Source organism: Helianthus annuus, chromosome 12 (genome assembly GCF_002127325.2).
Source record: "Helianthus annuus cultivar XRQ/B chromosome 12, HanXRQr2.0-SUNRISE, whole genome shotgun sequence".
In the NCBI taxonomy this organism is placed as follows: Eukaryota; Viridiplantae; Streptophyta; class Magnoliopsida; order Asterales; family Asteraceae; genus Helianthus; species Helianthus annuus.
The window spans coordinates 237,898-302,854 of NC_035444.2; the positions used below are offsets into that span (position 1 = coordinate 237,898).

General features: G+C 38.2%; 2 protein-coding genes, 2 long non-coding RNA genes and 1 other non-coding gene across 6 annotated transcripts in view; 1 reads left to right on the forward strand and 4 right to left on the reverse strand.

The window, feature by feature from the left end:
• Positions 1-24,546: 24,546 nt before the first annotated feature.
• LOC118484745 lies at positions 24,547-27,014 on the reverse strand. The gene is made up of 2 exons (XR_004874311.1): positions 24,984-27,014; positions 24,547-24,879 (listed from the first exon to the last, which is right to left on the reverse strand). It is a non-coding gene; the product is annotated as an uncharacterized LOC118484745 (long non-coding RNA).
• A 2,296-nt stretch (positions 27,015-29,310) lies between these two features.
• LOC118484744 lies at positions 29,311-29,968 on the reverse strand. Its single transcript, XR_004874310.1, has 2 exons — positions 29,748-29,968; positions 29,311-29,643 (listed from the first exon to the last, which is right to left on the reverse strand). It is a non-coding gene; the product is annotated as an uncharacterized LOC118484744 (long non-coding RNA).
• A 7,055-nt stretch (positions 29,969-37,023) lies between these two features.
• Positions 37,024-37,729, forward strand: LOC110893705 (FCS-Like Zinc finger 14). The gene has a single exon (XM_022140813.2). It carries the CDS (start codon positions 37,081-37,083, stop codon positions 37,639-37,641), a length of 561 nt encoding a protein of 186 aa, XP_021996505.1. The 5' UTR covers positions 37,024-37,080; the 3' UTR covers positions 37,642-37,729.
• A 10,242-nt stretch (positions 37,730-47,971) lies between these two features.
• Positions 47,972-48,077, reverse strand: LOC118485172. The gene has a single exon (XR_004875477.1). It is a non-coding gene; the product is annotated as a small nucleolar RNA R71 (small nucleolar RNA).
• Positions 48,078-64,532: 16,455 nt separating this feature from the next.
• The window catches only part of LOC110893704 (protein TIFY 11e), a 1,057-nt gene continuing 632 nt past the window's right edge, over positions 64,533-64,957 (reverse strand). For both annotated transcript variants that reach the window (XM_035980699.1, XM_022140812.2), the window contains exons 3-4: positions 64,943-64,957; positions 64,533-64,869 (exon numbers count right to left, since the gene is read on the reverse strand). The exon at positions 64,943-64,957 is cut by the window's right edge. In XM_035980699.1, the coding sequence (XP_035836592.1) occupies positions 64,773-64,869; positions 64,943-64,957 (112 nt within the window). In that variant the 3' untranslated portion in view covers positions 64,533-64,772. The remainder of the gene's footprint in view (positions 64,870-64,942) is intronic.

Consider the following 64,957-nt stretch of genomic DNA (forward strand, 5'->3'; position numbering starts at 1 on the left):
AAGGAGCAAGCTACTTCTCGAAGATCGACTTAAGGTCGGGCTATCATCAGCTAAGGGACAGAGATGAAGATATACACAAGACTGCATTTAGGACTCGCTATGGTCATTACGAGTTCCTAGTGATGCCTTTTTGGACTCACAAATGCACCGGCTGCGTTCATGGATCTCATGAATCGCGTCTGCAAGCCGTATTTGGACAAATTTGTCATAGTCTTCATCGACGATATCCTTATATATTCCAAAAACCAAGCAGACCACGAGAAGCACCTCCGTTGCATTCTCGAATTATTACAGCGTGAGAAACTCTACGCCAAATTCTCGAAATGTGAATTCTGGCTAAGAGAGGTTCAGTTTTTAGGACACGTTGTGAGTGAACATGGTATCCAAGTGGATCCCGCTAAGGTAGAGGCGGTCATGAACTGGCAAGAGCCAAAGACGCCTACCGAAATCCGTAGTTTCCTGGGGTTAGCAGGATACTACAGGAGGTTTATTGAAAATTTTTCGAGGATTGCTGCGCCCTTGACTTCCTTGACCAAGAAGAAAGAAAAGTACATTTGGGGCCCAAAGCAGCAAGAGTCCTTCGAAATCCTGAAGCAAAAGCTGAGCAACGCACCTGTGTTGAGATTACCTGAAGGTACTGATGAATTCGTGGTTTACTGCGATGCATCACACACGGGCATGGGGTGTGTTCTTATGCAGAAGGGCAAGGTGATTGCCTATGCTTCAAGGCAATTAAAGGTGCACGAAAAGAATTACACCACCCATGATTTGGAGTTGGGTGTCGTTGTATTTGCACTGAAGTTGTGGAGGCACTACCTTTATGGTATTAAATTTGTGATTTATTCTGATCACAAAAGCCTCCAGCACCTGTTCAACCAGAAGGAGTTGAACATGAGGCAGCGCCGTTGGATGGAGACCCTGAATGACTATGATTGTGAGATCAGGTACCATCCCGGCAAGGCGAATGTAGTCGCTGATGCCTTGAGCAGGAAAGAAAGGGTAAAACCTATACGAATCAATGCCAAGAGCATTGAAGTCAAGAACAATTTGATTGAGCGGATATTAGCTGCACAGCGAGAGGCTGTGTTGGAAGCTAATTATCCTAATGAAAAGTTAGGAGTAACTGAGGAGCAGTTGACTCTTAGCAAGGATGGAATTCTTCGGCTGAACGGACGTATATGGGTTCCGATTTATGGAGGACTACGAGATGTTGTTCTCCAGGAAGCCCATAGTTCCAAATACTCAGTCCATCCTGGTGCAGACAAAATGTACCAAGACTTAAAGGCAAATTATTGGTGGATAGGCTTGAAGAAGTCTGTGGTCGCCCACGTAGCAAAGTGCTTGACTTGTGCTCAAGTCAAAGCCGAGCACCAAAAGCCGTCTGGCTTGCTACAACAGCCTGAACTTCCCGAGTGGAAATGGGAATGCGTAACTATGGATTTCATAACCAAGTTACCCAAAACCAGGAAAGGAAACGATACAATATGGGTCATAGTCGATAGGCTGACTAAATCAGCTCATTTTCTACCCATCAAGGAGACATATAGCTCCGATATGTTAGCCCAACTGTATGTTGATAAGATTGTAGCTTTACATGGTATACCTGTGTCTATTATCTCCGACAGGGATACTAGATACACATCTCACTTCTGGAAAAGTTTCCAGCAATCTTTGGGCACGCGTTTAAACTTTAGTACGGCTTACCATCCACAGACGGACGGTCAAAGTGAGCGTACTATCCAAACGCTAGAAGACATGCTTCGTGCATGTGCAATCGATTTAGGCGGTAACTGGGATAAGAATTTACCCCTGATCGAATTCTCCTACAATAATAGCTACCACACCAGCATAAAGGCTGCGCCTTTCGAGGCACTATATGGTAGGAAATGTAGATCGCCTGTTTGTTGGGCGGAAGTAGGGGAGGTCCAATTATCAGGACCAGAGATTGTTTTCCAGACGACGGACAAGATTGTCCAGATCCGGGAACGTCTCAAGGCTGCCCGTGATAGGCAGAAAAGCTACGCCGATCCAAAACGTAAGGATCTTCACTTTGAGGTAGGTGAAAAGGTGTTGCTTAAGGTATCACCCTGGAAGGGGGTGATGCGTTTCGGCAAGAAAGGCAAACTGAGTCCGAGATACATAGGACCTTTTGAGGTCATTGAACGGGTCGGGTCAGTTGCCTATAAACTGAACTTGCCTGAAGAGCTCAATGGAATTCATAACATATTCCACATCTGCAATCTCAAAAAGTGCTTCGCCGATGAATCATTGGTAATTCCACACACAGATGTGCATATAGATGAGAGCTTAAAGTTTATAGAAAAACCTTTGTCGATTGAAGATCGACAGGTGAAGAAACTTCGAAGAAAGCACGTACCGATTGTAAAAGTCAAATGGGATGCTCGTAGAGGTCCTGAATATACGTGGGAAGTCGAAGCTACAATGAAAGAAAAGTACCCCTATTTATTTGAGTAAATCTCGGGTCGAGATTTATTTTAAGGGGGTGAGGATGTAACACCTCGAATTTTTGTGTCCAATGATGTGTTAACACGTGTCATTTGATTACGCGTGGCATCCATAATAAATAAAGGACTAATTTTGACAAACCTTGAAAGTATATAAATTCGAGGGTTATAAATGTCAACAAGGGTATATATACTGTATAGTAACCCTGAATAACGCTTGTACCTTCAAACGAATAAATCATAGATCGTACGGAAGCGAAACGCGGAAGAAAGTGAGAGATTACGAGCTACAGGGGTTAACTGTGTCAACATGTTTAATTATACCTCTGAGTGACCCTTTAACGTTCCCAAGGCTTCGTAACAGTATTATACACTCACTAGAATATACTGTATAAATTCCGCGAAGTTCCGTCTTAAAACGAGAGAGTTATACTCGAATTCGTATGAGAAGGGTTAAAAGCGTCAACAGTGAAAGTTAAGGCTTTCCAAATAATTAATAAATTAACCGGGGACTTTATAATGCGGGTAAATAACACGAGGCCCCTATCGGTAAATAATCGAGGGCCAAACCGCAAAAATTACCCCTTCAAACCCGAAAGGTCAGGTAAATCATTACGAAAGATTTCGTTATTAATTACCAGGATTTCGTAATCATTTCAAAAGATTTTAAAAATCTGAAAAACAGGCCCCACGCGACCCGCATTGCATTTGTGGTTAAGTTGAGGCGGGCCGCGAGCCTCCTCTTTTACTCGCCTGGTATTTAAATCCCAGGCGGCCCGCATTAGAAACACATGGAACTCCCATGCGGGCCGCATTAGACGCCCAGATGCAGAAAGTTGTAACTACTTGCCTTTTGGAGCATTTGAACGACCAAACAACAATCAATGAGGCATGGGTGCCCCCTACTCGACCCATACACCTTAGGGACACCTGCCCATGATCCATGATCAAATGTAGGCTGAGTTGTGATGATCTTGAGGTCCTTTGAGCACTATAAATAGCAATGTTGAGGTTACAACATTCACACAACTCAAACACTTCCATCTGATCATTCCAAGAGCTCCCTAGCATTCTCTTCTGTTCCATAATCAAGATACAACTTCTGTAAGTCGTTCATAACCATTTTGGTCATACATTTCCATAGTTTTAGCCTATAAACACAACCGTCGTAACTAACGGTTGTCATTACAATAACTTGCAATTGGTTCAGTCTTATGACGGATCAAAAGTGGTTATGAGTTGGTATTGATGTGGGTAATAAACCTCTAAAAGGGTTCCCCCTAATCACCACTCTAACTATGTCAAATATCGAGTCAAACGTGCGGTTAAAAAGTCAACAGGAAGCTATTTTAGCGATTTATGCATAATCTGTAATGTATATGTTATGAAACCTGTTTTGACACTTATAAAACATGATAATAAGTATATAAACTTGTTTGCGCTCGTTTGAATCGACCATTTGCTATATTAACCCGGTTCGGAGCCGAATGTCGCAAAAGTTTGACTTTTGCATTGACTTCAGTTCTGACCCGTTTTAGTGAGGTATAGATGTACCTTAGGACTCTCTTAGGACCAGGTCACATGATGGTATAAACCTCTGTGATCAGTTCATGAGTTATCCGAGTCTTTTGCGCATTTCCGTCAATCGCCTAAAAGTTGACCGTAACGCCATTTTGAAAATAAAACGAGTATTTCGGACACGTGAACGGACCAGAACCTTGCTTATTAGATTATAAGCATGTCCTTAAAGTTTCACGTCAATCCGAGGTTTAGAATGAGAGTTATGCTAAAAAGCGCAACTAAAGTAAACTTTAGTAATTAACGGCGCAATTAGCATAACACCTATCTAAACCAAGATTTCGTCACCAAAACTTTTACCCACTGTATTAAAATAATATTTTGGGAATTTTAAAGATTTTTAATAATTTTTACCTCGCTCATAACCTGCGGTTATGGCTACGGTTCGGTAAATACCGAATATGCCCTTTTCGGCCAAAACATGAGTTCTACAAGGTCTTTTGACCCGATTCCAGTTGCTACTGATTTTAAATAATAAATAAAGTATTTTAAGCTTTATAAGCTGTTCGGGAAACTCAGATTTCCTGTAGAACTCGAAAAGCCCTTTTAAAGCCTTTAAAATGACCGAAAAGCCCCTACGGGGCATAATATTAACTTAAACTCGTTACGGGCGTCACGGAAGGTATCCTACTGATACCACAACCCATTTAAGGCATATTGACTTAGGAAATAAGCGTACGACTCTCATGATTAACCGTTTCGCCTATTGCGCGCACGGTTCGGCTTATGAAACTAGTTTTCATAATTTAGCCGATACGGGTCAAATAATATCAGTTGAACCCCAAAATCCAGAGTGTGAACCATTAACCCATATAAAACAAGTCTCTGAACTTGTTGGGACAGAATCACACTCCATTCTCGGTTTTCGCTTTTCGCGCGATTAAACCATATCTATATATATCGGAACCAACCGGTCTAGGCTACGGCCATTATAAAGACTCGTTAGGATTCTAAGAGGTTAATTAAAACCTTCGTTCCAGATTAGGAGCCCCAGTAAAAGCTATCGGTGATTTAATCCAAATTAAGGAAATATACTTGCAAAGGTAAATACTTTAACTTATTTCCCCTATATGGGCTTGGGTTACGGTATATTAATACCGCTTGATTGAGCATTGTATTCTTCCATCGCTTAGGTGGTTAATTAAATAATATGATCGGCTCATTTAAACAGTTTTGTTTCTTATAAGCCTTTGGGAGGTTTAATGACCGTTGTCCCGGATATCCTTGGCATCATTTTACGAAATGGCCACGACCATCGACATCCCGGTGTAGGCGTACACCCGGTATAAAGTGTCGACATTAAATTTAAAAGACGTAGCCGTTGGTTTTTATACTACGGTTTTACGCAATGTGGTGTGTCTATAAATCTTTAACCCGGCACGACCCGGGCTACTGAACGCATAAAAGAACATGTAAAACGTTCACAAGATTTTATTATAATTTTCCCGAGTTATAAAAGAGTTTGTGCCTTGTGCATTCAAATCAATTTTAATAAACATTTTCAAATGTGTCAGTTGAATGTATTTACCAGTGTAAACTGACGTATTTTCCCCAAAAAGATTAAGTGCAGGTGCTAGACGAAATTGGCTGGTATTAGCTGCCTAAGCATCACGAATAGTCTCGCAAACTTGATGCCGTATCTGAATGAACAATATTTATTTATTTTGATCCGCTGTGGATACATTCGACTTCTGTAATACATTTGATATTACAATCAGAGGTTGAAATATATTTATTTATCTTTAAGCTTCCGCTATGCATTATATAATTGTGTGGTTTGACTATATTGTTGCCAACGTCGTCACGGTAATCCCCCACCGGGCCCACCGGTGAGATACGTGGAAATCGGGGTGTGACAGAAATCTAATAGGTTATTATAAACCTTTGTTCCAGATTAGGAGGCCCAGTAAAGGCTATCAACACTTACCAATTGTGATTCATACTTACTCAGGTAAATACATTTTGACTTATTTTCCCTATACGGGCTTGGGGTACGGTATATAGAATACCGCTTGATCGAGCGCACAAATCCTGCGCCCTTGGGTGTCCAGTCTTGAATAGTTTGTTCGACTCGTTTAAACAGTCTTGTTTTACTTTAAGGGTTTGGGGGGTTATTGACCGTGTCCCGGATATCCTTGGCATTATCTTACGAGATGGCCACGACCAGAGCACGGGGTGTAGGCGTACACCCGTCGTGTATAACTCTTTAATATGGTGTGTCATTTAATCTTTAGCCCGGACAGCAGATCCCGGGCCACCAAATGTACGAGTAGCATGTAATTCGTTCACAAGTTTATATTGCATAATTATCCCAAGTTAATAAAAATATTTATGCCTTGTGCATTTAAATCAATTTTCAATCATTTTCAAAATGAGTCGGTTGATTTGTATTTACCAGTGTAAACTGACGTATTTTCCCAAAAGGTTAAGTGCAGGTACTATACGAACTAGGCTGGCTGTTTCCTAAGAGCGTCCACTATAGTCTCGCAAGCTCGGACGACAAATAAACTGTTGAACAATATATCTCATTTTTTTATTGATCCGCCTGTGGATCCGTTTCAACTACTTGTGATATTTATTATTACATTTTAATTAAAGTTGAAATGAATCTATTTCTGCTTCCGCTGTGCATTATTATATTGTGTTGTTTGTCTATGACGATGCCAACCACGTCACTGTACCCCACACCGGGCCCACCGGTGACACGTGGAGATCGGGGTGTGACATACGAAGAAACTGTTCGATTTCACGGTGAGTGGAGAAATTAGCGACGGAGAAACTGTTTGTATTTGTGGATTTCGGTTGGTTCAGAAACTTAACAAGAGAAGCAACTAAAAAAGCGGTGAACGGTATTTAACGTACACACCGCAGTCCAATGACATTCTTGAGTTACATATCCGACAATAGGGCCCACGGATCTTATGCCCACCCGAGACCGACCTCTGGATCACACATGATAAAAGCGCTTCTTTAGACAATCTGGGATTATGTTCCGTTTCTTCAAGATTTACGACTGATGTCCAAGTTTGATCACATTTGACTTCATCTACGGCAGTCCAATGTCTTTCTTGAGTCACATATCCGACAATAGGGCCCACGGATCTTATGCCCTCCCGAGAACGACCTCTGGATCACACATGATAAAAGCGCTTCTTCCGACAAACAGTCTTGTAATTACATCTTCAATCGAGACCGCATTATTAATTATAATGAAACAATGAAGATTGAATGTGCAAAACCGCAACCGTTTTTTACTACGGAAACGATGGCTATGGGAAATACAAACCTGACACGAACCACAATGGACTCAAACTCATACTACCCTTGTCGTTCCGTATTTTCTCCTTTTCTAATTCTCGAAGAATCTCGTAACGTATGACACATGATAAAAGGGGAAATCTAATGGAACACCTGTTTGAGAGAAACTGCTTCGAGCTAACCGCCGATATCTCATCCTTCTGTTGTTCAGTACTTCCGAGACGATTCAAGTTATTTCAGTTATTTCTGTTGATTCAGTACTTCAACGTATTTTAGTTGGTTTCGAATATACCCAAAGACGATTCAAGTGAGTCCTATGAAGCAAGTGTCGGTCTATTCAATTGAGAGGAAACATTGCATGCCTTGAACGAGTCTAGAACACTCGTAATCCTCAACCAGGCTTTGAAACCGGACGGAATCTACGAAGAAACTGTTCGATTTCACGGTGAGTGGAGAAATTAGCGTCTGAGAAACTGTTTGAATTTGTGGATTTCGGTTGGGTCAGAAACTTAACAAGAAAAGCAAGTAAAAAAAGCATACACAAATAGTTCTAGTGGACGAAGCAAATGAAACCGGAGTTGTTATCTTGGTTGTTCAGTACTTTCGTGCTAAATACAATGTTCATCTTCGTTTTGCTTTCTGCAATTCAAGTGAGTCCTATGAAGCAAGTGTCGGTCTATTCAATTGAGAGGAATCATTGCATTACATCTCCGTTGAAAACAAGTGGTTGTAATGATGGAACCCTTGATTTGAAAAAACATTTTTGAGAAATTTATATTTCAATACGCATCGTATAGGGCTATACGATGCGTATTAATCGATGATTTTACTGAAATACCCCTGGTTTTCTGATAAATTCAGGGGTATTTTTGAGAAAATTCCAAGTTTAATACGGATCGTATAGGCCTATACGATTCGTATTAAGCTGATATACGATACAACATAGGCCTATACGATCGTATATGGCATTATTTCAAATTTAGTGTTATCGTGTTTCCCTCGGTTCGACGTGTATACGTCTTGTTTTTTGCCGAACTTTTGCATATTTTGTCGTTTTATTACGTATACCTTCAACATAAGTCGTTTCGGTGTCATTCGGTTGCGTGCGAATATCTTATTCTATGATTACGTACAGTTTTGTTTGAAATCCACTTGAACTCCATAGTGCCGTATTATATGTATACGTGTGTGGAAATATTGTTAGTCGCGTACTTTGACGTATTTTTGCGTATTTTGACGTATTCTAGCATATTGTTGCGTATTTAATAGTATTTTAACGTATTTTATCGTATTTTTACGTATTTTAGCGTATTTTAGAGTATTTTAGGGTATTTTAACGTATTGTAGCATAGTTTAACGTATTTTAACGTATTTTAGCGTAGTTTAACGTATTTTAGCGTATATTAACGTATTTTAGGGTATTTTAACGTATTTTTACGTATTGTAACGTATTTTAGCGTATTTTAACGTATTTTTATATATTGTAACGTATTTTAGCGTATTTTAACGTATTGTAACGTATTTTAGACAACAACAGATAATGAACGGATTGTTGGACTTCTTGTTCCTAATGTACGCCTCAATTCATCTTTTTTACTCTTTTCTTCGATTTCAACAAATAGTACCGCAACCGTTTTTTACTACGGAAACGGTGGCTATGCGAAATACAAACCGCAATCGTTTGTGACTATGGGAAACACAAGTTTTCTTTTTGAGCTTGATGGATGTCCGTTATCTCAATTGAGGCGTGCATTGTTTAAATCTGAATATAACTACATGTTACGTGTAACTTCATTAAACCAAGAACAAAGCCTATTTTCAAAACACATGTGTTCGTATCAGCGTTGTTTATCACCCTGTGTGAGCATTGGAAACCCGACAAACAGTCTTGACAACTGTGACAGCTTATCTATATGTGTGTGTCACATCCATCCTGTTATAGCAATCGATATCATTAACTACCAAAATAATGCATACACAAATAAGTTGTTTAAATCTGAATCAGTTGTTAGGGTTTCGTTTCTTCATGCTCCAACTATTTGTGTATGCATTCTTTTTGGAGAACTTATCGTGTGTTGCAGTTTGGAAAGATGACCGAATAGAGATCTGAATAACAAACTGTGGAGAACTTGTTTGCGTTATCCATCAACAAAAGATAAAAATACTCTAAAATTAACAAGGCGGTCTCTTTGTTGCATTATCCATCAATTTGTCACTTTCAAAATTCAAATCAAACGTTCATGTATCACAAGGAATGACCGATCTAAGGTAGAGAACCTGATTCAGATACACAAATTCGATTTCAACAAATCTTTCAAGGTCTTAAGTGATGGACAATTGGTTAAAAGATGTAGAAGAGTTTGTGTAGAGATCTTTGCAGTATGGTTTCTCGACAAATGAAGTATTAAAAGATGTTAGTTTCTTGACAGTATGGTTTCTCGACAAATGAAGTATTATCTGTCACTTTCAAAATTCAAATCAAACGTTCATGTATCACAAGGAATGACCGATCTAAGGCAGAGAACCTGCTTTGAAACCGGACGGACCTCTGAATCATCACATAAGACGTGTCAGGTTCTTCTGCTAGTGAGTCCTATGAAGCAAGTGTTGGTCTATTCAATTGAGAGGAAACATTGCATGCCTTGAACGAGTCTAGATCACTCGTAATCCTCAACTGGCTTTGAAACCGGACGGAATCTACAAAGAAACTGTTCGATTTCATGGCGAGTGGAGAAATTAGCGATGGAGAAACTGTTTGAATTTGTGGATTTCGGTTGGTTCAGAAACTTAATAGGAAAATCAACTAAACAAGCGGTGAACGGTATTTAACGTACACACCGCATTTGAAGATCCTTGCATTAGACACAATTTATTGTAATTTGTGGATCAACAGAAATAACTGAAATAGTTCTCTTTAATCTATTAGAACGATCCTTGTTTTGAGAACCTGATTCTGTTGTTCAGTACCAACAGAATGCATACACAAATAGTTATAGTGGACGAAGCAAATGAAACCGGAGCTGTTGTTCAGTACCATCAGCGTTGTTCACTACCAAAAGAATGCATACACAAATAGTTCTAGTGGACGAAGCAAAGAGACCGTTGTGTATCTGAATCAGGTTCTCAAACAAACCGTGAAATCGAACAGTTTCTTCGTAGATTCCGTCTGGTTTCAAAGCCGATTTCAACTTCCATTGATCAAATAATAAAAACCCTAAGAATGCATACACAAATAGTTCTAGTGGACGAAGCAAAGAGTCCGCCTTGTTAATTTTAATGAAGCAATGAAGATTGAATCTGCAAACCACAACCTTTATTGATCTAGAATTGGATAACCGTTGTTAACAAGAGTATGTTGTTCCAAGATCAATTCCAATATTATTGATGGTAACAAGAGTATGTTGTTCCAAGATCAATTCCAATTGCAGTTGATGAAACCGGAGCTGTTATCTCGGTTGTTTAGTACTTTCGTGATAAATACAATGTTCATCTTCATTACCCTTTGCTTTCTACAATTCAAGCAGGCACGGATGCTAAACGTATTGTTATTACATCCGAGTCGATTCAAGTGAGTCCTATGAAGCAAGTGTCGGTCTATTCAATTGAGAGGAATCATTGCGTTACATCCCTGTTGAAAAACATAATCGATAAATTTAGGGAAAATGGGGTTGAAAGATGATAACCCAACAGTGGAGGATCTCATTCGACAGCTTCGATAAATTAACGGGTGTTCTCAAATAATGTTTTCCTAGATGTTTGAAGACCAACAAATGTCCAAAGTGTTACTTCTTCGTTCGCGTGACGGAAAGCTACCGCGTGACAGGAAGCTACCTTGCAAAAATTAAAAAATTAAATCGACACCCTCAATACGCATCGTATAGGCCTATACGATGCCTATTACTTTTTGGTAGGGGACAATGGCAGCCTTTGGCAGGCATAGAAGTTTGAGCCCACCTCAATACGCATCGTATAGGCCTATACGATGCGTATTGAGGGTGTCGATTTAATCCCCCAAGGTGTGCCAATAATATGACCCTTTCCTAATTGGTATCGGTAAATTCAAGTCACAAAGGGTATACGAGTCATTTGGTCTTTTTGGTGCAGGGATGGTCTAGAAAATAATCACATGGGCAACGTTTAAAAAAAATCTGTAGGAATAGCAAAATCGAAAAAAAACGTCAAATTTTATCTTTTTTACACTAGAAAGGTACTCTTTACCGTTGCCGCTCTGGTGGGTGATGCACGGGTAGGGTTTGGGTTGGATACACCACATTAATTGTAGTGGTGTATTTCTAATAAAAAAAAAGAAAATGAGGAGAGGGTAATTTAGGGTAGTGGTGTCATCAAATTGGGTAGTTTAGAGTAGTGGATGAAGTGAGTGACGTGGGCATGACGAGATTGGGAAACGTACGTTAGGGTTGAAAGAGTAAGTGGCCCTTCCCCCCTAAAGTGCTACACCACATTATATTGTAGAGTATGCATTCCAAGGTATGGTGATGATATCAACTTGCGTTTCTATTTTGAAAAAAATGGATACTCGTTTGATTTTCGCTTCACTATGAGTCATTCTATCAAGTGCTCATTAGTTTGACTGTTAATTCATAGGTAAAATTACACCTTTACCTCAGGGATCAAATTGGTCATTATTTTTAAGACTTACCACCACCACCGCCACCACCACCTTTTCTCTCTAAAACCACCACCACCTCCGTTAGAGAAATCACCACTAAGCTACTCAAAATGCAACAAACTTGTATCAATTCTTCGTTAAATATAAACCTTCACTTCATGCTTGTACATACTAAAAATTTTAAATGGAACACGAAATTATTAATGATACAATCAGATTCATTCACACACCGGCCAACATTCAACAAAACATACAACATGAACACACACTTTGTATAAACGAAAACCCTAACATATCAACAAACATACATACTAATATACATAAATCACAAATAACAAACCAATTAGGTTTAACTTTTTACCTAACACGCAAAATAACACGATAAACGAAATGTAGTCACCGTATAGAAGCATTCGAAGAGGACATTGGACCATGTCTGCGTGGGGAAGAGGTGGGAAGACATTGGACCATGTCTGCGTGGGGAAGAGGACGCGCAGAGGTTTGAAGACATTTTCTAATGAAATGTCATCTGAAAACAAACGGTCTACAGAGCTAAACATCTGCGCGTGGTTTGCGTGGCACAGACATAAGAGGTCAGAAGAGGTTTTTCTGATAAAACAAACACCCCCATAGTGAAGTGAAAACCAAAAGAGGAGACTTATGTATCCATTTTTTTAAACATGGATGCAAGTTGATCATGGTCTCATACCAAGGATGCAAATTGCACTTTACTCTATATTATATATCCATACGTTTAGAAGTTGCTTCTACAGTAACCGCGACGTGGCAAGCTCTCATTTGTCTACGTGGCAAACTCTAGCTTTTTCTGACATAAATTGTATATATACATATATGTGTGAACATAATAATGATTTGATGGGGTTACTATGATGCGGTGGTGGTAGTGGCACATGTTATACTTGGGGAAAGACGTGGTGTATGCGTTCTTGTTGAGGTCTTGGTTTGGGTTAACGGGGGTTTGGTTTAGTAGGGTTACCATGGCACAATTATGGTTTTGAAACTTACGATTCTTACCGTTATTAATAGTACAAGGGGGTGTTTGTAATTATTGTATAGTACAGGGGGTATTTGTAAGTACATGGGGTATTTATAAGTACAGTATTAGTTGTTAGCAAGCAGGTTTGCTCTCCCTAGTGGAGACGCAGGTTCGATTCCCACTTGAGCCATTTTTGACGTACATCTGGGTGAAGGGACGAATCTAGGCTTTATCCCGGGTTCAAGCTGACGAGGGGATTGATGATAGCCAGAATGTATTGAGATTATAAGTTTATTGAGACTCTCCAACGATAAAGACGCTTAGTATTGGATTGATGACAGCCAAAATGGTTTCACAGTGAAGTCGGCCAAAAAGGCTTTGATTATTGATAGAGGCAATTGTCGCCCTCCAAATTTTGTGTTGTGCAATTGGGTGCCCATAAAATGTAATATTATGACTTGGAGAGGCAATTTGGATAGGCTTCCAACGAGAATTAATTTAAGAAGAAGGAATGTGGAGGTTACCTCGGTCATGTGCCCTTTTTGTGACGAATCCGAGGAAACGGTGGAGCATCTGTTCACTGCTTGCTAGGTGGCTATTTGTTGGAATTTTTTTTTTAAATATGATGAATGGAAATTTAGTGAGATTATTAATATTAAATTCTACATATAGTGACAAACTCTTGAGTAGAGTTATTTATGTCACTTATTTAATTTTCTATTAGAATAATAAACTTTTCATGTGGTGTATTGATGACAATTCTTGAGTAGAGTTTCTTTTATGACAATTGATTAGAGATTTTATGGCAAAATTAAGTCTCTAATTATGTTGGACTTTTCACCACCCATGACTCTTGCATACTTAGTAGGCTATGTGCCTCTTTTAATGGGCTAGATACAAGAAATAGAGATGTATGCATGAAGAGTCCTTGGAGAAGAAGTACTTGATGACCCATATGTTGGGAACATATAGAGATAAGTTTCTCTGCACGATTCAACTACATTTCTATTCTTAGTTTCCAAAAATTCTAACATTATGATTTTACCCGGTGTAACCTCGGGCGCGTGGCCTTCTCCGGCAGTACAGACTGCTTCGGCTGTTGTACCGTGGGAGACAGACGCGTCGTCTTTAGTAGAGGCGCGAAATCTGTTTTAAGGGAAGCGTGTTGAACACGTGCCTCAGCCACAACCGTCAACATTTGTTTGTTCTTTTTGTAGGAAATTAATGTACAAGAAGACGTGGTTCATGACCTCGTTGAAGCATACACAAAGGATTGAAAACACAACAGACTAAACAAGAAGACGCGGTTAAAGCTCTTGTTGAAGACCATAGTTTGAATCAATTTAAATACATATGTTGTATTATACGTTATATTCGTAAGGATTTGTACACGGTACATGTACTATAATTTCCCAAATATGTAAAGAGGGTATCTTTACTATTTATTTTATATTTATTTATATAATTTTTATTATTATCGTGACCCATGTCCTACACTATTTGGGTATGGTCGGCTTCAGCGCGTGGGGTAACATCTCGCCGCTATTATTTTTTGAATTCAAAGACATTCTTGACATCCACAAGGTCATTAAGAATGGAAAGAAGGCGGAAAAGATGATTTACGGGATGGCTATGATTGTGTGTTGGTGCATTTGGAAAAAATGTAGTTGGCAAGATATCATAGGGGAGATAAAATCGAGAGTGTATGCTTAGGCAAAAAATAGATCATCTTGTAATTATATTAGATGGGAGGAGTGGTGTAAATACCCATTGTATATGTTGTAATTTCTTTGCCTTTTGCCCGCTTGGGTCGGGGGTGTTTTTGTTTTATTTGACCTTTTGCCTATTTGGGTCGAAGGTTTGTTTTTAATGAAGTTTATTTAAAAAAAATGTAATGTCGCTAGCTAGCATGCAGAAACCAAAGGCAATATTAATTTCCATTTGGCAGTGCTCATCAATAATATAATACATACATCATCCAAATATATTTGCAGAATTGCAGGCAGGCAGGCAGGCGAATTGAGTTTTTGTAATTGAAATAAATAAAGTTTACAAAACAAGTTGTAACAAATATGAAATAAAAAAAAGGGAGAAACTTGAACATCCTAAATGATATTCTCCACTGAAGAATTGAATATCATGAGGGTTGATTGAGGATTCGTGTTCAATAACAAACTGAGCTGTAGCTATTATATATGCTGCTAAGCTAAACAGTGGCGAAGCTTGACCCGAATGATGGGGGGTCGAAAACGTATATACCAAAAAATTTATATAGAACAAGGGGGTCGAAAACGTATATACCCAAAAATTTCTATATGAAACTACATATATAACACTACTGATGTCACAGCCCCCGATCCCTATCTCCCGGAAACGGGCGGCCGTGAACCAGTTTCGGTGGTATCACATTTATTTATTCAATTTGGCAGCGGAAATTTTCATCAGGATCGTAGTTAGGAAATATTTTAATCAGAGTAAACCACCATGTTTATAACATTAAACATATGGGTGAAAACCCAAGTTTTCAATACACACGTTTCATAGGAATACATCCTATTTATTTGAATAAAAACATCCATTTTATTCTTAGGTAACTTTATTGCCACTTTTCCAAGCCTTCAGTGCTGTCCAGCTGGCTTCTATTTGGCTTTCACATTTTGTTACCTGAAACGCGTTTTAAAAACATTTTGTCAGTGGGAAATACTGGTGAGTGAATCCCAGTTTAATCAAGTTTGAGTAAAAACCAATTTGCAGTATTGAGGGCACATCCGCAATTACATTTGTATCCAAGACATCACAATTAACATCAGTGGTACGGTCATACTCAACTTATGGGATGTTACCACGCCAGTAACCAATTTTGTATACAAAACCCCAACATACCCACTATAATTGTATTCTTTACAAATACTCAATAACTGTCATTTGCATGAAAAGGTATTTAAGGTTTTGTAAAAACAGTTAACAAAAAGAAGATTACTCACAAAAATGAGTACATAAAAAGAAGGATCACTCACATTGCTGTTTTAGGTTTTTCGTAAGGGTTTCCTGGAGATAATCTATAAATTACACAAATGCACGTGTGTTAGTATAATAACCCATTTTAACATTAGTAATACCCTCCCCGAGACGGCATTCCAACGACTACGTCGGGCAGAACCACGACAGCCGTTACGGAACCCTAGATCAATCGGGCAGCGTATCTAATACGTCTCCAGGGGTTATAATACTTACATCGTAGCAGAACCTCGCTATTTTAGGGGGTATAATGCCCGGCTATAGTGTATACTACTTCAGAAATTAAGAAAGAAAGAAAAGATTTGAGCGAGCAGACTGAAGGCCCGATGCCTCCTATTTATATTGCTGAAATCGCGTCCCCACGCGGCCCGCGTGGAGTTTGGGCCTGGTTCTACGCGGCCCGCATGGCCTAGGGCCTAGGCTTAGCTGATCCGGGTCATCTTATAGGTTCGACACGAGTTGGACACGTGGCCGCTCCGGGTCACGCCACAATTCCGGACACTCGCGGCCCGCATGGACTTAATCCACCATGTACGCGGCCCGCTTGGGCTTAGGGTTTTGGCAAATCCTGGTTACTACTCGCGCGGCCCGCATGGACTTGAGGTGAGGCCCTACGCGGCCCGCCTCGACTTAATAATTATTGTTTTTTATTTATTTTATATAGTATAATCTATCTTGGGGCTCGGTTTTCACATACGGGGTGAATATAAAGACAAGTTGATATATTTACAATATATATTAGGGTATCAGAAATATTATGAGGATGTCGGTTTTACCGAGGGTTGTTATATCCTCCCCACCTTGTTTTAGAGCTCGTCCTCGAGATCTACTGGAACAAGTGTGGATATTTCTTTTTCATTTCTGACTCAAGCTCCCACGTATACTCAGGTCCTCTTTTGGAGTCCCACTTTACTTTGACCAGAACCAATCTCTTATGCTTGAGATTTTTAACTTTCCTATCTTCAATTTGTAGAGGCTTCTCCATAAACTTGAGTTGCTCATTAACCTCTATATCCTTAAGAGGTACTACGAGTGATTCATCAGCTAGACACTTTTTAAGATTGGATACATGAAACACATCATGTATTCCTGCCATTTCCTTTGGCAGTCGTAGCTGATAAGCTACAGGTCCTATTCTTCTAATAATTTCAAAAGGTCCAATATACCTGGGGCTTAGCTTTCCTCTTTTGATGAATCTTACCACTCCTTTCCAGGGAGAGACTTTCAATAACACTTTATCTCCCACTTGAAATTCTAATGGTTTGCGTCTGTTATCAGCATAACTCTTTTGGCGATCACGTGCTGTTTTCAGTCGTTCCTTGACTTGAATGATTTTATCAGTTGTTTCTTGTACTATCTCAGGTCCAGATAATTGTTTTTCCCCAATTTCTGCCCAACAGACTGGGGTTCTGCACTTTCGTCCATAAAGTGCTTCGAATGGTGCAGCATTGATACTTGTGTGATAACTGTTATTATAAGAAAATTCTATTAAAGGTAAGTGTTCGTCCCAATTACCTCCAAAATCAATTACACAAGCTCTAAGCATGTCCTCCATTGTCTGAATTGTCCTTTCGCTTTGTCCGTCCGTTTGAGGATGATAAGCTGTGCTTAGATTTAACCTGGTTCCCATTGCTCTTTGGAAACTTGACCAAAAATGAGAAGTAAAACGGCTATCTCTATCAGAAACAATTGATAAAGGAATGCCATGTAATGAAACAATTTTATTTACATATAATTTGGCTAATTGTTCCATACTAAAGGTTTCCTTCATTGGTAAGAAATGAGCTGTCTTGGTTAATCTATCTACAATCACCCAGATTGTATCATTACCTTTCCTTGTTTTAGGCAATTTGGTAACAAAATCCATTGTTATCCATTCCCATTTCCAAACTGGTATTTCTAATTGTTGTAACAATCCTGAGGGTTTCTGATGTTCAGCTTTAACTTGCGAGCAAGTTAAACATTTAGAAACATAAGCTGCTACGTCCTTTTTCATTCCTATCCACCAGAAATTTTTCCTTAAATCCTGGTACATTTTATCACTTCCTGGATGCATTGTATATTTAGACTTATGGGCTTCTTCTAATATACGGTGACGTAAATTTCCTAATTTAGGTATCCACATTCTCTTTTTATGGAACCTCCAAATTCCATCCGTTCCTTGTTCTAATTCCTTAATCATTCCCTTTAACTTTTCAGTATCTTCCTTGATTACTAATTCTTGTGCTTTTCTAATTTGATTGTTTAAATCTACTTGTAGATTTAATTTAAGAGAACGTACCCTTTTTGGTTTTTCGTGATATTTTCGACTTAAAGCATCAGCCACCACATTTGCTTTTCCTGCATGATACTGGATATCACAATCATAATCACTAAGCAATTCCATCCAGCGTCTCTGTCTCATATTCAACTCTTTTTGCCCGAAAACATATCTTAAACTCTTATGATCTGTGAATATGGTAAACTTACTACCATAAAGATAATGTCTCCAAATCTTAAGGGCAAAAATTATAGCTCCTAATTCCAAATCATGGGTTGAATAATTTCCTTCATGACTCTTAAGCTGTCTGGATGCATAAGCTATAACCTTTTGACGTTGCATCAATATGCATCCATAACCTAATTTAGAAGCGTCACAAAAGACTACAAAGTCTTCAGTTCCTTCTGGTAATGCTAGTATGGGTGCATGGGTTAATCTTTGCTTAAGGATTCTAAAGGCTTCTTCTTGTTTTGGTCCCCATTCAAACTTAACAGATTTACAGGTTAATTTAGTTAAAGGAATGGCTATTCTAGAAAAATCTCGAATAAATCTTCTATAATAACCGGCCAATCCTAAGAAACTTCTAACTTCAGTTGGTGACTCTGGGGTTTTCCATTTGGTAATTGCCTCGATTTTCGTTGGATCTACATGAATTCCTTCATGATTCACCAAATGTCCGAGAAATTGCACTTGTTCTAACCAAAATTCACACTTTGAAAATTTAGCATAAAGCTTCTCTTTTCTCAATAAACTTAAAAGTAAGTGCAAGTGCTTTGCATGCTCATCTTTACTTTTAGAGTAAATTAGAATATCATCTATGAAGACAATTATGAATTTATCCAAATATGGCTTACATATTCGGTTCATCATGTCCATAAATGCGGCTGGGGCATTGGTTAAACCAAATGGCATGACAGTAAATTCATAATGACCATACCTTGTTCTGAATGCGGTTTTAGGAATATCCTCTTCCTGTACCTTTAATTGATGATATCCTGATCTTAAATCGATTTTAGAGAAAAATCGAGCTCCTTGAAGTTGATCAAACAAATCATCGATCCTCGGTAATGGGTACCGATTCTTAATCGTGACTTTGTTCAATTCGCGGTAGTCAATGCACATACGCATTGATCCGTCCTTCTTTTTAACAAACAAAATCGGCGCTCCCCATGGCGATGAGCTTGGCTGTATGAATCCCTTTTCCAACAACTCGTCTAGTTGTTTCTTCAGTTCTTGCATTTCAGCGGGTGCTAAACGGTAAGGTGCTTTAGCAATCGGTGCTGTTCCGGGTAACAGATGAATTCTGAATTCAACTTCCCTGTCTGGCGGTAGTCCTGGCAATTCTTCTGGAAAGACATCTGAAAATTGGGATACCACTGGGATATCTTTTACTTCTTTTCCTTTAGTGTTAGTGATTATAGAAATCAAATACACTATAGATCCTTTTCTTATACAACTTGCAGTTTTCATCACAGAGATGAATTTAGTGGATCTAAAAGGTTTATCTCCTTTAATTGAGATCTTTTCACCTCTTGGTGATTTTAATTGAATTGTCTTTTGATCACATAAAATACTGGCTTTATTGGCTATTAACCAATCCATTCCTAACACCACATCAAATCCTACCAGATTCATTGGGTAAAGATTTGCCATAAATTTTTGATTAAAAATTTCTATTCTTGCTCCCTGCAAGATTTCAGAAATTTTAACAGTTTCTCCATTTGCGGTTTCCACTAGACATTCTTGTGGTAGTTTAGTTAATGATTGATTTAGGAGTTTGCAAAACGAAGTATTAATAAAACTTTGGTTTGCACCAGAGTCAAATAATACTTTAGCAAAAATATCATTAACTAAAAACGTACCAGCAATGACGTCTGGAATCATCCTGGCTTCCTCTGTAGTTAGCACGAATGCTCTGGCATTTTTAGGATTTTTGTTGGTTGCAGCTGGAGCCAATTTCGGACAGTTTGTCCTAATGTGACCTTTTTCCCCACAATTGAAACACATTCCATTACTGGATTTCTTCTTGCAATTCTCTTCCTTGTGTCCTGGGGCCTTGCAAAAATTACAGTAAGTAGAGCATCTTCCAGAATGCCTCTTTCTGCAGGCTTTGCAGTAGGGTGCAGAGGTAGAACCTATATTTCTACGATTGGAATTCCCAGAACGGAATTCTTGAGTAAGTCTTTGGGTTAGGTTTCTCCTCTGATCTTCTTCTCTAGTACGGATTAACTCATCTGTCAAGGTATTAGCTAGTTCTACAGCTTCCTCTATGGTTTGGGGTCTAGCTGCCTTGACTACATGTCTAATTTCTCCAATTAATCCCCAGATGTAACGGGAGATTAACACTGGTTCAGGTGATGCAAGGGTAGGTACTATCCTAGCATATTCAAAGAATGTGGTAGTGTAACCCTTACTGTCTACCCCGGTCATTCTTAGATTCAGAAACTTATTTGCTATCTGTTCTTTTTCATTGGGAGGGCAGAATTTCCTTTCTACCATGTTCTTGAATTCTCCCCATTCCATATTATAAATCCTATCACTTCCTCTGGATTGGAGGATAGTGTTCCACCATTCTAAGGCTGCATTTTTAAACAGATTTGAAGCAAACAGTATTTTATCTTCTTCAGCACACTTGCTTATTTTCAGAACTGCCTCAGTTTTCTCTATCCAGCGTAAAGCTGCAATGGGTCCTTCATTGCCCGAGAATTCTATTGGTTTGCAGGACCAGAATTCCTTGTAAGAACAACCATGTGGCATGGTTCTTCTTCTTTTGGGAACGGGCGCTTGAAATATGGGTCCATTGTTCACGCTGTTTTCTGGTTCAGTTGGTCGCTTACTGCTATGCTTACTTTTATTATTCGCTTCCTGAACTGTTTGAATAATAAATGGCATCGCATCTATAATTCCTTGTGCCACAATATGCTGAACGACACTATTATCCATTTGGTTTCCGTTGTTATTATTGTCCGAATTCTCATTAACCACGTTAATGTTACTCTGGTTATCGTTATTCAGATTTTCTTGATTTCCCGCGTCGGCCATCTGAATTTTAGACATTTACCAAATATTAATATCACAATTAATATTTGAATATATCCAATCACATAACACGCACGTTTACCCAAAAACGTCGAGCATTGCGACTTTTACTCTATTTATATAGTATGCATCAATACACACCAGTACAGAAATAAAAATTACAGTACCGACTGAAATGTAAAGCTACAATACTAATAGTATGCATCCGTAGTTTTTTTTTTTTTCTAACACATACACACATATATTATTTTATTATTATTATTATTACTGTTTCTACCATCACCTTCACTGATATGGATTCATCCAAAAATCCATATTACGCTCATCGTATTTCCATACGAGGCGTTCTCCCACCTGTCGCATACGATCACTGCTTTCTAAAATTTCTTCCCCAAAAGTCCTAAGTTCCTGGACATTTTCTGCACTCATTGGGGGTGCAGGTTCTAGGACTGGGTTTGGAAACTGAGGTACGGGTTCCTGATACGGAGGCATAGGGGCTTGGTACGGGTATGGATTTTCTAAAATTTCCCTAACATATGCATCACTAATGTTGTAGGGATCTTGAGGATCTAACCCTGGGTAAGCTCCTAAGTTGGGTATTGGCACATTTTCCTGAATTGGGTTTTGTTGCACGTAGTCCCTAACATCGTCCCACCAGGGGTCGTAATTGTTTGGGTCTAAAGGATCAGGTGCAGGTACCCTAGGTATCTCCTCCGGGTTGAAATCAGGCATTTCTATCTGGTTTTCTATTTCCATGGGTTGATCAGGATTTTGTGGTTGTGGTGCTAGCATTTGTTCCAGGTTTGGGTCAGCAGCAGTGGTTGCTAAAATATGGATATTAGCGATACCCCTATTGAGCATATCCTGATTATAAGCATCAGTTTCTCTTTTTGCTGCGGCTAACACTCGCTGTTCCTGCAACTTTTTCATTCTTTTCCTACGCTCGTGCGCTCCCCTACTGAACCATCCCCTCTTTTTCTGAGGAAATGGCTCTTCAGACTGAGCCTTAAACACAAAGATCCCTTCTTCTGTGTCAGCAGAATACCCTGAAAGGGCAGGCTGAGAAGAGGAGGTGCCTTCGCTCCTAGGCGAACCAGACAGTTGACGATAGGCGTCAGAAGGTCCTTGGTCACTCATACTGTAAACTAACAAATAGTCAGATAACACATAGCAAGAAATACAATTATACACGTATTTCCATAATTTATTTCCTAACACTTTGAATTTTGATGTCAGCAGAACACTTCTGTGGCTGAATCAGTGGCATAGCTCTGATACCACCTTCTGTCACAGCCCCCGATCCCTATCTCCCGGAAACGGGCGGCCGTGAACCAGTTTTGGTGGTATCACATTTATTTATTCAATTTGGCAGCGGAAATTTTCATCAGGATCGTAGTTAGGAAATATTTTAATCAGAGTAAACCACCATGTTTATAACATTAAACATATGGGTGAAAACCCAAGTTTTCAATACACACGTTTCATAGGAATACATCCTATTTATTTGAATAAAAACATCCATTTTATTCTTAGGTAACTTTATTGCCACTTTTCCACGCCTTCAGTGCTGTCCAGCTGGCTTCTATTTGGCTTTCACATTTTGTTACCTGAAACGCGTTTTAAAAACATTTTGTCAGTGGGAAATACTGGTGAGTGAATCCCAGTTTAATCAAGTTTGAGTAAAAACCAATTTGCAGTATTGAGGGCACATCCGCAATTACATTTGTATCCAAGACATCACAATTAACATCAGTGGTACGGTCATACTCAACTTATGGGATGTTACCACGCCAGTAACCAATTTTGTATACAAAACCCCAACATACCCACTATAATTGTATTCTTTACAAATACTCAATAACTGTCATTTGCATGAAAAGGTATTTAAGGTTTTGTAAAAACAGTTAACAAAAAGAAGATTACTCACAAAAATGAGTACATAAAAAGAAGGATCACTCACATTGCTGTTTTAGGTTTTTCGTAAGGGTTTCCTGGAGATAATCTATAAATTACACAAATGCACGTGTGTTAGTATAATAACCCATTTTAACATTAGTAATACCCTCCCCGAGACGGCATTCCAACGACTACGTCGGGCAGAACCACGACAGCCGTTACGGAACCCTAGATCAATCGGGCAGCGTATCTAATACGTCTCCAGGGGTTATAATACTTACATCGTAGCAGAACCTCGCTATTTTAGGGGGTATAATGCCCGGCTATAGTGTATACTACTTCAGAAATTAAGAAAGAAAGAAAAGATTTGAGCGAGCAGACTGAAGGCCCGATGCCTCCTATTTATATTGCTGAAATCGCGTCCCCACGCGGCCCGCGTGGAGTTTGGGCCTGGTTCTACGCGGCCCGCATGGCCTAGGGCCTAGGCTTAGCTGATCCGGGTCATCTTATAGGTTCGACACGAGTTGGACACGTGGCCGCTCCGGGTCACGCCACAATTCCGGACACTCGCGGCCCGCATGGACTTAATCCACCATGTACGCGGCCCGCTTGGGCTTAGGGTTTTGGCAAATCCTGGTTACTACTCGCGCGGCCCGCATGGACTTGAGGTGAGGCCCTACGCGGCCCGCCTCGACTTAATAATTATTGTTTTTTATTTATTTTATATAGTATAATCTATCTTGGGGCTCGGTTTTCACATACGGGGTGCATATAAAGACAAGTTGATATATTTACAATATATATTAGGGTATCAGAAATATTATGAGGATGTCGGTTTTACCGAGGGTTGTTATAACTGAGCGAAAAGTTCGGGGGGGTCGGGCGCCCCTCCCCGCCCCTTCTATACTTCGCCATTGAAGCTAAAGATGAACTCGTCAGCCTTATCTGTGTTGGCGTTAATGAATTCTTTAGATTGAGCGACTAAGAATTCACCTTTGTATGATGATGAAAACAACTTAGCCTCGGCCCATGTTTTTAAAAATTAATTATTTGATTCAAAACTAGCTCAATAGAAAAGTAATTCTCTCCGGATTTCAAATGAATTTTGAAATCTCATCTGCAATCACTGGATTTCAAGCGCGGACTTGAACAAGGTTATCACAATTGACTTTTGCAAATTCACATGTTTTGGTACCGGGTTGTGTAGCTAACCGAGATTGAAATTTGAAACATTTGGGAGGTGTGCCATCATTTAACAATTATTGGAATGGAATGGAATTTCATCATCCATGATGTAAGAATTAGAATGCTCTTAAAAGGTGAGATTTAGAGTGAAATTGTTTGTGTCAAAAATGGTATGAGAAAACAACAATCCAAACATTCAATCAATACTGAACAACAAAGAAGCAACAAAAACGGTGACAAAACTTTATTATTTACCCAAACCGAAAAACACCCCCCAAAACCCTAGATCTTACAAATAGTAAGATCTGTTAACAGAATACAGAACAATAAACATCTGATACAAACAATCAGATGTTCAGGAACAATGATCACAATCGATCACCAGATCTATCAAAGATCTAACAACAACAACTACAATACAAAGGATACAAATAAATAACAGAGTAGAAAGAACTAATCTCCTGAAAGACTTGTAGAAACTCTGATGCACAGTGACTCCAAAACGATTCAGTAGCTTCAACCAAACTTGAAAGAGATCAACTCATCATATGGACTGATACGCATACAAAATCAGATGAAGGATAATGAAACCCTAGATTTAATATATAGAAGATAATGATTTCTGTAGTGAATTAATAACCGAATGAGAGAGAGAACTCTTATATATGGCTGCACTTGAAAGGTTACACAAAGAACCATAAGAATTGGAAGATGCCCATTTCAACCCCTGATACTTCCACTTTACACCCTCCAAAATATCCAGCACATCAAAAACTGTTGCAACAAACTAGCAATATGAAACAAATTAGTAACAAGAGGCCCAAAATATATGGCTGAACCCAATAGAATGAGAGCCCATAAACATATCATTTCAACATTCCCCCTTCATTCAATTGGGTCTAAATAAATCAAACATACCCAACATTCATATACTATACATGTTAATAATACCCATTTTGCAACCTGAATGACAGCCTGAAAATATCATTTACAACATTTTTAACATGCCCCCTTCATCCAGGTGGCAAACACGTCTAAAAATACCAACTTCCTTTCATCAGTTAACACTCACTTTCTACGCAACCTGAACATCTATATGAACCTTTTCAAGTTCAATAATACTAGCAAAAAACCTTTTCACAGAATATGCATATTTATTTCAAAGTGAGAAGACCTCTCATGAAATTAGGATACATACAAATTGATATGATATTTTTACTAAGCTTTAACAGGTAAAACAAAGTTATCAGCAAGTTTTTATCAAAGAACTATATAACACAGAATACTAACTGATCCACCCTGTAACAGTCATATTCACAACAACCTAGAGAAATAAACCAAGAAAATAGAATTTCAAGAAACAATATTTCAACTCAGATATACAAGGAATCCAGACAATTACAATACGAGACAAGAGATCCTTTGAAGAAAACACAAACACTAACAACAAATCAAAGAATTCTCTATAAAAAACAGTCAACAAGACAGAGAAACAGTTCTAACTAAGAACACTAGACAACAATGATAGCCTACACAAACTCTGGCAAAATGCACAGTCACATGCTTTTATAACCAACAAAAAATATCTCTTACATAAGAGAAATATACAAGGCTAACATCACATACATACAAGTAACAAGACTGAGAATATCAAGACATACACAAGACTATAAGACACAGCCATACAAATCCTGATTAATCACAAAGTTATACAATTTGCAACCAGAACAATATTTCTCACAAGAGAAAACATACAAGGCTGTCACATATACAAAATAATCTTGTCAAAACTTTGGTTAAACATGAACCACACAGCTCAACTAACCATACAAACAAAACTATAGACAAGCAGACATAGTGACTGCAAACCAAAGACATTTTAACAGCATTCAAGACAAAGATTCTCAACATATAGACCTCAAGCAAGGCAGACATAGACATCAAGAACAATCTTGACAGATCAACAGATTAAAGAACACTCAAACCACAAGGTTCGACTAATCATACCACACTAAAACAATAAGACATACGGACTATATTCAGAAAACACTACAACGGTCCAAACAACAAAGTTGAATCACACGATTCAGAACAAAGAAAACATCTACACCATTACGATTGAATCACAAGACCCAACAACAAACCTGATTTAACTGAGGATCACATGATCCAAATCAGACACATACACATAACAGCCAAAACCAACTCTTTAGAAATAATGTCACATGACTTTACAATAAAAAAACATCTCACACACGAGAAAAGATACAAGGCTGTAAAAACATTCAAGATCATGAAGACACGGTCAAACAAACCATCCTGATGCGGTTTTAAAGAACTAAGAACCATCAAAAAACAGTTATAGTCGGAAAAACATTTTACCATAGTTCGAGACAAGATGAATTGCATAACTCAAGACAGAGGTTAGAGAACAATATTAAAATCTTGAGATTATCACAACTAGCAACTTTAATCAAGAACAAAGCTCAGTATACATAGAACACATAACTAAGCTCATAATATCCAGTATAACCTTGAACAAACCAACAACATTTCCAGGTTTAAACTTAATGAAAGTAGAAGACCATATAACCACAGAAATAGAATTTTTCATGAGAAACAACCTATTAAACATGACTGAAAATACTGAACCATACAATGAACATACAACATTCTATTATCAAGACATATAGACACAAGGTTCAATAAAAACAAGAAAACACGTAAAAATTTATTGAATATTCCAAAAAAAATTGAAGTTTGAACCACACATAACATATGCTAATCTTATTTAGCATACCCAAAAAAAAACAATTCAAACAAACCTGACTTCAGAACAACATAATCAATAGACAGGATCCTAGTTACACACTTGTTCCTTAAAAAACACTTTATCTTACCAAGACAATGAAGTTCATTTGTATAAATGATACTACATCTTGTGGAAAATGTAGACAACACCATATATGAACCAGATCAAGCATATTATAGTCAGACACATCTGAAAAACATAAAATCACACTACTTTCATGACAAAGACAAGACTTGTAAACATGAGTATCAACCAACAATAACCAACTTTAACTAGAAGCAGCAATAAACTCTCACAAGACAACCCTACTGATTACTGCACGATAACCTATACAAAATCTACAAGAATCAAGCAAATCCAAGAAACAGTAGATACTCCCGGGAACAAACGATACGAATCTCTAACATGATACAGAGCAACTCTACTCAAAATAAACAGAATTCTAACTAAAAAAAAATCCAAGTCTATGATGAGTACAGAGAAGCAACAAGTTATAGAGAGAAACAAGATTCAAGAACCAAGATCAATAACAACAAGAAGTACACACTTCTATACCAAACAACAATTACAGCCTAAACAAATAATAACATACAAAAAAACAAGTGACTTAATATCCCACAAACACGGCCATAATAACAAACAAGAAACTATCTTGAACCAATACAATGAACCACATGATTCAACAATCAAAGACAAACTTATAGACTAGACAACGTATGACAGAGTTAGGAACCAATTTTTTACTTAGACAACAGCCTCTATCATGAAAATCAAGCGACCAATCATGCAAAAAAAACACAGCTCTTATAACACAATTTTAAGACCCTAGATGACCATTAAATTTAAAAATAAAACTCTGTTATAAACCTTTTATGATATTAAAACAAAGTTCCATTCAGCAATTTCAATAGTCATATAATGAAAGAATTTTAAACAACCTCTTTACCACAAACCACACAAACAGAGGGAACACTCACACACAACCCATATGACAAACACCTTTTTACAAATATTAACATGTAAAAAACTGTAAAACTAAGACAAGAAATAAAGACAGCCAAGAAACAAAAAACCTCTAACAGACAATAATCAACTAGATGTAAAAAAACTAAGGCGAAGCTGTATCAGTTTCCAGATTCCAGGTTCATCACTTATAGTGCCTGGACAGGTCTTAATACAGGAGCCAAAACCTAAGACACATAACAAAAGAAAAAAACCACAAGAAACACAGAATAGTTATATAATCAACTATAACCAACAAATAATAATGCCAGTCCTCACTACCCCGACTTCAACTAATCAACAACAGGAACAAAAGGAGAGGGTAGGAACGATCTTACAGTGGGTGCTTATAACTTCCTTCAAAAGAATCTGAGTATGTAATCTTCTAGGATTACAATATCACAGATCAGCAAGAAATATACCAACCTCTGGTCAGTTTGCCCTATAATCAACAAGCGATTATAAAGACCAACGCAGAGTCTTCACAGCACTTTTAACCGCAACAAACCTTCAGCCGCACACCAAACCCTTGATCTTAGGGTTACAACTTCAGTATCACACGTACAATAACCCAACCGGTTTCTAAGAACAGAAATCCTAACTCCAAACAAAAGATCAGATTAGCTACAGTCAATAATCAAATAGATCTAACCAAATCCAATCTGCACACTTCAAGCAAAGGATCAAAACAGAACAACACTTAATAAAAAAATAGATTCAGACCCAAAACACGAGAACACAAAATACAAGACCCTAATCCGTAGCACTTAAATCTCTTAAACTTAAAGACCAATAACGAGAAACTATCCTATATACTCAAAACCTTGACAATCAACACTTAAGATCAACAGATCTATGAACCAAATACAAAGAAAAAAAACTCTCACAACTCTAGCTGCAGATTAACAACACAATAACTGCCGTAATCATTAAAAAGAAAAGTATCATGCAAGAGCTCACAATGAACACAAAAAAAAACTGTCAAGAAATAGAGAATAAGCAACCAAGGGATTCAGATCTACAAACCAAAAAAAAATCGTCAAAAAATTACAGCGGAAGAACACCAGAATCAATATCGACCATAGATCGGAGCCTAGGCTCTGATACCATGTCAAAAATGGTATGAGAAAACAACAATCCAAACATTCAATCAATACTGAACAACAAAGAAGCAACAAAAACGGTGACAAAACTTTATTATTTACCCAAACCGAAAAACACCCCCCAAAACCCTAGATCTTACAAATAGTAAGATCTGTTAACAGAATACAGAACAATAAACATCTGATACAAACAATCAGATGTTCAGGAACAATGATCACAATCGATCACCAGATCTATCAAAGATCTAACAACAACAACTACAATACAAAGGATACAAATAAATAACAGAGTAGAAAGAACTAATCTCCTGAAAGACTTGTAGAAACTCTGATGCACAGTGACTCCAAAACGATTCAGTAGCTTCAACCAAACTTGAAAGAGATCAACTCATCATATGGACTGATACGCATACAAAATCAGATGAAGGATAATGAAACCCTAGATTTAATATATAGAAGATAATGATTTCTGTAGTGAATTAATAACCGAATGAGAGAGAGAACTCTTATATATGGCTGCACTTGAAAGGTTACACAAAGAACCATAAGAATTGGAAGATGCCCATTTCAACCCCTGATACTTCCACTTTACACCCTCCAAAATATCCAGCACATCAAAAACTGTTGCAACAAACTAGCAATATGAAACAAATTAGTAACAAGAGGCCCAAAATATATGGCTGAACCCAATAGAATGAGAGCCCATAAACATATCATTTCAACAGTTTGAATGTTGAATGAGACTGTGTAGTTGAGTTTGGAAGTGAATGAGAGTGGGTGTAGGTTGGTTTTAAATTTAAAAAAAAAAAAAATTTATTTAATTTTCATAGCCGTTAATGAAAGGTAGTATTTTTTTTTTATAAATATTAATGGTACTATGGTAATGGGCCCCATTTAAATACTTGTAGACCAAGTCCTTCTTGGAGTGGGGATTGCGGACTTTCAGACAGACATCAACTTCATCGCGAGGCGTGGTCCGTGGGGTTGGACTGAGCCACGCAAGTAACAAGGTCGCTGCTCTTAGTTCCCTATAAGGCACAAGGCTATCAACAACCTTTTATGTTTTTATCTTTATTCCAAACCCAATGCAATGCAATGCAATGCACTTGTGATGCTTTTATGACATGGAGAAAAATCATCAGCTAAGTGCCTCCATTCATACCTCCGATGAGATCAAAGAACAATTGCCACTTGCATTTTTCGTAATCCTCTACTAAACTTGCAACTTATCCTTCAAAATATTCCAGAATGGAGTCACTGTCCAGATCGAAAAAACACGTACATACATTTCTATATACTCGTGAAAATTCAGTGTATTCATGAGACTCCGTACCCACCTTAGCAGTTCTGCCCGTGGATGTAATCTATGATCAATTTAATAAAACAGACGATTGTTGGTTGCACCATAAACCATTTTGATTGCTGGGTATTATCTTACTGATGGGATCTACCCTAACTGGTCCGTGTTTGTAAAGTCTTTTCCATATCCTCACATCCCGAATGAAAAAAAGTTTAAGAGGCAACACGAGGCCGCAAGAAAAGATGTGGAACGGGCGTTTGGTGTGTTAAAGGCGAAGTGGGGAATACTAAATCGTCCAATGCATTCGAAAATGGTGAAAAAGATAAGGTCCATCGTGTATACGTGCCTTATTTTACATAACATGATTATAAAAGACGACGGAAGGGCGATAGCACCGGTATATATTCAAGATCCACCAGTCGAACCCGTCTTCGATGATACAGCTTATAGCGAGCTCATTGACGAAGAAACGCATTGGAGACTAAAACACGATCTCGTTGAGCATCTCGGAAGTTTAGATCTACCTCACCTTAAAGTGAGTTCCGACGACGAGTAGTTTGTTTTTATATTTTTCTAGTTTGAATGTAATTTTTATTTTTCTAGTTTGAATGTAATTTTTTTTAATTTAATGAAATGTCTTTTATTTAATTTATTTTTATTAATATTTTTTTTTTTACAACAAACAAAAAAAAAAAAACACAAGTCCCCTAAGAGGGGAGTGCCGCCATCAAATTGGGGTGTTAGGGGAGTTTAAGAGGGGAGTTGACGTGACATATGCTGATTGGTGGTGCGTAAGAGATGGGACTCCCCTCTTAGGGTGAGCAGGGCACCAGCGGGAAGGGGGATCGGTGACCCCATTCACCGCTCGGGAACACCGCCGCCATCGGTGCGGGAAGGTGGTGCGGGGAGAGGAATCGGGGAGAAGACACCGAAGAGGGGAGTGGGTGCGGGGAGGGGGGTCGGTGGGCCCATGCTTGTAGCAACCAATCAACATTTTTTTTTCTTTTTTTTTTTTGAATAAAAAGACAATTCTTCTAAGAGGGGAGTGCCGTCATCAAATTGGGATGCGAGCGGAGTTTAAGAGAGGAGTTGATGTGGCATAACCTGATTGGGTGAGGGGAGTGCCCCGCTCACCCTTAGGAAATGCCTTTTGTCACTTTATGTGTAAATGTACCTTTCTAGAAAAATGTGTAGTTTGGCCCACATCCTTTAAAAAACCTACAGGTGTCATTACCGATCCCCCATCTAAACCATTGGCTATTATTTTTATTCAAATATCAATAATAGACATTGAATTTTATTAATAACTGTTGACGTGTACGTCTACATCTACATCTACGTCTCTCTTTTAATATGTTTTTTTTTCTTTTGTTTAATATACATGTGGCTAGGCTAGTGTCCATTTATTATAAAAGTATATTATGTAGACACTAAATACAATCTTATGTTCATACCTGAAATTAATCATACTTGGGAGTATTATCCTATCTTACTATGTTTTTATGAATTAAACTATCAACTTAATATGAAACGATTGAAAGAAAAATATGTGCTATGAGGACATATAATGTTAAAAAAAGAGTTAATTGTGAAAATCGTAATGAGGTTTGGACATATTTGTCATTTTCGTCTAAAATGACTTTTTTGTACCAAATAGCCCCCAACGTTTGTAACTTTTTGCCATTTTCATTCAAATGCCTGACTGGGTTAGAAACAACCGTTTGATGAGTTTTTTTTTTTTAAATTTCACAAGTACAGGGCCTGAAATGTAATTTCTTTTTAACCTCTAACTTTATAAAAGTAAAGATTTACATGTAAAACAAATTGTAGAATTATATAAAACAATTGTGGACAAAAAATAAAGGAAAATTGGTATTTAATAAACCAACCTTTGCCCAGTTGGTAAATAATAATCCAACCTACAGAATTGGTATATAATAATTCTACCTATCAATATGTTGGTACTCAATGAACCTCCGTTAGTTTTTTTTTAACTTAAGTTAGTTTTTAAGTTTTATTTATTACACAAACAGTCCCTGTAGTTGTAATTTACTAGTTTTAACTATGAGTTAATAGCCAAAATGGTCCTTGAGGTTAATAGCCACAGCACCGCCACCACCACCACCACCACCGCCACCACCACCCCCGCCACAGCACCGCCACCACCGCACCGCCACCACCACCACCACCATCGCCACAGCACCTCCACCACCGTAACCATCGCCACATCACCACCACCACCACCGCACCGCCACCACCACCACCACCGCACCGCCACCACCACCACCACCGTCGCTAGAGCTGTTGGATCTGTGATGTTTTTGGTCAGTCATCGTCTGTTGCTGCATCTGAATTCAAACCCCTTAGGCGTCGATGATCAAAGACAGAGATGGTGGTGGTGGCGGTGCGGTGGTGGTGGTGGCGGTGCGGTGGTGGTGGTGGCGGTGCTGTGGTGGGTGGTGGTGGTGGTGTTGGTGGCGATGGTGGTGGTGGTGGTGGCGGTGCGGTGGTGGTGGTGGTGGCGGTGGTGGTGGTGGTGCTGTGGCGGTGGTGGTGGTGGTGCTGTGGCGGTGGTGGTGGTGGCGGTGGTGGTGGCGGTGGTGGCGGTGGCGGTGCTGTGGCTATTAACCTCAGGGACCATTTTGGCTATTAACTCATAGTTAAAACTAGTAAATTACAACTACAAGGACTGTTTGTGTAATAAATAAAACTTAAAAACTAACTTCAGTTAAAAAAAACTAACGGAGGTTCATTGAGTACCAACATATTGATAGGTAGGATTATTATATACCAATTCTGTAAGTTGGATTATTATTTACCAACTGGGCAAAGGTTGGTTTATTAAATACCAATTTTCCAAAAATAAAATACTTAACTAATATCCATTGTCGATACTCCTTGTTCATAGCTTGAAGGCTTAAATAAGCCATGAATAGACACCGTTTATAATTCAACTTGATCATATTAATAATTAATGAAAATTTGTTTAGACCTGCTTAAATCTAACACTCGTAATAAAGATGGCTTTAGATCTAACACTCATTACAGAGATTCCGATTCAAATCATAAAGTTTCCATTCTAATTTCCGACGAACCGTGCGGTGGATTCAAAACATAGAGTTTCCGTTTTGATTTCCGACGAACCGTGCGGTGCCGATTCAAATCATATAGTTTCTGTTTTAAATTCTGGCGAACCGTGTAGTGTCGATGTAGGTTGTTTGACCGCGCAAGTGATGACGACGACCTTTAGCAGGCGAAAATTTGTTGAACGAAGCAGGTCACTAGTTGTATCACAGCAGAGATGAGTTCCTCCACCGGATTTGTCGCCAGCGAACTCATCAACGGCTGAAAGTTTTTACGAATTTCACGTGTTGATTTAGCCTTTTTCTTCTGATTCTGAACATGATATCTCGAACTTGTTCATCAAGCTTAGAAGGTGACATTCCGGTTACCAAAAGCCCTCCAAACTACAAATCACAAGCAAAAATACACAAAACAATGAGCATTACACGGTGGAGGTGAGTAACGGTGTGAGTGGTAGTTGATGGTTTGTTTTGAAGGTTGTAGAGAGAGAAAGCAGATGGTTTTAGGTTTAAAAAGAAATTACATTTCAAGCCTATACTTGTGAAATTTCAAAAAAAAAAAAAAAAAACCCTCATCAAACGGTTGTTTCTAACCCAATCAGACGTTTGGATGAAAATGACAAAAAGTTACAAACGTGGGAGGCTATTTGGTAAAAAAAATAATTTTGGACGAAAATGGAAAACATACCCAAACCTCAGGGCGATTTTGGCAATTAACTCTAAAAAAAAGAAAAAGAAGAAAAACTCCTTTATAAAAGATGTGGTCATATAAAAGATGTGGTCAGCTTCTTATGGTAACATCAAATAAACTTTCACTTAGGGGGTTGGGGCGCCACATTATGGAGCTTTCATCACTCGTGGAGTAACGTGGAACACTGTCGCCTCCCAATTCCATCACTCGTTGAATTCATTACTCATGGTGGCCATGACGCGTGACAAGTTGCAGAATGTGAGGGAAATTGTTGGGTGTAGTGAGTGATGGGCACCCCCACTAAAATCCATCACTAGTGATAGAACCAAGTTCGATAACGTGGCGGAACATGATTGGGTGTGGGGAGTGATGGAAAGTGAAGCACCCCTACCCCCTTACACCAAAGGTGAAAAGCCTTGTTGACTAGCGATATCAAGTCGTAAAATGTTGCTCTCAATCAAGAGCGTACTGTTATGGACTAATACCATTGCAAGGTATGGGACTTGTCCCACATCAGTTGTATGGGCAACTGATGTGGGGTTTATATACCAAATGGACTCTCTCACTCACCAGACTAGTCTTTAGGGTTGAGTTCTCACGTTTGGTATGTAACATTGGTATCAGAGCCAGAACTCGGAGTGGTGGCCTGGAGAGAGCCAGGTGTGACCAACGAGCCTCGGAGAGTGGTGGCCCATGGAGTGGTGACCTGGAAAGAGACAGCCGTGACCAACGAGGACATTGGCCCTTAAGGAGGGTCGATTGTTATAGACTAATATCATTGCAAGGTATGAGACTTGTCCCACACCAGTTCTATAGGCAACCAATGTGGGGTTTATATACCAAATAGGCTCTTTCACCCACTAGACTAGTCTTTTGGGACGAGTTCTCTTGTTTGGTATGTAACACGTACCCATCCTAATGCGTGGCTGGGCGAGCGCACCCCTTGGAATAAATTTTTTCTAGTGTTATTTTTCGCGGAAATTTCGACCGCACCCCTTGAAAATTTTCAACCGCCCCACTTAGAGAAAAAATATTATGAATTTATAAAAAAAATTAAACACTGATTATTATTTAATATACAAGTATATAACACAATTTATATAATTATTCTTTAGCCACTTATTCACTTAATTATTTAACCCAATCAAAGCCTAATCTAATATATATATATTTTTATTACGCCAAGCCCAAATCCAACCCAAAGAAATTTGAATTAAATAAAATAACCCAAACCCATCCACCCATTCCAATTCCAAATCCTGCCCAAAAAAAACTCCTAGCGACTTGACGCCACTGCTCACGATTGGACGACTTTTTTTGCCGGAAAAACCAAAATTTCGGCAAAACCGACCCATATTACGCTAGAACTCCGATATAGAACTAGTATGGTTTTTTATTTTGTTCTTTTATGTGATGATTAGGAGAAAATATAGACGTATAAGGGTTTGATTTTTTATGTTTTTTGGTTGTTCTAGACTTGTAGTTAAATGATTTTGGTAGTTAAATAATATTGTTGTTTTATTTATAGCTTTGTTTGTTTAAATGATAAGTTACAAGTAATCAACATTTAATACCAGGGCTTGAATCTTTAAAAATAAAATTGAAAATTATGGACTATGGTTGAACATGATTGTTTATTTTATTTAAGTTTTTAATGTTGTTTTATAAACTTATGGAGCGATTTATATATGATAGGAACCATGAGTAAGAATGTAATGAACTTATGGAGTGTTTAGTATCTCTAGATAATGTTTGGGATAGATTTCAAAAAATGAAAACCTGTAGGGTAAAATTTTAAATACGTTTGATGTGTTTTTTATAATTATATAAATTTTAGTTTGATGTTCTTTTGTCTTACATGACCCAACTCGATCCGACCTGCTATAAACCATTTTTTTTATATTAGGTTTAAGACTAAAATCTTAAAAAATATTCCGCACTCTTGAAAAAAAAAAAATCTTAAGTCCACCGGTGCTCTCAGTTTAGTTGAAAGATAGCTTGTGAGTTATCAGTTTTAAGGGAAAAAAAAAGTAAACTTTCAACTTCAATAGCACGGTTTTTTTTTTTTAAAGAAATCTTATGAGGAATAAATAACTTGTAAAACAATATTCTTTCATCATGATATAGCCTTTAAAAAAGAGTTAATTGCCCGGATGGTCCCTGTGGTTTCACGTTTTTTCACGTTTAGTCCCAATCTTTTGGAAATAACAGGTATACTCCCTATGTTTTGTCATTTTGTTACTCGGATAGTCCCCTGACATTTACTCAGGGGACTATCCGAGTAACAAAATGACAAACTATAGGGAGCATACCTGCTATTTCTAAACTAACTAACATCTACTCAGGGGACTATCCGAGTAACAAAATAACAAATCATAGGGAGCATACCTGCTATTTTCAAAAGGAGGGGACTAAACGTGAAAAAACGTGAAACCACAGGGACCATCCGAGCAATTAACTCTTTAAAATATGTAATTTATTCTTTCATCATCATATTGCCTTAAAAATATATATTATTTTATATAAATAAATAAAGAAAGAGAATCAAATCAAATAGAAAAATAGAAAAAAACAAGTAAAGCAATAATGTAGGAGGAAAAACCATGGGTGGTGGGACATGAACATCACCATCAATCACAATTTACAATTATTAATTTATTTTCCTCTTGTCTATAAAACAACCCAAAAATTCATCCCACACACAAACACAAATACACTCTCTCTCAATAATTCATTCACACAGTCAGTCTTGTGATCCCAAACATGAGTGCAGGCAAGAAAAGACGAGCAGTGATCGGGAAGCTGGTAACCAGCGGGCAGCGGGTGGAAGCGGGGGGCAGCAGCCCAAGAAGCCCTTTGGACTTGAAAATACTAGTATCACCAAAAAGAGGCGTACTTAATGTGGGTGGTGGAGTTGGGCTTGGAATAGTAGCCGCCCTTGGTGATGAACCGGAGGAGGAGGAGGAGGAGGACGATGAAGAGTACACAATAGTGACACGGCACATGCCAAATAATAACTCGTACAGAAAGGTGTATGATGGAAAAGGAAACAGTACAAGGTGTGTGTTGGACATATCTCCGGTGGATGTGAAAGGGGACTTTTTGAGTTGTTGCCATGAGTGTAATAAGAGACTGGATGGGAGAGATGTGTACATGTACAGAGGGGAGAGACCATTTTGTAGCATAGAGTGTAGAGCCAGGGCCATCTGGATGGAACAACAACAAGAAGAAGAAGAAAGGAGGAGTTGTGGCTCACAAGCAGCACCTTCTCCTTCTTCTTCTTCTGATGTCGCCACATCCGGCGGCATCTTTGCTATTATTTAACACAAACAATTTTGTAATGTTACTTACAGGCACTCAGGGAAATATATATTTAATAAAAAGAGGAGTAATTAACTGTTTGTTTATGCCACTATGAATGCTAATTTGGTGGTTGGTCTGAAAGACAGACAATTTTTCTAATACATAGAATAATTACATATAAATATGACACACCCATCCAAAAAAAATAATCTTGATTGATGAAATCAAAGCCTTTATTCAAGAAATTTGGGTTTGCCACATGATTGATCCGGCTCTTCAAGGCCTTTTCGTCTGCTGTTCATCAACACCGATCTTAGTCCATAAAGTTTTGTATCAACTCCTCGTCAATTTCACAACCCTAATCGTTGTTCCAAGGACTGTATGTAGCCTCTAATCACCGGCTTTTTTTTTTTTTTTTTTTTTGAAAAGAGACCTTCATTAACACACACCGAACCCGAAGACCGGGACGGCAAAAAACAAACAACACAACTTACATATATACCTTGTTAACAACTAGTTGCCTTAATAAAGTCCATCAAGAGTTATCACTATAATTAAGGCTCAATAAAGTCCATTAATATATATGTTTGATCTATTGTTATTCGTTATAATTAAGACTCACTATAACCTATAGGTGTACAAAACCTGGTTTGGGCCTAAAGTGCTTTGGGTTGTAAATCGGTAGTTTTTTTAATCTTAGGCTCAAACAAGTTTGGCGCAAAGCGGTTCGGTTGAGAACCGATTTTAGGGTTGAAAACCCCAATCCACTTAAACTTATTTGGATCGGGTTTAAAACCGGTTTTGCCAAAAAAATTATTTTACTAGGTTCAAACTTGTTATGCACAAATCGGTTCATGTTGTAAACCAGCTTAACACATGAGCACGAGGCCAAATCAATTTGGCCTAAACCAGTTTTTTTGGCTACCAAATTAGGCACTAGGCACTGAATCGATTCATCGAGCCCAACCGAATTTCTGTGTACACCTCTACTACAATCTAACTTTAAACCTAGTATGACCTAATGTGCATCATGATCCATTATGAGTCATCATTCGTATTAAGGAACAACTTCAAATATCAGTAATCATGAACACCAAAGGAAAAGAATTAAAAGATATTCCTGTAGTATTTAAATTCTCAGATGTTTTTCCAGAAGAGTTACCTGGATTAACGCCAGATCGAGAAGTTGAATTTAGAATTCACTTAATACCAGAAACGCCATCGATTGCCAAAGCACCTTATCGACTAGCGCCAACGGAGACGCAAGAATTGAAGAAACAGCTTGACGAATTACTAGAGAAAGGTTTCATACAGCCTAGTTCATCGCCATGGGGAGCACCGGTGTTGTTTGTCAAGAAGAAAGACAGATCGATGCGTATGTGCATTGATTACTGAGAACTGAATAAGGTCACGATTAAAAATCGGTACCCATTACCGAGAATCGATGATTTGTTTGATCAACTACAAGGAGCCCGATTATTTTCTAAGATCGATTTACGCTCAGGATATCATCAATTGAAAGTACAGGAAGTGGACATTCCTAAAACTGCTTTCAGAACAAGGTATGGTCATTATGAATTTACAGTCATGCCGTTTGGTTTAACCAATGCCCCAGCCGTATTTATACACATGATGAACATGATATGTAAACCATACCTGTATAAATTCATAATTGTCTTTATAGATGATATTCTAATTTACTCTAAGAGTAAGGAGGCACATGCGGAGCATTTGCATATACTCCTGACATTGTTAAGAAAAGAAAAACTTTATGCTAAATTCCTAAAATGTGAATTTTGGTTACAAGAAGTGCAATTCCTTGGACACTTGGTTAATCATGAAGAAATTCATGTGGATCCCACAAAAGATTGAGGCTATTACCAAATGGAAAGTCCCTGAGTCACCAACAGAAGTAAGAAGTTTTCTTGGACTGGCAGGATATTATAGATGTTTTATTCAAGACTTTTCTAGGATACCCATTCCATTAACCAAACTGACTTGCAAATCAGTTAAGTTTAAATGGGGACCAAAACAAGAGGAAGCATTCAAGATTTTGAAACATAAATTAACCAATGCTCCAATACTCGCTTTGCTAGAAGGAACTGAAGACTTCATGGTCTATTGTGACGCGTCTAAGTTAGGATATGGATGTGTGTTGATGCAACGTCAAAAGGTAATTGCTTATGCCTCTAGACAGCTTAAGAAACATGAAGAGAATTATACAACCCATGATCTAGAGTTAGGAGCAATAATTTTTGCCCTTAAGATTTGGAGACACTATCTCTATGGTAGTAAGTTTATTGTATTCACCGACCATATGAGTTTAAGATATGTCTTCGGACAAAAGGAATTAAACATGAGGTAAAGACGTTGGATGGAAATTCTTAGCGATTATGATTGTGATATCCAGTATCATGCAGGAAAAGCTGACGTAGTAGCTGATGCCTTAAATCGAAAATATCAAGAAAAACCAAAAAAAGTACGCTCTCTTAGACTAAACCTGCAGATAGATTTAAATGAGCAAATTAAAAAGATACAAGAAACAGCAATCAAGGATGATGCTGAAGATTTGAAAGGAATGATTAAGGAATTAGAGAAAGGAACGAATGAAATTTGGAGATTTCATAAGAAAAGGATCTGAATACCTATTCAAGGGAACCTACGAAACCGAATTTTAAAAGAAGCTCATAAGTCTAAGTATACGATGCATCCTGGAAGTGACAAGATGTATCAAGACTTAAGAAAGAATTTCTGGTGGATAGGAATGAAAAAAGATATAGCAAATTATGTTGCTAAATGTTTAACCTACTCACAGGTCAAAGCTGAACATCAGAAACCTTCAGGATTATTGCAGCAATTAGAAATACCAATTTGGAAATGGGAACAGATAACAATAGACTTTGTTACCAAATTACCCAAGACACGAAAAGGTAATGATACAATCTGGGTAATTGTAGACGGATTAACCAAATCTGCTCATTTCTTTTCAATAAAAGAAACTTTCAGTATGGAAGGGTTAGCCAAGCTGTATGTAAATGAAATAGTTTCATTACATAGAATACCTTTATCTATTGTGTCTGATAGAGGCAGCCGTCTTACTTCTCATTTTTTTGACAAGTTTCCAAAAAGCAATGGGAACCCGATTGAATCTAAGTACAGCATATCATCGTCAAACAGACGGTCAAAGTGAAAGAACAATTCAGACAATGGAAGATATGCTTAGAGCTTGTGTGATAGATTTTGGAGGAAATTGGGATGAACACCAGCATCAATGCTGCACCATTTGAAGCCCTCTATAGACGGAAATGCCGAACACCAGTATGTTGGATAGAGATTGGAGTAAAGCAACTGTCAGGTCCTGAGATTGTACAAGAAACAACTGACAAAATTATTCAAGTCAAGGAAAGACTGAATGTAACATTCCCAAAAATTTTAGTTATAAAATATAAGATAAAGTATATAAAAACTTATGTTATTAAACGGATAGATCATGGGTAAGTTGACTGTTAGAAATATAAAGTATCTAGACGGGCCTAGGAACCGTTTAATAATTAAACTAGCTTAGAACCCCATGTACAGTAGAAACTCGATAAATTAATACTCGATTATTTAATAAACTCTCTAAGATAATATTTTTTGCCGGTCCCGACTCGGGGATAGGGTGCTAAATTAATAATTCGCTAAAATTATAAGATAATACATTTTTAATAATTTCTTTAGACCCCATATAAAATATAAATTAATAATTCCTTATATATAACATGTTACATGAATGATTTATGAAGGTTTCTTGAAAAATGACTCAATTGTCTTTTGTTTTTTGTTGAAATCAATTTCCCCTTGAATCTCGTCTCTAATTTTCCTTAGCATGGTAAGAACTTCTGGTGTTGTTTTCTCATAGCTCAACAAGAGATTGTTCAATGTGATTGCCGCTTTAATAGCTTTAAGAAATTGTTCAATGTGATTGCCGCTTTTATGCTTCTTGTTTTCTCACAGCTTTAAGATGGGAAGCCATGTTGTGTGTATGATTTGTTTGTGTTAACCTATTTTGATCTTGTATTTATATAGAAAATATTTTTAATGTCCATAAAGTGATACATTGAACACAAGAAGCATAATAAGGTGGGAGATTGAAGGTTTCTTTCAAATTGGGCCGTTCATTTGATATACATGCATTGTATACAATAATTAAGTGGAAGCTTGAAAGGTGTTTGTAAACTAAGTATTCTACTATAAATTAATAAAATATTAATTAATATATAAATTAATAATTATTAATTTATCGATTAATTAATAACTCTTTTAATTAATAAATTTTGGTGATCCCAAGTGTATTATTTTATAGAGTTTCTACTGTATTACACGGGTTGAATACATGTAATTTTATATATTAAATAATAAAAAGTTATATCTTTATGAACCCCGTGTATTGTACGGGTTCAATAAATGTAATTTTATATATCAAATAATAAAAAATAGTTATATCTTTAAAAACCATGTGTATTACACAGATTAAATAAATGTAATTTTGTATACTAAATACTAAAAACGTCGTTCTTTAAAAAAGCCCGTGTATAATCGGGTTGAATAAATCTACCAAATAATAAACATATTACATCCTTAAAACCCCCGTATGTTACACGTGTTGAGTAGATCTAAAAAAGAGTTATATCTTTAAAAACCATGTGTATTACACATATTAAATAAATGTAATTTTGTATATTAAATACTAAAAACGTCGTATCTTTAAAAAAACCCGTGTATAGTCAGGTTGAAAAATCTACCAAATAATAAAAAAAATTGTATCCTTAAAAACCCCGTGTATTACACGTGTTGAATAAATCTAATTTTACATAGCAAATGATAAAAAGTTAAATCTTTAAAAAGTTCGTGTATTACACGTGTTATATAAATGTAACTTTGTATAGTAAATAATAAAAAAGTTATATTTTTAAAAACCCCGCGTTTTACACGAGTCGAATAAATATAATTTTGTATACCAATTAATAAAAAAAGTTATATTTTTAATAAATTAGGATAACATTTAATATTAATTTATTATTTATATATTTAATATAAGATAAGTAGGAAATAAAGGTACTTGATTTAAAAAATGTATTAAATTAACCATTTAGATTTGAGGATAGTATTTTATTAAAGTATGATAAGATTTAATATTGATTTATTATTTATTTAATTAATATAAGATAAGTATAGATTTGAGGATACCTCCTATGAATGACATGTGTCCAAAACTTGGTTTCTTTTATTATAGTAGATAGATTATAAAAATACAATATATTTAAACCTACTCCGTTTTTAATGAAACTTGGTTCAAAATGTAGATAAGATTATTCTCGTTCTAATAACATATTCATTGTTTTATAAAACGTCATATTTTAGAAGTTATAAGCGCCAAATAAGTGAAGCAGCTGAATTAATTATAATATATAAATTAATAAAATAATAATAATCAAAATTTAAACTTTACGTAATTTGAATATAATAATAATAATAATAAAAAAATTCAACCACTAACATTCAAAAGAATGTTGTCTACGTGGTGCATGATTTTGCATGAATACGTGTGTTTGATAATTATGTGCACGTATGTAGCTTGAAATACAAGCTAAAGAAGTAGTATAAATAGATAATAGATTTAAGCATTCCAACCACACCTTTTCTTTCTTTCTGTTCCCTCACGCTCGCTCTCTAAATTCTATACTTATATTATTATTTTTTAACCAATAATAATAATAAAGCGCTACCTCGTTTTAAGTGTCGTAACCCCTGATCACTAAGTCAATACCCTATCTGATTGATTTAGGACCCACCAACGCATGTCAAGGCTCTGCCCGACTAAGTACGTTGGGGTTCTGTCTCAAATATATTGATAAAGAGTGTTCACAAGGTTCCAATGAAGGAGTGGAACTTAGTTTGGAAAGCCCAAGCTTCCATTTGTTCACACTTCACAAGTCACAAGTTCATCATATGGAAGATGATGGCTTGTGCTTGTTTTCATCATTGATAAACCATGTATAAACAGAAATAAAGTGAGTGTTTGAACTCATAACTTTGATGGTAATCACCCTAATACAAACCCACAATCATAGACTTGATTGTGAGCTTGATGGGAATAAGATTCCATCAAGTTATTAATGTAGAAATGAACATACAAGTGCTTATATCAAAACAGAAAGTTTATGGCACTTTGGACTGTTGATGCACAATGTCTAAAGTCTGCGTCTTTGTAATGATAGTTTAATGTATAGGGTCCAGATAGGTCATTTTGTGATAGTATAGGGGGTAAAAGTGTAAAGTTATGACTTTAATGTTGTAGGTCCGCTTTTGTGGCATATGTCCACAAAAGCGAACCAGCTTAGTAGTCTGGACCGCTCTTGTGGACATGTCACATGAGCGGACCAGGATCCCTATATATACCCCCATAGTAATCTTCATTTGTAACGTCTTCGTGAACTCAACGTCGAACTGCTGTCCGTACGACAAGCGTTATCAAGTGAAGAAAAAGTATTTTAAGTGTGAATCTTCTGTTTCTACTCCTTTCTGTTACATTTTTCTTTGTATCATGCTGAAAATGTGTTTCCGCCACATTTTCAGTAAGCACTAGCTCTGATTGACTCACTCGAGAGGTCAAACTGATCCTACATGGACCTCAAATATAGTGAGGTTTCACCTTAGATTACCCAAGTAATCATGTGAAAACCTTCCTAGAGGTTATCCAAGTGCTAAGAAAGAAGAAATGAGTAGAAAAGAGTAGTAGAGGTGAGTTAGAACTCATTTAGAAATGCTTGAACTTTCTGATTATAATCTGGAAATTAGATGATATTTTGGGAGTGCTTTGAGAGGGATTGTGAGGTTTGTAAAGTGGTAAAAGAGTGTTAGGAGTGTTGGTTTTATAGTTGAGGTTTAGGGTTGAGTTAGGTGGGTTTTAAATGCAATTAGGTGAAGTAAACACAACCAACAAACACAAAATGGACCAATAAAGAACTGAAATATAATTTTCTGCGGATTTAGGGGCCTGGCGGGCCGCGACGGAGGAGTGTGGTGGCGGTGGCGGGGCACGACGGCCTCCTTCCGTGCCAAACTTTGATTTTTTGTCATTTCAGCCCCTAAAGTCTTATATATTGTACATGATAGGGTATTTTAGGTGTAGAGAGCATGTGATAAGTATAATAAACATAACATTATGAGTGTTAGGTGTATAAGTCCCGTATTTAGGTATTAGTGCATAAGTATGAAAACAAGTCTTGTGAAGGTATAATCAAGTATATGCATATGTATACCTTTAAATCTCGTAACTACGAATACGTATCAAATGTATTTATGAGTTGAATAAGTAGATATGTATAAGTAACCAAGTATAATTCTCATGAAGTAATCCATTTATTATGACAAACGCCTCGAGTTTATAACGATTTAGAACAAAGAATGATTACAAGAGGTTACAAGTTTCCTGGAATAGAATTACAAGGCGAGCTTTCTAAATATGAAAAGTTACGAAAAAGAGAGGCGTTACAGTATTGGCCATCGGATTGTCTGATGTTTTCTTTATTGTTGAGCTTTGACTCTAAATACAAGCCACCCCCAACCCATTTCACTCACCCATTTTACTCTAAACTTTCTAAAATATCAATCTAAGATATATCTCTTTAATTCCATTAAGATTCAAACTCCAAATCCAAGAAAGATTCAAGATCAAGTGCAAAAAGAAGAGTTGTTCTAGAATTAAACTATTATTCATACTTTTATATGAGCTTTGTATCGTAAGCTTGTATAGTGTTGTTGTAAGATGACGGGTGGTCCGTTGGACAACCCTTAATCATGTTAAAAGACGAAATAATCCTTCACTTAATGGTGTAATTATCTTGAATTAGATAACTACTGTTGCCTATGTTTCAGGTGCTGTTCGGGAGTTAAAAGATGGATTAAATGCAGCTTTGGAGGGTTTGGAGATGAATGGGTCGAGCGTGGAACAAGAGATGAAACAAAGAAGAACATTCAGGTCACTACCGTAAATTACGGCTCCACCGTAATTTACGGTGGACCTGAGAAACAATTAGTGGCCACCGTAAATCAGTCTCTTGCCACCATAAACAAATCAAGTCCACCGTAAATTACGGTGGAGCCGTAATTTAAGGTGGCGGCTGCGATCCAAGTTGTAACTGCCTCATTTATGCAGTTTTATGATGTCTTTTCAAGTGTGATCATCATTGAACGGTTAGAGAACATCTTGGGGGCGAATTTTGGCTGTCTTGCTTGGTTTTGAACAATTGCTATCATTCGGTTTGTAATTTCGATTCGCATGAACATTGGATTTGCTACTATGATGATTCACCAAGCCATGTCCGGCTAAACTCTTTGGTGATCATCTTAGGTGAATGTTTCTATTAAACTTTGGTGTGTTTATTTCTGAATTTCTAGAATGATAACTTGCGTTGCTTGAATATCATGGTGTATGTTTAATTGCTTGTAATTTGTCAATCGATATTGCAATTTCTAGTCTTAATCGTACGTTCTTGGTGCCGTTGGCAATCGAGATATCACGGGAAGGGTTAGGGTTGGTTATTGATTAATTGGTCATCGGGAAACAACCTCACGTTATCTAATCCGAGTACTTTGTTCCCTTTTATCACAACAATTATCTATACACGAGTTATGTCTATGTAACTCTTTCTAGTTGGAATTACACACAATTGTTTAGAGAAACTGAATCCTAAGATGGTCATTGTTCTCTCCTAATTTGTTTTACAACCAACATTTGATTTGCAACTAGTTTTTAATTTAGTATTCTAAAACAACAATCCAAACTCTTGAATTTTAAATTCTGCAATTTTAGTTTAATAGTAGTTTAAGTACAAAGCTATACAACCGACATACCTTCCACATACTCCCTGAGTTCGATACCCTCTTACCGCTATCTATAGTTGTTTTGGGGATTAAATTTGATAGTGACCACGACATCACGTCAAATTTTGGCGCCGTTGCCGGGGAGTAGTGCGCAACGTGTGTTAGTTTAATAGTTTTGTTTTGTTATTTTCGGGTTTACGCTGGTTGTGTTTTAGTGTGCAGGTACTTCAGGTGTATGCATACTAGGGGCTCTCACAGGTCATCACCGCTATCGTTTGATCCGGAAATTGAAAGAACGCTAAGACAAAACAGAGTTTTAGTACGAGAAAACAAGATCATTGGTTCACCCACTTCACCCATCACACCGAGAAACATCATGGCTGATTCTCAAATTCCACCTACAACGGGTCAAACGACCTCATCCTTTATACCTACTTCCACTCAACCATCACCAAACACCACATTACCCAATACCACCGCTGAATTCACACCATCCAATGTCACCCAACCAATTACCACTCAAGCTGAACCCGCCATCACCTACAACCCATCCACCACAATCCCACCATTATCCCACTTCTTTCCCCCAACTACGGGTCAATCATCATCCACTTTCACAATTGCACCAAATTCAACTATTGTGCATACTACTTCATCTTTTAGACCACAACAACAACAATCGGGTTTCCAGTATTCGACTCTTCCATTTGGGCAAACTTCGGGAATCCAAGGAGATGGTTATGATGAAGGGTTTGAAGAATTTGAGGGTTACGATGAGGATGGATATTTTTATGGAGGTTATGGTGATCAAGGGGAGTTTGGGTATGTGCAAAGTCAATCTCAAGGGATGACAAGTGTTGGTGGAATGCCACAACAACAACTTATACCACAACACATTCGGCCAAGACCACAAGGGCCACCAATGCAACAACCTATCCCATTGCAACAAGTCCGACCACAACATGTACAACAACAATTCCAAAGACCACCTCAACGCCCACCGATGCGACAACAACAGTTTCAACAACCGATCGCACCACAAGGGTAAGTACCAAGGCCAAATGGTCCTATTATTCCAAGAGGTAGGTATGGTGTACCAAGGAGACACCTTAGAGAAAATGTGAGGGGCATCGAAGCACATTTTCGGCCGGTAATCACTCAAAACCCTTCACCGGTAGTCATTCCTCATAATGATCAAGGGCGAACATTTGAAGTAAGGACCAACTCTTTGCAAAGTTTACCAAAGTACAAGGGGTTGGCAACGGAGGAGCCTTACTTTCATTTAGAGGCTTATGACTCGATTTGCAACACTCTTGGGAGTCAAGGGTTTTCGGCCGACGATATCAAATTGGTATTATTCCAATTTTCTTTGGAAGATAAGGCGAAGAAATGGTTTTACACGTTACCTTCGGCATCCATATATACATGGGGGAGATGCAACAAACTTTCTTGGATGAGTTTTACACCGCCCAAAAGACCAACGATGCAAGAAAGGGGTTGAGAAGCTTCCAACAACAACATGGTGAGATGTTTCATGAGGCATTCGAGCGTTTAAATATGATGATTAAAAATTGCCCTCACCATGGAATTGAATTGTGGGAGTTGATGAATGCCTTTCACGAGGGGTTGAGTGCCGAAGATGCACGTGATTTGATGTCTATTACCGGTGGGACTTTTGGAACAAATTATGAGAACGATGATTGGGAGTTCTTGGAAAGCATGGCAACTACATCAAAGAGGAAAGCTCAAGCTTCAAGAAGAGCCCGACCGACCACTACCCGACCTCAAGTGCACGCCATAGATGATGGTAATGTTCAAACCACTAACCAAATTTATGATGTTTGTGCTTTGTGTAATGAAATAGGTCATGCGGCTGAAAATTGCCAAGGGATGTTGGAAGGGCAATACGAAGAGGTCCATGCGGTTCAAGGTCAAGGTCAAGGAGGAGGTGGTAGGAATTACAACAACATGAACTCTAACACCTACCACCCCGGGTTGAGGAACCACCCGAATTTTCGATATGGGAACCCTTCAAATCAAGCCAACCCGAACTTTCAAGGTAGCCAAGGTAACTTTGGTTCACGCCAATCTTACAATAACCAAGGTGGGTACCGAGGCGGAAATAACCAAGGCTATCAAAAACAATACCAAACGGGTCAAGAACAAGGGGGTTCTTCGGGTGGAAACGAGATGATGGAGATGCTAAAGAGTATGCAAATGGAGATGCAAAAACGGAACCAACTTGATGAAGTGCAAATGCAAAAGGATGAGGTTCGTGACAAAAGCATCCAATCACTAACAACCCAAATGGGTTAATTAGCAACCGATGTGGCGGAATTGAAGAAAGGCAAGGGTCAACTTCCAAGCGATACTAAGGTAAACCCTTCACATGGGTCGTCACGAGGTAATGTTAATATTAATCATGTTAGTGTTTTAAGAAGTGGAAAAGAATTTAAAGCCAATGTGTCACCCGAATTGGTTGAGGGGGTAGTTGAGGATGTTACGGGTAATGAAAGTGATGATGAAGTTTCACCGGTTAAACCAAAAGAAACAATTGTTAAAAAACCGGGTTTGGGTGAAAACGAAAAGAATGAAAAAGTTGAGGGTGAACCGAGTCAAGTCCCGTTTCCATCGGCCTTACTTGACCCGGGAAAGAAAAATTTTATCGTGTCGAGAGGTCCACAAAAAGAGGAGATGTGGGACATGTTTAAACAAGTGAAAATAAATCTCCCACTTCTCGATGCAATAAAACAAGTCCCCGCTTATGCAAAATTCTTAAAAGAATTATGTACACAAAAAAGGCAAAACAAAAAGAAAGTGCCTAAGCGGGTGGATTTAACCGGGCAAGTGAGTGCGGTTTTAAATGGGGAGCTTCCTCCTAAGCTCCAAGATCCGGGCACGCCATTGATTAATATACAAGTTGGAAATTTTCAAATGGCTAAGGCGTTGCTAGATCTTGGAGCCGGGGTTAGCATTTTACCGGGGGGCTTATATGACCAATATGACTTTGGTCCGTTAGCAAGGGTGGAGACAACGGTTGTTTTGGCCGATTTGTCTCATAAGCTAACTCGGGGTATGGTCCAAAACGTAATTGTCAAAATTGATGAGTTTTACTACCCGGTTGACTTTTTAGTCTTGGATTACTCATCGGCGGACCCTAAGCTACAACAAAATATAATTTTGGGTCGGCCGTTTTTAAGCACCGCACATGTTATTATTGATTGTAGATTTGGTACAGTTGATATGGCTTTTGGAAATAGAAAAATGCGTTTGAATGTTTTTACTAACAATTCTAATACTAACGGTGTTGATGAGTGTTTCATGGCAGATATAGTTGATGGATGCAACCCGCATGAGTATGAGGAGGATGGTTTGGATATTTGCCTGTGTGATTTTTCTGAACAGGTACATGCTTATGCACTCCGGGTTGAAGAGGAAGCGCAAGATGCAATAGCGTTGAAAGAAGGTAGGCCACCATGGACCCACCAGTTCGAGGGTCTACCAGTGGAGATTGATTCGGGTACGAAACCATCATTAGAGGAACCACCAAAGTTGGAGCTCAAAGACTTGCCTAGCCACTTGAAGTATGTGTTTTTAGGGGATAATGACACCTTACCGGTCATTATTGCCTCTAATTTGGAGTTGGCACAAGAGCAAGCATTGATGGAGGTCTTAAAAGAGAACAAGGGAGCTATTGGATGGACGATTGCCGACCTCAAAGGAATTAGTCCATCCATTGTCATGCATAAAATCATTACCACTGAAGATGCAAAGCCGACACGAGAGGCTCAAAGGCGATTGAATCCGAACCTACGGGAGGTAGTTAAAAAAGAGGTAATTAAATGGTTGGATGCGGGAATTATTTATCCAATTTCGGATAGTGCTTGGGTGAGTCCCACCCAAGTTGTGCCTAAGAAGGCCGGCATTCAAGTAGTCAAGGATGAAAGTGGTGAACAAATTGCCACCCGACCAGTTACCGGGTGGCGTGTATGTATTGACTACCGAAAATTGAATGCCGCCACTTCTAAGGATCATTTCCCGCTACCATTCATTGATCAAATCATTGAGAAACTATCGGGTCAAAAATACTACTGTTTTTTGGATGGGTATTCGGGTTACAATCAAATCGCCATACACCCGGATGACCAACACAAGACCACCTTCACTTGTCCATATGGCACCTTTGCCTTTAGGCGAATGCCATTTGGCTTGTGCAATGCTCCGGCAACCTTCCAACGATGTATGATGAGTATTTTCTCGGACATGGTTGGAGAGTCGCTCGAAGTATTTATGGATGACTTATCCATTTTTGGCACTACTTTTGATGCTTGCCTCAACGAATTACAAAAGGTTTTAAAAAGGTGCGTTGAGAAAAATCTAGTGCTAAGTTGGGAGAAAAGTCATTTCATGGTGCAAGAGGGCATTGTGTTGGGTCATGTGATTTCTGAAAGGGGGATGGAGGTGGATAAGGCAAAAATACGGGTAATATCATTTTTGCCACCTCCGAAAAATGTTAAGGGTGTAAGGTCATTCTTGGGACACGCGGGTTTTTATAGACGTTTCATTAAGGGTTTTAGTGTTATCACCAAACCCTTATGCACCTTGTTATTGAAAGATGTCCCATTTGATTTTACTAACGAGTGTATGCAAGCTTTCACTGTTTTGAAGGAACACTTGGTCAAGGCTCCTATTTTGCAACCACCGGATTGGTCAAAGCCGTTCGAGATAATGTGTGATGCAAGCGACACCACTATTGGTGCAGTTTTGGGTCAACGGGTTGATAGAAAGCCGGTGGTGATTTACTATGCAAGCAAAACTTTATCCGAAGCGCAACTTAACTACACCACAACCGAGAAGGAATTACTAGCGGTGGTGTATGCTTTGGATAAGTTTCGCTCGTATATTTGGGGAAGCAAAGTGGTGGTTTATTCAGATCATAGTGCGGTCCGGTACTTGATGGAGAAAAAGGACGCGAAGCCTCGATTAATTCGGTGGGTATTATTGTTACAAGAGTTCGATCTAGAAATCCGAGACAAAAAGGGAAGTGAGAATGTAGTAGCGGATCACTTGTCTCGGATTCCGGTGGAAGGGACCGATGATGTGAGTGAAATTAATGAAAGTTTTCCCGATGAGCAACTTTTAGCCGTTTCCACTTTCGTTGCACCGTGGTATGCTCATTATGTCAATTACTTAGCCACGGGTGCCATCCCAAGTCATTGGACCAAAAAGCATCGACAACAATTCATGGTCCAAGTAAAGCAATACATTTGGGATGAATCGGATCTCTTCAAGATTGGACCGGATCAAGTTATACGAAGGTGCGTGCCCGAAACAGAAGTGTTGGAAATTTTGACCCATGCCCATTCGTCCGCATGTGGGGGGCATTTTAGTGGGCATAAAACAGGCTATCGGGTTCTTTCCTGTGGGTTTTATTGGCCCACCATTTTCAAGGATGCAATTGAATTCACCAGAAATTGTATAAATTGCCAAAAAATGGGTAGTATATCGAAGAGGGATGAGATGCCGTTACAACCGATCTTGGTTGTTGAGATATTTGATGTATGGGGGATAGATTTTATGGGTCCCTTCCCGAATTCGAATGGCTTCTTATACATTTTGGTAGCGGTAGATTATGTCTCGAAGTGGATTGAGGCTATTGCAACACGAACGAACGACCATTCGGTTGTTTGTAAATTTGTTCAATCCAACATCTTTTCTCGCTTTGGAATCCCGCGGGTTATTATAAGTGATGGTGGTTCGCATTTCAAGAACTTCAATTTCGGGAAATTATTGAAAAGGTATAGCGTGAATCACCGAGTTGCCACACCTTAACATCCGCAAACAAGTGGACAAGTCGAAGTGTCCAACCGTCAAATCAAAGAGATCCTCATGAAGACGGTAAGAACTGATAGAAAGGATTGGTCGAGCAAGTTAGACGATGCATTGTGGGCATACCGAACGGCCTACAAGACTCCTATTGGCACAACGCCTTACCGGATGGTGTATGGTAAGGGTTGTCACTTGCCAATGGAGTTGGCGCATCGGGCACATTGGGCGATCAAGACGGTCAACGCGGATTATGATGAGGCGGGTAAGTTAAGAAAGTTGCAATTGAGCGAGATAGAAGAGATTCGAGATGAGGCGTACGAATGTGCATCGGCCTATAAAGATAAACTCAAGAAAGTGCATGATGCAAAATTGAGAAAGAAAACATTCGAAGTGGGGCAAAAAGTTTGGTTGTATAACTCAAGGTTGAAGATGTTCGCGGGCAAGCTTAAAAGCAAATGGATGGGTCCGTATGTCATTCGGAGAGTTGGGAGATTTGGTGATGTAGACATCCAAGACGAGCAAACATTGAAACAACAAACGGTGAACCGTCACCGCTTGAAGCCATACTTGGAGGGGAATGACATCAACAACTTGGAGCTTGACAAAGCGGGCTACATCTTGCGCCCGGTCGATGAGGAACAACCATGAGAGGCCCAGGTTTGGTAGTGTACATAGTAGTATTTTGTTTTGTTTGTTTTGTATAATTTGCACAATTGCCATAGTTCCTCAAAATCCGTGTTTGAAACAAGTGTGGGGATGTTCGGGTCTCGAATTACTCTAACATTGTGTTGAGGACAACACGGGATTTTTGAGGGGGTAGGGTAATTTTTACAAGTTTTTGAAAAAAATTAAAAAACATAAAAAAATCGAAAAAATTGAAAATCATAAAAAATGATACCTTAAAACAGCATTTTGCATGAATCAGGATCGCCCAGTATCCACCGTAATTTACGGTTTTACCGTAATTTACGGTGGAAAGGAAATATTGTTGGTCTTTACGGTAAAACTCTACTGATTTACGGCGGAATTTCATGTTCAATTATCACCGTAAATTACGGTCATACCGTAATTTACGGTGAGTTATGAAATTTGTTGAGTTTTACGGTATAGGTCTACTGATTTACGGCGGAGAATTGAAGTCCAGGTCTCACCGTAAATTACGGTGAGACCGTAATTTACGGTACGGTGAAATTTTGTTTCCGTCGTTTGGGGTTCCGTATGTAAATAAAAAAAAAAAACATAATAACAGCAGCTTACGAGAGTTAACCCTAGCCACACATACCCTTTGCACTCTACATTCTATCTATCAACATCATCTTTCTCAAACAAAACCCACAAACCTCCATAGTTCTTCCCCAACCCTTCAATCCTCCATAGCTCCATCAATTCTTGTCCAAACTAAGTGAAATCGGAGTCTATCTTGACTAATTTTTCACGTAGTCTCTGATTTTGACAAGAGATTTAGGAGAAAACACTGTTTTTGGGTCCGAATCCCAAACCCTAGTTCGAAAAATTTGGGGGTTTTTGGAGCTTTTGTTTCACAAGCACTTTAGCATCTTCAAGCAAAGGTATGAAAGCTTATTTGTTATATTTTGATGCTACATGGTGAAAAGTAAGGTGATCTAGGTTACTTGCTCATACCCACTTTCTTGTTCTTAGATATGGTTATGAAATTGATTATTTGAACATGGTTATGGTTGTAGATGTAGAATTTGTGGTTAAAGTAGTGAACTTTTGGGTGTCTCTACATTGTAGAGACACCATGCCCGATTTTTGAAAAAATTTTGAGATACTTTTGGTTCACTAACATCTACAACCATGATAACAAGCAAGTGTGGGGATGTTTAGGAGGAGGGAGCCTAATTTTGTGTTTGCTTTTGTTGATTGTCTAATGTGTGTAGGAAATGGCTAAGACAAAAGAACAAGCGGGATCGAGTTCATCATCATCAAAAGGGAAAGGCAAACAAAAGGAACAACAACCACGAAAAAGGCAATATATGGGTCGTATAAGTGAAAGCGAGAGTGGGAGTGAAGAAGAAATGGAGTTGGATCCAAGTGAAAAGCCGGTGTGGAATTCAGGTCCATTAGATGATCAAGCAGAGGAGTGGCAACCGACACTCTACCATGACTGCATGAATAAGTTGAAGAACAAGGCAGCGGCCTTCATTTGTGAACGAGAGGTTCGGGAAGTGGAGCTCCAACAGTTTGGGGTGTTTGATAAGTTTCGGGCGCTAGGATGGGAATCAGCGCTCAAATGTTTTGATAAAGACAAAAGCAACTTGTTTATGACCGAGATACAAGAATGGATGGCGACCTTGAAATGTCATAATTTTAACAAGCCGTCACAGATGAAGTTGATTGGTGAGGTGCACGGGGTACTGGTGGAGATGTCATTTGACACTTTGAAGAAGCTCGGGAAGTATGATAGTCTCCCGGCTCGTGAGTACATGGTTCCCACTCTCGATGACCTCTTGCTTAAACCGGAGAAACATGTTAGATGGAATGATATGTTGGCAGCAATATTTTTACCCGGTAAATACAGTGGTATTCTATACCAGAAGAATTTGAAGATAGAAGCTAAATTGTTGCATACAATCTGTCTTCTCAATGTCCTTCCAAGAAGGGGAGACAAAGAACAGGTGAGGTTTCCGGAGGTACCCGTTCTTTATTCGTTAATGCATGGGGCTCCACGTTTTCCGATACGTTATCTTATCATGAACCACTTATGGATCTGCCGGAATAAGTATGGAAGAGACATCGTCCCGTATTGTCGAATAATTACGGGATTGATGAAACAACAGAAAGCGATAACATCTGAAGATCGGGGAGTAACAAAAAGGCACCAGCCTTTTACGTTGGATAAGTTGGGGAGTGTTTGGACGTATACTCAGACGGAGCGTTATCACAAGTTAAAGTCGGAAGGCCAAAGGTGGAGAGCTCTTAAGGCGAATGCGAGAGATTTGTTACCGGGTGAAGAGGATGAACCCGAGAGTGAAGCAGAGATCCCAAGCGGGGATGAAGATTATGAGGAGCAACCGCAAGGTGGGGTGAACTTGAATGTGGGTTAAGGAGGTCACGGTGGTATGTTCTACGATTATGCGCAACAAACTTATGAGCCGGGTTGCACTTATAACGGTACAATGCAAGAAGTGATTGAAAGTCAACGCCCTCCGGCATCTATTTTTGATACATGGTCGGGGTCGGAGAGGACGTTGTATGATCAAAACACGAGGAATAGTGCAAGTATAGAGCGGTCGTTAAAACATAGCTTTGATTGCCAAGAGTCGTGGAACCGCACATTGGTGTATTCCCGAGAGGTGGAAACGAATAATAGATATCATGACGATCAAGCGAGGAGGATGCATGCAGATTGGCATGCCGGAATGCCGGTTGTTGAGGATCCACAACATGTGGATTATGCCTCGTTACCGCCTTATGACGGTAGTGTCTCATATCCGACTCCACCACTTCACCATTCTCAATGGCTTGACCCGAGGCAGCAAGAGGGAGCCCAACAACAAGGAGGGAGTAGCAGCGGCGCGTTTGGATTCGGAGAATGGAATGACATGATGTCATCCATTTTTGGACCTCCAGGACCGCGCTACTATTAGTCAGGTGGTGTTCTCTCTTTTGTATAATTTGTGCATAGTTTTAGTTTTATTTTGTTTATGGTTGGGCGGTTGGGTGGTGTATGATTGTGTCGTTTGTTGGGTTGGTGCTTGTTGGTGGTGTTGTGTGTTAAAAAGAAGAAAAGCATAAAAAAAAATATAAAATGAAAAATACAAAAAGAAATTTGGGGTTTGAGTGTTTGAGCTAATATTGATGTTGAATGAGTTTAGTGATCAAAGCCTCCCAAAGCCATACATTGGGGTCAATGTATCCCAAGTGTGGGGATGGGGGGAATTTTTTGAAGTTTTTGAAAATTTTGAGCCAAGCGAAATGATGTGAAAAGTTGAACACCCTAGATTAACCCCAAGTTGATGCACCGGCAACCCTTGATACCTTTTTCATTCTTGGTGAGAGTTGTAGCCACACTTGTACATAAATAATGCTTATCTTTGATGAGAGTGGCTACGGGTGGGGGTGCATTAGAACTTGTGCTTGAATGCGATTTGAGTCCTTAGTTAGACATGAATGCAAAAAGGATAAGGGCATTTAGGTAGCCTCGTCGTTGGTGTGAGCGAGTGTGGGATTTGGGGGGTTGGACCTCATAAGTTATATATATGAGCATGGTAGTGAGAGGGGCGGGGGTTTGGACATTTAGTTGCCCATTTTGTGCCTTAAAAGCCTATCATTTGTTACCCCTAGCTACTTACCTAAAAATTTGCCCAATTTGACCCGGTCTTTTAGTATTAGTAGTTTTGCTAGTTTGAAGTAGATATGGTTAATGCGTTATTGTATTGTTGTTTGCAAAAAAAAAAAAAAAGCAATGAAAAATAGAAAAAAAAGTGATGTTAGTTATCTTGTATATAGTAGTTAAGTTTGATAGTTGTTTGTTTGTTTATTTTTGTAATAAAAGACCGGGTCAAGTTTTCGCTACTTCATATATATTCCATTTCCTACCTATACACCTAGCCGCGTTACAACCTTGAAAGTCCCTTTGATTTGCATTTATGTTTGACACATTTTAGGAGAATGATCGATTTAGGTACAAGCCTATGATTGTGCAACCACCCGTTTGCCTAGTGTGTATCTAGCTTATCTTTGCTAGTTTTCACTTGTAGCCGAGAGGAGAGATTTAGAGAGGGGTGCATTAGTTGGGTGTTAAAAAGGGGTTAGTAAAAGGATTGCTTGTTTTGCTTGGGTTAATTTGATCACTTGTTTTGAAATTGATTTGATGAGTTGCTTGGGACAAGCAACGGTTAAGTGTGGGGATGTGACGGGTGGTCCGTTGGACAACCCTTAATCATGTTAAAAGACGAAATAATCCTTCACTTAATGGTGTAATTATCTTGAATTACATAACTATTGTTGCCTATGTTTCAGGTGCGGTTCGGGAGTTAAAAGATGGATTAAATGCAGCTTTGGAGGGTTTGGAGATGAATGGGTCAAGCGTGGAACAAGAGATGAAACAAAGAAGAACATTCAGGTCACTACCGTAAATTACGGCTCCACCGTAATTTACGGTGGACCTGAGAATCAATTAGTGGCCACCGTAAATCAGTCTCTTGCCACCATAAACAAATCAAGTCCACCGTAAATTACGGTGGAGCCGTAATTTACGGTGGCGGCTGCGATCCAAGTTGTAACTGCCTCATTTATGCAGTTTTATGATGTCTTTTCAAGTGTGATCATCATTGAACGGTTAGAGAACATCTTGGGGGCGAATTTTGGCTGTCTTGCTTGGTTTTGAACAATTGCTATCATTCGGTTTGTAATTTCGATTCGCATGAACATTGGATTTGCTACTATGATGATTCACCAAGCCATGTCCGGCTAAACTCTTTGGTGATCATCTTAGGTGAATGTTTCTATTAAACTTTGGTGTGTTTATTTCTGAATTTCTAGAATGATAACTTGTGTTGCTTGAATATCATGGTGTATGTTTAATTGCTTGTAATTTGTCAATCGATATTGCAATTTCTAGTCTTAATCGTACGTTCTTGGTGCCGTTGGCAATCGAGATATCACGGGAAGGGTTAGGGTTGGTTATTGATTAATTGGTCATCGGGAAACAACCTCGCGTTATCTAATCCGAGTACTTTGTTCCCTTTTATCACAACAATTATCTATACACGAGTTATGTCTATGTAACTCTTTCTAGTTGGAATTACACACAATTGTTTAGAGAAACTGAATCCTAAGATGGTCATTGTTCTCTCCTAATTTGTTTTACAACCAACATTTGATTTGCAACTAGTTTTTAATTTAGTATTCTAAAACAACAATCCAAACTCTTGAATTTTAAATTCTGCAATTTTAGTTTAATAGTAGTTTAAGTACAAAGCTATACAACCGACATACCTTCCACATACTCCCTGAGTTCGATACCCTCTTACCGCTATCTATAGTTGTTTTGGGGATTAAATTTGATAGTGACCACGACATCACGTCAGTTCCTATTCATATTCTATTCAAATTGTTAGATAGCTTCTATCTTTATATGGTTCTCGAGGTTCTCAAGTTGAAATCCAGATGTAATGGATTGTATTTCACCCTCGCGATAAGAACTATATGGGTAAATTCTTGACGATCTATCCAAAAGGAGCAGTGTCCATGCGGTTTTCCTCTCTCGCATAGAGCCAACCTTACTCTATGTGCTGTCCTGGGTGGGCTACCATCCTTTTCCATTCCACTACTTTACATGTTAGTTCGTCTCTGTCTTCGTCTTTCTGTCTGCCGATTCAATTGATGCTGCTCGTCCGTCAGTATGGCTCGACGTGGGTCCCTGTTCTTATTCCTAGTTCCACCTTCTTGACATAGTTTCCGTCTCTTGAATACCAACTTTCTGCAGGGGTGTCTTGACCTGTGGAACAAGCATTTGTAAACATCTCCGGGTCCTTGAGAAAAGACTGTGGCTGGGTCCATACCTACTATCTGAAGCAGCAAGAAATTGACCTGGCTACAATCCCAGTTGGGTCATCAGGAAAATCCTAAGTGCCAGGAAGTCTTTCCAGGACTGATCTGAACTCTACCGGGCATAACTGATGGAATCAAGAAGGCTTACTCTTGCTCCCTCTTTATCCAAGAGAAAATGTTCATGACTGGTTCCTAAGCTCATGTGAATTGCATTGAATGGCAGGCTGACAACTGTAGATAGTTAAAAAAATGGGCAGGTTGCACAGGGAGCAAGATGAATCATTTGGTTCTTTCTCCAAAAAAGGACAGGAAATTGGATCCATCCCTGGAGGCATAGGCATAGACGAAGAAAGCAGAAAGATAGGGGTAGATGAAAGCTGGAGCAAAGGGGTAGATGAAAGCTGGAGCAAAGGGGATTGAATGAGGGATGAATCTTCTGAACTGCTTGAGAGCTGGAAGATTGGGATATCCCGACTTCCAATTCTTATACCCGCTTTAAAGGTAAGATATCGACCTTTGATGGAGGGCTCTCACTGGTCTACTCGCCGGTGCTCCTTCCCTTGCCAGTCCTAGCGGGGTTATCAGGTACTCTGAACCCTAAACCTTTTCCATGTGAAAGTCAGGAATGAACCTGAATACTGGTACGATGGTCAACCTGATTTAGGAATGGGACGAACCGCATTGATTGAGAGCCTGCTAACACCTAGAAAGGAAGGAAATGTTTTACCTTTTGGTAAAAACATAAGGAGCATCAGAAAGGATAGCCTGATTCACGAGCTGAGGACTAAGTTGAGATAAAGTCTTTCCTGAGCTATCAATTCTCTTCGGTTCTGTCTGATAGTCAGTCCCCGCGCTTCTTCTGGCTTCAGTCAGTATGGTTGCTTCCTTGGTTCAGTCTCTCTTTCGGTTAAAAAGATCCGTATGCCCCTGGCCTTTCTAAATATGAAAAGTTACGAAAAAGAGAGGCGTTACAGTATTGGCCATCGGATTGTCTGATGTTTTCTTTATTGTTGAGCTTTGACTCTAAATACAAGCCACCCCCAACCCATTTCACTCACCCATTTTACTCTAAACTTTCTAAAATATCAATCTAAGATATATCTCTTTAATTCCATTAAGATTCAAACTCCAAATCCAAGAAAGATTCAAGATCAAGTGCAAAAAGAAGAGTTGTTCTAGAATTAAACTATTATTCATTCTTTTATATGAGCTTTGTATCGTAAGCTTGTATAGTGTTGTTGTAAGACATTAGAAGGGGCATCATTAAGTTTGTTTATAATTAGAGATAGTGGTGATCACTACCACTTAAGATTAGTGAGACGTAGAAGGTGACCATTTCCTTTTAAAGAGTGAGACGTTTGTACAAAGTGATCACTACTTTTTCTTGGTGAGACAATTATGTAACGAGTATCCCTACCGGATTCAAGGAGATGACTAGTGGAGAAATTCTCGATCGGAGGATCAGGGAGATGACGTAGAGGGATTTTAACATCTCACAAACCTCTAGAAATCAGTTTTATCATTCCTTCCGTCAACTCTTCTCGTTTTCTACAAACTGGATCAGTTTCTTTTTTTTACACTGCGAGAGGTAGACATATTGAGTGGTATGTTAAAAAAACAAATCGAGAGAAATAGAATATTGAGTATTGTGTGTTTAAAAAAAGTTGTTTTGAATTTGTTTAAATAATGTGTAAAAATGTTGTCGCCAAATCTGGGAAGCATTTGAGGAAACTCCCCAATCTTAAAACTTTTTCACGGGGCCATGCGGTGCTCCCGATTGGAGCCGCCCACCCTGAAGTCTTTATCAAGACCACTCTATATTCCCTTTAGACAATCAACTTGTCTCGTACCCCTCTAACATCATTTTATCTCTCCCTAAAACAATGGATATCTCTTTCATCTAACATTGCCTAAAATTGGCATTCCTTAGCAAAACCATGATCGGAGTGCCGCGCTTCGGTCAAAGATAATATTTATAGTCCCAAATTACCCTTAAAATTGCGTTAATGGTAGTAAGGGGTCGAACCACGAAGAGTTTGTGGTTTGTGTACGAATGTGATTGATTGTAAAGGGTAGCACTCTTATGAAGCTTGCTAGTGGTTTAAATTGAACGTTTATTTGTTTAAAGAGATGTCAGATTAAACCGAGGAATTTGTTTTAGTTACTTAACCACGAAAACTTGATCAATTGAGAATTGCATGAAAACTTGATTTATGGATTGAAAACAATAGTGGAGAACAAGGTTCACACCTGGTTCGACAATTGTAGGACCTAGGGTTACTACATGTTTTAACTTGGCTTAATTGAATTAGTTTATTAACGGTTTAGAATCACGAGGCTTGGGAGCTGATTGCTATCAACGTATAAGACGAACCGCAATGCACTTCGTTACCTCGGACAAGTAACTCCTATCAAAATAGTAAGGCATAATTGCACATAAACATTCCATAAAGTCAAATTTCATAAGTCATTCGACAATTCATGGATTCAATACAAATGTAAGACAATTATCTAATGATTCAAATGCAATTCAAATTGTCACAAACCAAATATTAAACAAGTAGCAAACCCTAGAAATCCTTACAAAAGTCTACACCGGGGTGAAACCCAAAGAGACTAGCCGCTCAGGGTGAACGGAACGTGATCAACAGATGATGAGAGCTTGAACATTGTCATCTTGAAGCCTTGATGGTGAAATGATGAAGGTTAGGGTTTGTGGTTGGTGATGGTGGAAAATGATGATGATGAATTAGGGTTTCGATGATTTGAATTGATAGAGGTGATTAGGATTGATGGAAGGTGACGGTAGACGTGTTCTTGGCTCCAAGATCAAGTTTTAAACTCACAAAACTCGTAACACTTTTGAAAAAACCCCTAAAATTGGGTTATAGGTCGTCCAAATCAACAAACAAGCAAACATTTGCGTCGGGCACCAGGGGACGGTGGCCCTCCCTGGCGTCACCGACGGGCTCCAGAAAATCCAATTCTTCCCGACGTCTTATTCTACTGCCTACGCATGTTTCTGGCCGACAGGATCACCCAGAGGGCGTCGCCGACAACCAAAGAAGGCGTCGCCAACGACCAAAGAGGACGTCGCCAAAGACCCCTCTAAGTCTTTGTTTCTGTTTTTCTTGTTTCTTGCTCCCAGTTGATCCATTTTCCGTCCCGATGCTTCGTATATCTCTCAAATAGCTCCTTAAACTCCGTTAGACCTGCAAAACACAACTCCAATCAAAAGTAGGCTATTCGAAACTAAAAGTTATGTAAAATCATGAACTTAAACATAATAGGACACCGGTTTTCGACCACCTATCAAACCATAACCAATTAACCACACCCTTCCTCAGTCTCACTCTCCTTCCTTTCACTTTTATCTCTTCCTAAAACCACCTTAGTTAGTGTTTGTTAGCTCAAGGTTTACTTATGTTGTAACCACAAAGATACATATGTTATTGTCACCAATTATGTGTTTTTTCACGATTCGTTTATATTTGTTATGCATACATGTAGAAGAAAAAAAGTTAAGATTTTCATACTTTTAATACTTTGGAATTAGCCATTCCAGCTTTGGCTGGGTACTAGAGGCTCGTACCTTTTGGAAAAAATAAAACTTGGAATTTAATGTCCTTTCTAAATAAAACTAGGTGTTATAAAAATAACTTATGACACTTGTTACAAATACATGAACAGTGTGATTACAATGCGTTCAGGTACAAAGAGCCTTATCATACAAAACACACGAAAGGCAAAAAAAAAAAAAATGCGGTGACATTTTTGTAGTTATTTGCTCGTAGGGTAATTATCAAAATTACTCTACAAATGATTTTGTCGGGTAATTTTGTAAAATTATCTTGTAGGGTAATTATCAAAATTACACTACAAGTGTATCAAAATTACTCTGCAAGTTTATCAAACAGTATACAATTCAAAATTACTCTATAAGATCAAACTTACCATACAAGATCATTTGTAAAATAATTATGATACTCTACAAAATCACTCTGCAAGATCAAAATTACCCTACAAGATCATTTGTAGGGTAATTTTGATAATTACTCTACGAGTAAATAATTATGAAAATGCCATGACATTTTTTTATCTTTTCACTCTATTCGTACGTTTTATATGACTAGCAGGGGCGGATCTAGTGTATAACAAGGGGTAATGCCCGCTACCCCTTAGCGCTCCGGCGGTAGTGTAAAACTAGTGTAAATTTTGGAAAAATTTGACGTTTTTTCTATTTCGTTACCGCTTATTTATAAAACGTTACCGCTTGGCGCGAATCCTAGATCCGCCACTGATGACTAGGGTATTTGTATTTGATATTTTGTATGCAATGCTAACACAATAAAAACATAATACTGAAATATGTACGCACCTAACTTTGTCCAATAGAAATTATAACCAAAATAGATCTATCGATCAACATGTCTCTATTTATGGTTTGATGGCCATGGCGGACCTTACTTTTCTCTACCACTACTTCCTATTAATGATTTCCTTTTTCACCACTACTAATAAAAATTAAATCGTTTAATTTTGAAGCATTTCTTCTAGAACAATAATACAACGACTGTACGCGTTAGTGGCATCCCTTTTTCAGGTAGGGGCGGAATCAAGCGCCAAGGGGTCAACAGAGCTCCGTTGACCTCAGGCCAATGAAAATTTATATATAAAAAATTAAAATTTTCTTAAAAATGATTTGAACCTTTCAATTATAGTTAGTAGATAAGAAAATCTTATATAAAAAATAAAAAAAAAAAATAAAAATGATTTCAACCTTCCAATTATACTTAGTAGATAAGAAAATCTTATGTTAACCCTTCTACAAAGAATTTCTTGTTCACCTCTACATTAATGGGTACAAGTTTGTAGCCTCAAGACAACCCTTCGATCGTCAGATCAATATCATATTGATAACCATGTATACTTGTGTATAATCTATATATCAACATATTTTTACGTATGGGTGTAAACTAGCAGAGCCGAGCTCGAGCTTGTCCTTTCGAGTTTTATTTCTAAAGCTCGAGCTTGACTTGTGTTCTACTCGTTTATTATATACAAATTAATTTATATACATTTATAATTCTTATTATATAAATATAAGTTACAATTTATATATAGTAATAATAATAATTATTATTATATAAATAAGTTACAATTTTTATATAATAATAATAATAATAATAATAATTATTATTATTATTATTATTATTATTATTATTATTATTATTATTATTATTATTATATAAATATACTTAAGATATTAAATAGAAGTTAATAATAGGTTTGCTTAGCTTTGCGAGCCAACTCAAGCTCAAGAAGTAATGGTCGACTTGTTTCTTAAACAAGTTTATTTTTATACTCAAATGGAAAGGAAATGCTAGTCTTCTAGCCAGACCCAAGTGTGGAGCCAAATCCTTCCAAGATACCCATCTTTGGTTGATATATACATATTTTTTTTCACAGTTTACACAAATACAATTTTAATGGAACATACATATTCATTGTTACTTAAAGAGTATTGGTTTTTTCTTTCTGTAATGCATAGTTGTTTTATGTCATCATGGCTACATCAATCGTTTGATATATAGATATTTAATTAATTAGACAAATTAATAGTCTGTTTGGTTTGTTTATCCGTGTTAGTTAAGACAATTTATTAGAGTAAACACGTAATTACTAATTAGAGCAAATCACATGGACAAGTTGTGTTTATTTATAGGACGATACACAAAAAAGAAAAGAGAAAAAAAGGGTTATGGTAGCAGGAGGGGGTCCGTGAAACAAAGAAGCTAGGTAGTTATAACTTATAACCAACCACCGGGCATGGATAGATAAAACAAACAAACGATTAGGAGTCTTGGATCATTAATCGGTGATGTACTTGCTACCAATTACGAATATAACAACAACAACACATCTAATAACATTAATTAATTAAGTAGATCGATCCAAGCTGGCTTGCTTTGCTTTGAAGGAGACTCATCATCATATTCAGATGCAGCAGCAGCTGCTGCTCTAGCCGTGATTCTGTCAGTAATAATTAATTAAATTGTTATTAACTTAATTAGCTATTATAATCCGTATGTATATATGTACGTACCTCTCTTTTCTCTTC

Coding starts and splice junctions, on each gene's coding strand:
- LOC110893705 (XM_022140813.2), top strand. CDS start 37,081: ATGAGTGCAGGCAAGAAAAGACGAGCAGTGATCGGGAAGCTGGTAACC.